The sequence below is a fragment of the Stigmatopora argus genome, chromosome 12 (genome assembly GCF_051989625.1).
Source record: "Stigmatopora argus isolate UIUO_Sarg chromosome 12, RoL_Sarg_1.0, whole genome shotgun sequence".
NCBI lineage: Eukaryota > Metazoa > Chordata > Actinopteri > Syngnathiformes > Syngnathidae > Stigmatopora > Stigmatopora argus.
The window spans coordinates 16,354,096-16,426,184 of record NC_135398.1 but is presented as its reverse complement, the minus strand read 5'-3'; the positions used below and the strand labels follow the sequence as shown (position 1 = coordinate 16,426,184).

The following is a 72,089-nucleotide window of genomic DNA, read 5'->3' as shown; positions in this document are numbered from 1 at the left end:
GGAAGAGGGTTGGACAATCTTTCTGCAGCTTGGGCATTTCCCGGTTGTGTTGGTCTCCGATGAACGTTGTTTCCTCATCAGGGCTGATTTTCATGGTGGCGATGAGACCTTGTTTTCGTTCGTTCTTCTTTTTCTTCTTTTCTTCGATGTCGTGTAGACGTTTCACACACTGTTCTTTCCATATTTTCAACACCAACAACTGTTTCTCAACTTCCTCACTTTTCTTTCCCTTCCTCTCCCTTTCCTTCCACAATTCCCTTTCTAAGTTCATCAAACCTTCCATATCCTTCAAATTGGGACAGAACCCATGTTTCTTCACCCATCTTGGCAGATACAGGCAACTCCCCATACAATGCATTTGCATATATTTCACATTCGGTAACTCTCCGATTTTCATTTTGCAGTCCGGCAACAAACCCACCCCCTTTGTCGCTTTTTGACCCATATTAATCTCTTACTTAATAGTTTAAACAACAATTCTATTCTAAATTACCCGAAATTGATCTCAATACTTCGTGATTCACCCAATATCTCTGAATACACCAAGACCACAAGTCCCTGACTCTATTAACACACCAAGACTATAAGTCCCTGACATATTCTTAGCGGAGTCCCAAACTCTATTCTTGTTCTACCTACGTTGGTCCCAGACCACCAACTATAATGTTCTACATGCGTTGGTACCAGACCACAAACTTTTATGTTCTACGTACGTTGGCCCAGGACCACAAACTATTATGTTCTACGTAAGTTGGTCCCAGACCACAAACTGTTAATACTACCGCAGTGATAATACTCATTCAAATTATCACACTTCACGGAGACAGAAATCAAACGGTGAACTCACGATCTTTCTCGTTCCGAACCTGCCCAAGTTCGGGGGACCCGTCACCAGATCACCGGAGCGGCGAGGGAACGTCCGTCGGGTTGACCCTTTCAATGGAGGGTGCGGTCGTCGTGTTCTGTCGTCGCTCCGGCAATTGTTGGCTGTTGGGTCTCGGGTTTTTTGGTACCAAAGTATGATAGATCTGTAAAACAACTTCAGGAATAGGCACAGAAAGAGTGAGATCAATTTAAAGGAAATAGGTTTATTACCGGACTGCAAGATGGAAAGAGAGCTCTAACAGTGTTGAACCGCTCAGCGTCGTGTCCTTTGCAACTCTCTCCGAATGAACAGTGGGTCAGTCTTTATACAGGAAAACAGGGTAATATTTCTAAGACAGCGATGTAGGACAAAGTTTATGTAAACAAAACTTTAGGCTGATATGGTTAGACATTTGCAGGGCTAAGTTGTATGCAAACACAATGTTTTTATAGCTCACACAAACTGCCCTTACATTGCGCGATGCGATCAAACAATTGCAAACGGAGTTTGCCACATCGCACAATACAAGCAAACAATTGCAAACCGAGTTTGCCACATCGCACAATACAAGCAAACAAATGCAAGGCCAGCTAGTTAGCCTATCTTACATTCCACGATCTTAACAAACAATTGTAAAGCCAGTTTGGCCAGTCTATCTTACCTTTTATGATCTTAACAAACAATTGTAAAACCAGTTTGGCCACATGGCGCGACATGAAGAAACAATTATTAAGCCAACTGGCCAGTCTATCCCACAGCAGTCAGTGTCACCTGACTGAACTGGATGTGTTTTGTAAAGAAGAATGGTTTAATAAAATACCTTCAACCAGAATCCAGACCCTGTTTACCATTCTTTCCATTCCACACACTCTTTATACATGCTAATTTTGTTTTCTGTAAATTCTAGACAGTGCTGGATGTGTTTGTTGAATTGGAAAAAGTGGAGTTTCTCTCGCAATCATCTCTAACTGAGCTGCATTCAACACTGATGAAAGTGAATCCACAGCTGGCCTCAATTGTCGAAGAATACATGCAACGTATGGAATATTTAATGTCTCTTATGTTTCACTGTGTATATATGTACCAACTCCACTATATATATACCGCATTTACTCGCATATAAGCCGATACTGTCATTTATTTCAAAATAGAGAAGATATAAACAGATAAAACGCTAAACAAAATTAATTTTGACATCTATGAATGAAATTCATGAGAAAAAAAAACGCATCTTGCATAAAACGCAAAACGTTTGGTGAGGTCGTGGCGCAGCCATCTTAGCGAAGTCGGGGCATGGCCATCTTAGGGAGGTCGGGGCATGGCCATCTTAGGGAGGTCGGGGCGCTGACGTCTACATTTTTTTGCCAGACGCGAGTAACCTTGATTTTGAAATAAAACAAAATTCCACCTTGATTTTTTTTTGTTTTATTTCTTGTTCGAAAATGACAACTACAGTAATACCTCGATTATCGCGGCTAATGGCCCCCCCACGAAAAGTGAAAATCCGCGAAGTGGGGTCACCCTATTAAAAAAAATATATATATATATATATACAGTGGTACCTCGACATACGATCTTAATCCATTCTGGTACTGAGATCGTATGTCGAGCTTTTCGTAACTCGAGCGGACGTTTCCCATTGAGATGAACTAAAAACAAATTAATTCGTTCCAACCCTCTGAAAAAACACCAAAAACTGGCTATTGGATTGGAAAAAATGTTTTATTTCTTCTAATTCGCCATCTATTAACAAAGTAACACATAACTAGTGGTTTAATAGTAATAAAATGTGTTTAATAGAAGTAAAATTGGACGCATTTCGCGGAGGGTAGAGACAACAACATACACGGAGGCGGAGGGGGGTGTTCGGGGGGACTTTATCCACGGCACTTGTAAACGAACAAACAAATTTAAATTAACTTGGATTAATCCATCAATTTCGTCACACGCAGTTTCTGCGTGTGATGACAAGTAGGCTTTTTGTGTTGTGGTAATGACGACATGGCCTATGTCCGATTATTATTATTATTAATATATACAGACACTCAAACATACGTTTAATGTAACTTTACACAAAACTGAATTCAAATTTTGCGTTAATCTTTTTTTTACCTTCGTTTTCCGGGTTAGCGGTTTGCCACGCCTCCACCCTCACGTTCCCTATCGATGGGCTGTTTGCTGTTGTATTTCCTTCAAAATATTCCGAAAATGATGCACACAAATGTCCTCACAATAGGATAACCCACGACCACTTGCCAACGAGAAGTACAGTCTTGAATGAGCGATTGCGGGAGCTAAGGCTAAGGACAGAATAACAGGAAATGCAATAGCTGCGCTTACCCACGTATTGATTGTGGGTAATGAAGTTTTATACTGAGAAAGGGTGCCATTGCCTATGGGTGTTGTGTGCACGAGTATAATTCATTACCCAGAAACCCCTCTTTTTGCCCGCGCATGCGCGTTTCTTGGTCGAAACTCGTTTGAATAAATCGTTCAGTGCTCGTAGATATCGGTTACACACGAAAGAGATGCGGCAAAAAAAGACAGTGCGCTACAATGATAAACAGCCTCTCATGTCATGGCCACCTGGCTTGGTCGCATCTCGAAATTTTGATCGTATCGCGGGCGAATTATTCGATCGAAATTTTCGTCGTACCACGAGCTGATCGTAAGTCGAGGTACCACTGTACAGTAGTACCTCGACATACGAGTGCCCCGACGTACGAGAAATTTGAGATACGAATAAAATTTTGAGCAAATATTTACCATATTTGCACGACTATAAGGCGCACATAAGTCTTAAATTTTCTCCAAAATAGACAGGGCGCCTTATAATCCAGTGCGCTTTATATATGGACCAATACTAAAATTGTTATCACGATAAAAAATAAATCCGTCGATAGGACAACTACGGCAAGCAGCCCCCGACTCTACTATTTTCCCGTAGATAATGCATACCATACGAGTCGTACGGTGTTTGTAAGGGGAATCATAATCATTTATAAGGGCAGTTATCGGCAGAGGTTGACAGGTATGATAATGTACTGCGCAGTGATTGCTGGGATATAGAGTTCTTAATACACCCAGTTCTTCAATACACCCAGTATGACGGCGAGCACACTAATTTGGTGCTCGCCGTCATTTCGGCTGTATTTACAAAAGAAATCCTGCCGCTAGATGTTGGCGTCAACGGAGCATTCAAAGCTAGACTGCGAACTATATATTTATATATATTATATATATTAACTCGGAGCATGGCGTCATTCCCGGAGGCTTGAGAACTACAATCGCTGGACATCGGCATCAACCAGGCTTTCAAAGCAAAGTTGCGAGCAGCATGGGAGCAGTGGAGAGGGGACCCGGCGTTTTGGAAGACTCATTTGGGCAATTGTTTAATTTGGACACAGAAAATGAGGACTTTGATGGTTTTGTGGGTGATGATGACGTGAGTACATTGTAAAATGGCTAAATAAAGTACAACCGAACTCAGTTTTGCTTCCGTTGCCTTTTTAAAAACGTGTTTTTAGCGTGCGGGTGTAGCGTGCATTTGGTGCATGTAGCACCAAATTAGTGTGTTCGCCGTTGTAGTATATTGATACTGTTAGTGCAATGTTATCACAGCCGTCAACCTGGGTGTATTGACAAAAGGACTTTATATCCCAGCAGTCACTGCGCACCGGAAATAGCGTCTGGGGCCGCTTCCGTAGCCAGCGCTATTACGGTTCGAAATTCATTTATAAAATATATATGCCATGCCTGGCTGCGTCTAAAAGAACGGCGCGTCCTTTGTGTGTGTAAAATACAGAAATAGCACTCGTTATTGACACTGTGGCTAAAAATACGATGCACCGAATAGTCGTGAAAATACGGTAACTTGAGATACGAGACAACTTTTGATATACGAGCAGACAGCGTATGCGAGAGGCTGCTCATAAGAACATCATGGGTACTGTCTCCCTCTCCCCAACTCCCTCGTGTAATGCCTCTCGATCTTTGTGAGCCTTGAACCCTGGCTTCTTTAGTTCGTCCTTGAACAGAAATGTTCAGGACTGCATTCTCTTCCAAAAGAGGCCAGTTTCATCCATGTTGAAGATTTGCTCCGGAAGATAGCCATTTTCCTCAATAATTTTAGGGAAAACATCCTCAACATCACGCCGCGCTGTTGCTTCGTATGCAAAGGCCGCCTCTCCAAATAACGACACGCTACGAAGGCCGAATCGCCACTTGAATTTCTCGAACCAACCCCTGCTAGCAACGAAAGTTGTATGTGGTTGTTGCGGGATTGTCTGGCTTGAGGTACCAGGCTGGGGAAGGTGTTCGTCGCGCGAGCGTGTGTATGCGTGTCCGTGAGGTCTGGGTGAAATGGAAACAAGACCGTAAGTCCGATTTGAATGCGGTTTCCACCAAAAGTTGGCAAATGTAGGGATGCATAGTGGCCGATTTTCGAATTTGGACTCGAGTTTTTCAGAAAATCGATATTTGTACCTGGGTGTCGCAAAAAGTGCAACTTTGGGCAATTTTTTCAGTACTTGCAAAACTTTCAGACCACTCTGTTTTGTAAAAGCACCATGACGAGTACAACATTGCATGTGCATCATTTTCCAGGTCATTCGTATCGTCTTGCAATCGATAAAAACCCTCGATGTTGGACACTTCCAAAAACAGCCATTTCATACGAATTGGATGCCATTTCCACATTTTACGTCCGATTTTAATGCGGTTTTCGACTATAGTTAGCTTCAATAGTGAATCGTGTCATGACATGGCCCGATTTTTGAATTTCGCCTTTGGTTCTTCAAAAAAATCGATTCAAACCGATCCAGAGGTCGCATTTTTTTACCTTTGACCCAGTTTTTTAACACATGCAAAACTTTCAGACCACAAACGATTATAGTTTTTGCAGCACTACGCAGGCGCACTTGCAGCATTTATCTGCTTTTTGAAGGGGGTTTTACCGTCAAGCTACGAAACGACAAAAACCCTTGATTTTGGACATCCTTAAAACCTGCTTCATGTTTTCTTTCACTTTTCAGGGTCCCCATGAAAGAGAATTCAATTTTGACATCTCATTTCATCTCATTTTCTGAACCGCTTTATCCTCATTAGGGTCGCGGGGGGGGGGGGGGGGGGGGGTGCTGGAGCCTATCCCAGCCGACTCTGGTCCAAAGGCGGAGGACACCCTGAATCGGTGGCCTGCCGATCGCAGGGCACAAGGAGACGGACAACCGTACACACTCACACCCATACCTAAGGACAATTTAAAGTGTTCAATCAGCCTAGCATGCATATTTTTGGAATGTGGGAGGAAACCGGAGTACCCGAAGGAAACCCACGCAGGCCCTGGGAGAATATGCAAACTCCACACAGGTGGACGTGACTTGGATTTGAACCCAGGACCCCAGAGCTGTGAGGCCGACGCGCTAACCACTTGCCCCACTGGGCCGCCCTCCATTTTGACATGTTCCTCAAAGTCAGTGGTGCTCAAACTTTTTTTTCCGGGCCAATGGCAAAGCTCAGCAGTTACTATGTCTGCTGATGCCAGTAAAAACCCAAAGTAGTGTAGGCAGGTGGTAATCATGCTTGGACACGCGTTGGCGCCGTTTCCCAGCTCAAGTCCAATATCAAATTTGATTATTTTTTTACGCTTTGGCTTGATTGAATTGAACTGCTGAATTGCTTCTCATATCATATCTGTACATTTTGCTTGATTGATTTGAAGTGCTGAACTTCTGTATCATACCTGTACATAATTGTATACACGTTTTCTGTGCTATGCGTGTAACTGAAATGTTCCTTTCTCATCTAACCCATTTTTCAAAAGAGAATTTTTGTAGCACAACAACTGTGTTTTGGTTCTAAACAAGCAGGTGGGACCCCCAAAATCGAGGATTTTTTATAGATTTTTAGCAAGACGACACGATTGACCTGGAAAATGATGCACGTGCAGTGCTGTTCTCGTCATGGTGCTTTTACAAAACAGTAGTTTTGATCTGAAAAACGCTTTGATTAGTAAACTTAACTGGGCTTAGGTTTATATTTGTATTAATTCATTTTGAGCGGCAGGGGGGGACTAATAAGCTACAAAATTGTTGGTACCAATGTTATCGGAAAACCTCCAAATATCATACAAGAGTCTTAGTTGATCTGACAGTAGGATTTAGTATTACTCTTACCGATTCGGGATTTTTCGCCTCTCAAATTTTGATCCCTATAAATTAGAAATACTGAAATTACTTGGTTTTTTTTCAAATTTGTCAAATCATTTCACTTACAGGGGCATCTCTTCAGCCAGTGAGTCAACCTTCTTCTAATCTTAATGTGAAATTCCAGGTGTGTATCCACCTGTTCACTGGGTAACACCAACAGGAAAATGTTTCATATCCTGTGATTTCTTTTGGCAGCATGTAACTATCTCCCATAGTGTGTCCTCATCTCAGACTCCACCCAACTGTACGTCTCTTTAAAATGCACTTGTCAGGAGTTATTTCTTCTATACGTGCTAGTGAGTGCTGACTGTTTTGTTTATCCTTAGATCGTAGCCTTCTATCCTCAGATGCAGAAACAAACACCCAACCAACCTCACTTTCTGATCAGGTTTCTATACACACATCCAACAGCTCAGAGTTTGTTCATTCCCTATCAGTTATGATCATCTTATTTATTTATGTGTGCTTGTGTCGCAGGCAGAGTACTACGCAATGACTCACATCCCTCGCGGCCTGTGTGTAATCATCAACATTGAGGAATTTTTGGGAAAGGAGCTGCAAAAAAGGCCTGGAACGCAGGAGGATGAGAGTGTGTATTTTCAAGTCATTAATCTAAACTCAACAATTAAATAATGTTTTATTTTCAATGAAATTTGAGCCTCATCACATATTTGAGCCAGGTAGCTCCTTTGTCGTTACACGTTTTGCATTTGTTAATGAGTTTGGTAAACATTCTGCCAGCCAAAGCTATATTAGTACCATTCATTTTCAATATCGCTTATCCTGACAAGGGGGGTCAACTATTGGCACCAGGCAGGGGACAACCTTTCGTGTGACATAATGCAGCTAGTCTCAACGGAGAATATTGCCTATACGTAGTTAGATAGGATAGGGTCCTAACTTTTAACCTTCTTGAGGCTAAATGACACAGAACCTGGATAAATGAATGAATGAATATTTTGCAGCGGCCTGGTGGGCAAGTAGTGAGCGTGTTGGTCTCACAGTTCTGAGACCCAGGGTTACGGCCAGTCGTACTGCCTTACAATAACCGCACGCCACTTTCTTCTCTTCTGTTTTTAGATGAATCACAGGCCCTGCTTTTTCATTTCATTCACTCCACTAATTTTAAATAAAGAACACCGTGACGACAAACGCCAGTAAAAAGAGTTATGTTCTGAGAGGCTCCAACCCGAAGTAAATCAGGCCGCAATAATGTTACCAGGATAATTTCAAAATAAAATAACGGATACAGGAAATGCATTTACATTCAGATGAATTTCGTAACCTGAGAATTTCGTACCTAGAGGCATTCTTAAGTAGAGGTATGGGTGTATATATATGTATGTATCTATCTATATATATATATCTATCTATATATATATATATATATATATATATATATATATATATATATATATATATATGTATGTATATATATATATATATATATATATATATATATATATATATATATGTATATATATATATATATATATATATATATATATATATATATATATATATATATATGTATATATATGTATGTGTGTATATATATATGTATGCATGCAGTGCCATGGCCACCTGGCTTGGTCGCATCACGAAATTTTGATCGCATGACGGGCGAATTATTCGATCGAAATTTCCGCCGTAAGACGAGAATTTTGTATGACGAGCGGTCGTATGACGAGGTACCACTGTGTATATGTATATATATGTATCTGCGTGTGCATGTGTATGTATATATACAGATGTGTATATGTATATATAGCATATACAGTCGTACCTCTACTTACGAAATTAATTGGTTCCAGAACTTTTTTGTTACTTGAAAATGTCGTATGTAGAGGTGTACTTTATATGTGCATTCTCTAATCCGTTCCACGGTCTTCACACAACTACCAACTAAACCCTTTAAAATTGGTCAAAGTGTCCCAATTTTGAATGAAAGATGCATGGAAGCACACAAAAATGAGAAAAAAATTATAAGAAAATGATTTATTTATGTGTTAAACGCATACAAATTCTATCAGTGTTGAAACTTATTGGAACAAGATGAAAGGTATGCAACAGAGAGCACACAATCACTGTCTTGTTTTGGGTGGATGTGTGTGTTTGCTTTTCTCCTATTCTGTCCCTTTGGGCGGCGCGTAGCAAGTTAAACCCTGTGGGTCGGGGACACAACAGGAGAAAATCAAACACACATACATCCACCCCAAACTCAAGACATTGACAACCACACGGACACATAAGCACCCGTCTTATACCGTATTTACTCGGATATAAGCCGCTTTTGTCAGACACAAAAATGATGACTGAAATGAGGGTATGGCTTATATGCGCATAAAAACACGACATGCATGAAACTGCAAGTTGACGATGATGACACGATGACGTCACAACAAAATGGCGCCGTGACGTCATGACGCAAGGCAATGCGGCCGATTAATTCCAGATAAAGAAAAGAGAAACAGATAAAACGCTAAACAAAAGGTATGTTGACGTCTATGAATATAATTCAAGGAAATAATAAACCGTATCTTGCATAAAATGTTAAAAAACTCACGTTCCCGTCACTGCTCGCTCGGGGCACGGCCACCTTACCATAGGTAAACGTGCTCAGACTGGCCAGACGTGAGTACACTTACTTGTGTCTGCTATTGCTCGCTCGGGGGGCCCCCATCTTACCGTAGTTAAACGTGCTCAGACCATAGCGTTTAGCATGTCAGCACATCACAATAGTTAAGGCTGATCGAAGATCTTGCGGTCGATCGTTAAAATATAAACCTATGTGGTGAAAGCTTTGGAATCTCATTATACTTGTATAATGACAATAAAAGCATTCAATTCAATTCAAATCAACATGCAAACTCCACACAGGTGAGACGTGACCTGGATTTGAACCCAGGATTGTACATTTGTGATTATGAAATAAAACAAAATTCCGCTTAGATTTTTTTTCTTTTTGTCTTGTTCAAAAGTGACAACTATTACAGTAATATGAACCATCAGAAAAAAAAATCGACATTTTGACATTAGAAGCAATTTGGCCGCCACATCTTAAACTTCTGGTAAGAAAATTGTAATTTATGTCCTTAAAAAGCATTGGGTTCTCATCAGGATAAACTTTTTTTCTTTTTTCAAATTGAATAAGGCATATTAACTTATGATATTGACCCTAATAATATGCTTTTGATTCATACAGTATCTCAGAAATTCCACCTGTGATGATTTTTCTTAAGATTTTCCCTTCAAAGTGTATTCCTATTGTAACCATAAATATGGAGGTGAAAATTGAGAATCAGGGGGCGGCTTATATGCGAGAAATTGTAAAATTCAACAATTTTAAGGCAATTTTAGGGGTGCGGCTTATATGCGAGTAAATACGGTAAACAACATTAATCATTAACAAACATTACCCTTTTATGATTTCTTTGGAATTTAATTTTTCACCCGTTCTATTAGTCGCTACTGGTTCTTACCTGCTTGGATTTTCCCTTTTGCCGTGCTGGTTGACGGACGTTTTGAAAAAAAACTATCCAAAGACGATTCCCTTTGACGGCTTTTAATGATGTTTCTATAATGCAACAGACAAATGTCGTCAAAGTGGGCGATCGTGGACACTTTTTCTGGATAGTTTTTTCTTCCACGAAGACAAAAAGTTCGTGAAATATCTCCAGCATTTCTTTGATTTTTTCTGTTGCAATGCTCGCTGCTTCCTCCTCGTATGCCTTCTCGTTTATTCCTCCGTATTGTTGAGTGTTCCACTAACTCTAGAGAGTCTGTTTTTATGCCCCTCGACCACTTGATTGGCAGATCGACCTCACAGTCCTGAGATAGACTATTTTGTCCCACGCTGACCACGTCTTTTCATTCGCATTGGTAATTTTCTTGGGAGGCATGATGATAAAAACAAAAGCAACTGCTTATCCACAAACTCTACAAAAAACACCGTCAGAACTCCGTGACAATGAACAGCGGTGAAAAGTACATGAGAGAGAATCTTGAAACAGTGGTTGTTGTGGGACAGCCAATGAGAGCCCAGGATAGAGTAGAGAGGTTTTAAAGTGAGAATCAATGCATCCGTGACAATATTTCCAAATAAAATAACGAATAATGAATGCATGTACGTTTTGGGGGTTTTCGTAACTTGGATATTTTTCTGATCTCGAGGCATTCATTTGCATGTAAAATGCTTTCCTAACCTGGAAGTTTTGCACATAGAGCCATTCGTAAGTAGAGGTATGACTGTATTGTGAAAAGAGTGCGACTTATAGTTTGAAAAACACGATACGATTTGAATTGATGAATTTGAATTGTTTAATTTACATCACTATTAAAAATCTTTATACCGTATTTTCACACCTATAAATAGCCTGATAGGCGGCAGTCTCCGCTGCGGGTATATTTTCTGTTTTTTGTCAATACATATAGGGCGCCTCGTTTGAAAAGGCTCTAGCATGACACTAGGCTAGCGTATGTTATGCTAGCTGCTAGCGTAACTATATTATGCTAGCTGCTAACGTGTTTTTTTTAAAGACAGCATGAGCAAAACTAAGTTTGATAATGCTTTATTGAGGTAAAAGGTACACTATGATATAACGAGTTCAGTGTTCAACATGCTAGGCTCAACTGTCAGTCAGAGTTGTGTATTCCGAGAACTTGATTCCACGTTTGGGGAAAGCTCGAACAACAGTGCTTGCCGACACTTGAACCCAGTCATCCACAATCCATAGGAACTCGTGACATGCATCACTCCCACGCCTTTGACTCTTCGCTGTTATATCGGCATCGACAATTCATTCCAAATCATCACGTAACTTGTGCGACACTGCCTGCCCTATATTGGGCATCCGGCATTCACGCTTCCGAGCTGCTAGCAAAGCTGTTAAATTGTGTTCCATCCATGGCTTCAGTCCATTTTCCAAGCGTTCACACCCAGATTCTGTTGTCATTCACGTCAGGCATTTCCTCTGTGGGCAGGAGGCGGGGTACACCCTGCACTGTTAACCACAAAATTGCAGGCAAAAAAATAGTTAATTCTTTAATGAAACACAAACTATATTAAAACTAATATTTTTGTTTGAATAACAATGCATAGCGTGTCTTTTGAAAGCTACCTTAATATGAAATAGGTGAGAAACCTAGTGCTCTTTTTGTTTTTTGCCAATAAGAGCCCATCAAAAGTGTGCATTTCATTAAAAATGGCTGACATATACGCATGTTTGGATATTTAAAGCCAAATATTTGAATTTTCAATATTTTCCTGATGGGTGTCATTCAAAGATATTTTAATGGATAAGTCAATAATGGCCACACAAGTCAAAACCTTTTCTTCTGTATTCTATAGAAACTCTTAAATTGCTGTTCTCCAGATTTGGCTTCAACGTGATTGTGCATAAGAACTTGACAGGAGAAGATATAAGGACTGAACTAAAAAAACATGCTTCAAGAATTTTTTCAAAGGATGATGCTCTGGTGAGAAAGATCAAATTTATATACTCTGTACCGTATTTTCACGACTATTCGGCGCATCGTATTTTTAGCCACAGTGTCAGTAACGAGTGCTATTTCTGTATTTTAAACACACAAAGCACGCACCGTTTTTTTAGACACATATATATTATATATTATATATGGATGAACATCGAAACGCAATAGCGCTGGCTACCGGAAGTAGCCTATTTCCGGGTTCCGGTGCGCAGTGACTGCTGGGAAATATAGTTCTTGCACGCTGCACCCACACGCTAAAAACACGTTTTTAAAAAGGCAACGCAAGCAAAACTGAGTTCGGTTGTACTTTATTTAGACATTTTACAACTTACTCACGCCAACATCACCCACAAATCCATCAAAGTCCTCATTTTCTGTGTCCGAATTAAACAATTGCCCAAATGAGTCTTCCAAAACGCCGGGTCCAGCTGTTGTAGTTCTTAAGCCTCTGGGATTGACGGCAAGCTCCGAGTTATTATATATAATATATATATATAGTTCGCAACATCTAGCGGCAGGATTTCTTTTGTAAATACACCCGAAATGACGGCGAGCACCAAATTAGTGTGCTCGCCGTCATACTGAGTGTATTTAAGAACTCTATATCCCAGCAGTCACTGCGCAGTACTTTATCTATGGGAAATAGTAGTCTGGGGCTGCTTGGCGTAGTTGTCCTATCGACTGATTTATTTTATTTTATCGTGATAACAATTTTAGTATTGGTCCATATATAAAGCGCACTAGATTATACGGCACCCTGTCTATTTTGGAGAAAATTTTAGACTTTTATGGGCGCCTTATAGTCGTGAAAATACGGTACATTTAGATCATTTTTACATAACCCATATTTCTTCGTGTTTTTTTTGGGGGGGGGGGGGGTACCCGAGTAATTTTCACCGCAATAAAACAAACTGTGCATTTACATTTGCGTTTAGGTTGTTTGTGTGCTCTCCCATGGAGAAAGTGGTTGTGTCTTCGGGAGTGATGAGAATAAGGTGTTCCTTCGAGAATTGACTCAGCCCTTCACAAGTGGAAATGCTCCCACTTTGGCAGGGAAACCTAAATTGTTCTTCATCCAAGCTTGTCAGGGAAAAGGCTATCAAACCGGATCCCAGCTGTGCCCCCCAAACCTAAGTCAAAGAAGTGAGGACAGACACAGTAACCTGGAAACCGATGCGGCTCCCATCCACGCCGAAACAGTGGCTTCAGATGCTGACTTTTTGGTCGGCATGGCCACTGTGCCAGAATGCAAGGCATTCCGAAACAAGAGCACAGGCTCCATCTATATCCAAGAGCTTTGCAAGCAGCTCCAACAATCTGCTGAGAGGTGAGATTGAAACATTTTAGTGTTTTTGATAATAATTACATTATTACAGTAATCCCTCGAATATTGCGGATAATGTAGACCAGACATGGCTGCAATAATGGCAAAACCGCGAAGTAGGAAAACCCCTATTATTACTACCATACTACATGTTTTCGTGCCTATACAAGTACATAAGCACAATTATAATTTATCAAATACTACTGTTATTAGTATATGAAAAGACTAAAGTATTATTATCTATATATAATCTATTTTTTTTAAATACTTTAAATGCTACCCACAGCAGAAATAGTTCCTCTCCACTTGATATAAATTAAACAAAACAGCTTAATGGGATAGAGGTTCACTCGCCTGACTACAGTGCGGGCAGGCGTGGGCTCAATTCCCGCTGGTGGCGGTATGATTGGGAGTGCGGATGGCCGTCTGTCTCTCTGTCTGCCCTACGACTGACTGGTGACCAGTCTAGGGTGTAGTCTGCCTTTTGCACGAAGACAGCTGGGTTAGGCTCCAGCAACCTCCCCAACCCTTTCGAGGATCGGCAGTATGTAAGATGAATGAATGAATGAATGAGCTTAATGGGAGTACCATAGAGGGCATATATTCAATTTAAAAACAAGTGTTTAAATCTCCAATTCCTCCTGCAGAGTTCAAATCTTGAAGAGCAGCCCCCTCTCAGCGAGGTACATCTTTGCGTTTGGGATGAAACAGTTTGTGAGGCCCTTCGTGATCCAGGCTTTCCAGTTGCTTATCCAGTGGACAGGCAGCAAGGCTTTGTTCTTGTTTTTTAAAGCATGAGGACGGTCAAACATGTAGATTAAGCCAGCCAGCAGTATCCTCACACATGATGAACGTCAGGCGATCTGCATTATCTTTTAGTTCATCTTTGAATAAGAATTTCCAAAAAGGCCAACTTGCTCCGGAAGATAACCAACCATTCTCTTGAATTATGTGAACTCTTCCTGAACCTAGCATTTCGCTGCCTCACAGTCTGCCGGCCGAAGAAGCTCGGTCGCGGCTCTAGAACGAAACTGAGGTACATCTTCATTGTCTTTGTCAAGAGCTAAGCTATCATAAAAGGTCTTGGCTTTGGTTCTAATCATGTTGTTATCCAGAGGAATCATCTTTTCCCAATAGGCCATTCTCCATCTTAACCATGATTTTATTCTTCCTTCCGAAATGGAATCCGAAGAAAAGGCACGGCGTCCGTCTCCTTTGTTTTATTTGGCGCGCCATTCTTCTTTTGGATATGCACCCAGCCTTGAGTGCCACCCATTTCACCGCCAAAGAAGCGCTGCCCTGATTTCTGCTATTTTCACCGCCATTTTTCATCTCCTGTCTTCCGCTTGCGATTTTCACAGCCAATTTTCATCTCCTGTCTACCGCTTGCAAGTTTCAGCATGAATTTTGACATTATGCAGGACGTTTAAGAGGAATTTTCAATGGCGATTCAAAATCCATACAATTTTCGGAGAGGCTCTGTGTAGTGTATGTAAAGTATTTTGAAGAAAAGGCACAATATTGTTTGTATTATTTATGCATCATTCTTCTTGCATTGTGAAATTTAGCTTCTTCTGCGCTGAGTGCCACCCAATTCAGTGCCGAAGACGAAGGGGTTGCCCTGACTTTCGCCATTTTTCATCTCCTGTCTTCCGCTTGCGAGTTTCAGTGTGGATTTTGACATTTTTATGGACTTTTTTTATACTAAAGTATTTCCTCGCATATAAGCCGTCCGCACGCATAAGCCGCACCCTAAAAGTTACGTTGAAATTTTCACCTCCATACTCATGGTTTTAACGGAGTACAAATGTGTTTGAAGGGAAAATCTTAAGAAAAATCACAAGTGGTATTTCTGAGATGCTGTATGAATCAAAAGCACATTATTAGGGTCAATATCAATATTTGTAAATGCAAAATATCAAATTATTCAATTTGAAAAAAGAAATAAGTTTATCTTAATGAGAACCTGATGCTTTCTAATTACAGAAATTACAATTTTCTTACCAGAAGTTTAAGACATTGTGGCAGCCATATTGCTTCTAATGTCAAAATATCTCAATGCTTTCGATGGTTCATAATACTCCAAAAGTTGTCACTTTCGAACAAGAAACAAAACAAAAAAAATCAAGGTGGAATTTTTTTAAATTTCAAAATCAAGGCTACTCGTGTCTAGGTCACCTCACTAAGATGGCCACGCCCTGACCTCGCTAAGATGGGCGTGCCCCGAGCGAGCAGTGACGGGAACTTTTCGCGTTTTATGCAAGATACGTCTTTTTTCATGAATTTCATTCATAGACAGCAAAATAAATTTTGTTTCGCATTTTATCTGTTTAGCTTTTCTATATTTTGAAATAAATGACCGTATCGGCATTCGCTTGCGTCATGACGTCACGGCGCCATTTTGTCGTGACGTCATCGTGTCACGGCGCCGTCAAATTACAGTTTTTTGCAGATCGTGTTTTTATGCGCATATAAGCTGTACCCTCGATTCATTCATATATTGTTTTGTCTGATAAAAGCGGCTTATATGGGAGTAAATACGGTAATGAGAAAAAATGCAATGTGCTGAAGTCAGGAATGTTGAGGCCGCAAAGTGGTGAAGGATCACAGTACATGGGTTCAATGTTCCCTCTAATTTTTTGTTGGTCTGAGCAGAAAGACAACCTCCCTGAGCGCACTGAGTACCAGTGTGAGCGACATCATCGGTACTCTGATGATTCGCCTAAAGACGTTTCGCCGACGGACGTTTGACAGACGGGCAGGTCGCTGAATGGACGTTCCGCCGAACGTTCATTCGGCCGAACGGAGGTTTCGCCGAAACGGGATTCGCGCGCTCGCCCCGCCCCCGGATCGTGTGCGTACAAGTTTTTCAACCTCGGCCCGCAGGCCATATACGGCCCGTTAGGATTTTTAATTCGGCCCGCCGCCGGTGTTGTCCAAATTATAGTAAAAATCAATGTTAGTCTACCATCAATGGCAGCCCGGGAATAAGCACTCTTGGGCGGGCATGGCAGTCCGGGAATAAGCACTCTTGGGCGGGCAGATGTAGCAGAACCGAGCCGTAAAATGACAGCAATCGGGTCAAATCCATCCTAAAACAGCATTTAATGATTAAATACAAATACTGGAGCTCTTTGGACATTAGAACCTAGCCCAGGGAAGTGAATTCCTCGGTAAAATGTCGCGATGATATCGCAATGGAGGCAAAAAACGTCTATAGACGTCCATCCGCCAAACGGCTCGAAATGCTCTCAAATTCGGTCAAATCCAGCCGAAAACAGCGTTTAATGATTAAATACAAATACTGGAGCTCTTTGGACATTAGAACCGAGCCCAGGGAAGTGAATTCCTCGGTAAAATGTCGCGATGATGTCGCGATGGAGGCAAAAAAACGTCCATATACGTCCATTCGCCAAACGGCTCAAAATGCTCTCAAATTCGGTCAAATCCAGCTGAAAACAGTGTTTAATGATTAAATACAAATACTAGTATTTGTATTTAATCATTAAACTAACAAATACTAGTATTTGTATTTAATAATTAAACTAACAAATACTAGTATTTGTATTTAATCATTAAACGCTGTTTGAACGAACGTTCATTCGGCGACCTGTCCGTCTGTAAAACGTCCGCCGGCGAAACGTCTTTAGGCGAATTTTTCATGTAAAACATGCTGTAAAACACGAAAAACATGAGTGGACAGAGCTACTGCCACTGGCTGCCGCTTAAACAGCGCCATAATGGGGAAAGGGGTAAAAAAGAAAAAAAAAAATCCGATTATTATTATTTTTTTTTTTACTGCGCGCCATATGATTGCTGCTGCGCAGAGAAGACGAGAGTAGTGCGCAATTGCGCACGCGCGCACCTTAGAGGGAACATTGCATGGGTTTGCTTGTGTCATACCTATCTTAACATGTGGCAATCGTCAAATTACCCCCAAATCCCAGATTCCTCGACTTCAATATAGCCATCCTACGTGGAGGCATGGATTAACAATACCCACTGCATCCGTCTATCCTCCGGTCTGCCCACCCGTAAATACCAGATGCGCTAATTTTAGGAGGATAATAAAAAAGACAAAGACTAACTTTTTTTGCCTTAGTGAACAATTAAAACAAATTTACCTAAATTAGATAAATAGATTTAATGAATTCAAGGATTGAGTCACCGCTCCCTATCTAAGGGCTTCCACAGTAGGGCACCGTTCCATACTTTTCATCCTTTTTTTGTAGTTACGTCCATAACCATGTGGTGACAGGTGACCACATGTTTTTCTTCTAATCTCTGTCACAATACCAAGGCATTCCGGTCACCCACAAACTGGATTTTATTTTAGTGGGAGGGGGGTTGGAATAAGAGATTTTACACAAAATCAGAATTGGGAAGAATGAGAGAAAATGACCAATGGAGAGAAAAGTGGATGAAGCATACAACATGCTTCTGGTAATGAAAAAAATGAGGCAAAATTAATAATATTGGGAAAGAAATTGATAAAATAATGCGCCCACTGACACCCAATGGCCATTGGTTGTAGAAATCAACCACATTTTGGTTGACAACAGAGAAAGTACTACTTTTTTTTTGTTAGGTTTAGCATTTACTATCGCAATGCGAAAGACCTAAATTCAAACCTATATACGGTCATTCGTTTGGGCCCCCCTGATCCTTTTCAAGATTTTCCTTTATAAATCATTGTTAGGATCAGCAATTTAAGTTAAATATATCATATAGCAGACAAACAGTGATATTTGAGAAGTGAAATGAAGTTTATTGGATTTACAGAAAGTGTGCAATAATTACTTAAACAAAAGTAGGCAGGTGCATACATTTGGGCACCCCAACAGAAAAATTACATCAATAATTAGTCTATGCTCCTTTTGCAGGAATATCAGCCTCTAAATGCTTCCTATAGCTTTTAATAAGGGTCTGGATTCTGGTTGAAGGTATTTTTGACCATTCTTTTTTACAAAACATCTCCAGTTCAGTCAGGTTTGATGGTGTCCGAGCATGGACAGCCTGTTTTAAATCACACCACTGATTTTCAATAACATACAGGTCTGCGGACTGAGATTCCAGAACATTGTACTTGTTCCTCTGCGTGAATGCATTTGTAGAATTTGAGCCATGCTTAGGGTCGTTGTCTTGTTAGAGTATTCAGCCCTACCGCAACTTCAGCTTTGTCACTGATTCTTCTTGAACATTGTTTGTAAGTATATGCTGATAGTGACTGCAATCCATGCGACCTTCAACTTTAACGAGATTGCCAGTACCTACACTGGTCACACAGCCCCACAGATTGATGGAATCCCCACCAAATTTTACTGTGGGTAAGTGTTTGTCTTCAAATGCTGTGTTCTTCTCCCGCCATGCATACCGCCCCTTTTTATGTCCAAATCATTTCATCAGTCCACAGCAGCTTATTCCAAAATGAAGCTAGCTTGTCCAAATGTGCTTTAGCATACCTCAAGCAACTCTGTTTGTGGCATGTACACAGAAAAGGCTTTTGCCGCATTACTCTCCCAACATCTTTGTGCAAAGTGTGCTAAATAGTTCAATGATGCACAGTGACACTATCTGCAGCAAGAGCATGTTGTAGGTCTGTATAGCTGGTCTGTGGGTTGATTTTGACTGATCTCAAAATCCTTCGTCTCTGCTTGTATGAGATTTTTCTTGGTCTGCCACTCCGAGCCTTAACTAGTTTCTCACAGTGGAAACTGAAAGCTGAAATCTCTGAGCTAGCTTTTTCTATCCTTTCCTTTAAACATGATGTTGAATAATCTTTGTTCTCAGGTCATTTTACAGTTGTGTTGAAGCTCCCATGTTGCCACTCTTCAGAGAAGATGCAAAGAGGGGAACAACTTGCAACTGGCCACCTTAAAAACCGTATTTTCACGCCTATAGGGCACACTTAAAAGTTTCAGTCGGTGCGACTTGTGTGTGCACTAAATTCAAATTTTTGTATGACTCTGATCACTTGACTAACTGGTTTCATTTCTTGCCGTCACGCTATTTACTGCGGTCAACCCAGTGGACTTTCATGTTCTCTTGCTCAAATGAGCAAACTTTAAAAATAGCCTGACCGCCTACTCCAAGCTTTACGGTAAATCTATTCAAAACATCCCAGGCAAGTGGGGAGGCAGTTGACTTCCCATATGATCGTCGCGCTTTTAACCGTCAAAAACACTCCCAATAGTCAAATAAACAACACCTTATAGCGATGCACAGGAAAGGCCTCACGTGAATGACAACAAGATATGGTGAAAGCTTAGAAGATGGACTAAAGCTACGGATGTTACGAACGGCTTAGGAGTGATGGGTGTCGGATGGCAAACAGTAGTTCCATACAAAGACTGGCATGCAGCATCGCACGAGTTACGTGACGATTTGGAATGCATTATCGATGCAAAGTGTTGGCGAGCACTGTAGTTTGAGCTTTCGTCAAAGCTGGAATAACTATTACGAAACCCCACGGTGACAACTCTGATCCCGACAATGAGATGTAACCCAGCATTGTTTGTGAACTCGCCCAATAAAACAAAATCAAACTCAGTTTTGCTCCTGTTGCCTTTTTAAAGCGTACGCTGGCATGCATGCTAACGTATTAGTCACGATGCCACGGCCATTGCAGCGCGTCCATTCAGCCGAAGCACATTTTCCATGGGCAAAAAACAGAAATTGGACCAGCAACTGAGACAGCACCCTTTCAGTCGATGCGCCCAATAAGCGTGAAAATACGGTATTCTTTCTCATGATTGGCTTCACCTGTGTATGTACAGTTGTGGTCAAAAGTTTACATACACTTGTGAAGACCATAATGTCATGGCTCTCTTGAGTTTCCAGTTATTTCTACAACTCTGATTTTTCTCTGATAGAGTGATTGGAACAGATACTCCTTTGTCACAAAAAACATTCATGAAGTTTGGTTCTTTTATGACTTTATTATGGGTGAAGAGAAAAAAGTAATCAAATCTGCTGGGTCAAAAATATACATACAGCAGCGCTAATATTTGGTAACATGTCTCTTGGCCATTTTCACTCCAATTAGGCGCTTTTGGTGGCCATCCACAAGCTTCTGGCAAGTTTCTGGTTGAATATTTGACCACTCCTCTTGACAGATTTGGTGCATTTCAGTTAAATTTCATGGCTTTCTGACATGGACTTGTTTCTTCAGCATTGTACACAAGTTCTCAATGGGGTTTAAGTCAGGACTTTGGAAAGGCCATTCGAAAACCATAATTCTAGCCTGATTTATCCATTCCATTACCACTTTTGATGTGTGTTTGGGGTCATTGTACTGTTGGAACACCCAACTGCGCCCAAGACCCAATCTTCGGGCTGATGAGTTTAGGTTATCTTGAAGAATTTGAAGGTAATCCTCCTTCTTCATTATCCCAATTACTCTCCGTAAAGCACCAGTTCCATTGGTAGCAAAACAGCCCCACAGCATAATACTACCATCACTGTGCTTGACGGTAGGCATGGTGTACTTGGGGTTAAAGGCCTCACCTTTTCTCCTCCAAACATATTGCTGGGCATTGTGGCCAAACAGCTTGATTTTTGTTTCGTCTGACCACAGAACTTTCCTCCAGAGGGTCTTATCTTTGTCCATGTGATCAGCAGCAAACTTCAGTCCAGCCTTAAGGTGCTGCTTTTGGAGCAAGGGCTTCCTTCTTGCACGGCAGCCTCTCAGTCCATGGAGATGCAAAACACGCTTGACTGTGGACACTGACACCTGTGTTCCAGCAGCTTCTAAGTCTTGGCGGATCCCCTTTTTGGTGCTTCTCGATTGAATCTTCACCCTCCTGACCAATTTTCTCTCAGTAGCAGGTAATAGCTTGCATTTTCTTCCTGATCGTGGCAGCGACAAAACAGTGTCATGCACTTTATACTTACAAACAATTGTTTGCACTGTTGCTCTTGGGACCTGCAGCTGCTTTGAAATCGCTCCAGTGACTTTCCTGACTTGTTCAAGTCAAGGATTTGCTTTTTCAGATCCATGCTGAGCTCCTTTGACTATTCCATTGTAACGTTTGTGGGCGCTTGCATCCAATGAGCCATGTTTAAATGCCCTCAGAGAAGTCACCAGCTGTAGTCACTCATAATCACTCACAAGAAGTTAAGAGGCAATGCTATGAAGCTCATTTCACTGACACAACTTTCTAAGTCACCAAAATTGCTAATTCGTGTTGCTGTATGTATATTTTTGACCGAGCAGATTTGATCACTTTTTCTGTTAACCCATACTAAAGTCATAAAAGAACCAAAATTCATGAATGTTTTTTGTGACAAAGAAGTATGTGTTCCAATCACTCTATCAGAGAAAATTCAGAGTTGTAGAAATAACTGGAAACTCAAGAGAGCCATGACATTATGTTCTTCACAAGTGTATGTAAACTTTTGACCACAACTGTAGGTCAAGGGTCAACGAGTTTACCAGAGGAATTTTGTATTTCAATAATTAGTGCTAAAGGTATTCAAATCAATAAAACAACAAGGGTGCCCAAATTTATGCTCCTGCCTACTTTTGTTCAAGTAATTATTGCACACTTTCTGTAAATCTTATAAACTTCATTTAACTTCTCGAATATCACTGTGTTTGTCTGCTTTGTGAAATATTTACCTGAAATTGCTGATTCGAACAACCAATAATTTATAAAGGGAGATCTTGAAAATTATCAGGGGTGCCCAAATCTTTTCATACGATTGTACTTTACAAGTAATTCTAGATCTCCAATTTTCTTTTCAAAGATGTGTATTTTTTGTCAGTATCGATGTGAAATGGATATTAAATGGTATTCAAAATGGTCTTAAAAAGTCTCCAATTTTGCTTGTTGAAAGCTGCTGAGATTCTGCTTCCATTGCTCTGATCCACCGTGTACCAGTGTCAGAGCTGCCAACCTCTGTCGACCAAATTTCAGGAGTACCCTTGTCCCATTTCTGGAGTTTTTCCGGAGTGAATGAGATTCACGCAAAATTGATATAAAATGTAAAAAAAAAAGTAGGACAATTTATATCAAACTTATTATCATGTTTTTACATTCATTGAAATATTGTGTTTTTGCAAACTATTGAAAAAGTACAGCATATTGAAAATGAATTTATCCTTGTGTTTGGGTCCTTCTACGTGTGTTTTACAGTCAGTAATTCCCCCATGTGTCACCTGAGGTCGCACATGAATCTTGTGCAATGTGCAAATGTTGGTCCTTTTGGAGACGGCTTCAACATGGGGTATTTTGTTAAATATGAACCAATAAACTTCTGCGAGTGTCTAGGTTTCTTATTAGAAGTTTCATCCAAATTGCCATCCATTTTGCACTTGACCCGAGCATACTTACCAGTGCTGTGTACGCCTACGTCCTTTAGAACAATCTTGGTAATGATAGGATTTGTTTCAAAATAAGACTGGTGATTTAGTCAGCCTTAATAATACTTACTTCCCTTGTGAAAAAATCAAAAATGAAAATGTTAAAGTGATAGAGGCTATCAATGCAATCGATTACAAATTGATTGGCACGCTGAAGTGGCACAAGACGAATCATTTGTCAGAACTTGTAATTCGGATGATTCACAATGCACTCGTGTTACCAAATTCATCCGGTTTACAGTGCACTTGAATCAAATGTGGAAGTAATATGCGGAAGTTGGTGTGAATTTCGAGGCATTTAAATTGGAAATTCAGTACTTTTCCGAAATGGTTGCTTAAAAAAATGCAAGTGACATTTTTTAATTATTTCTGGAGTTTAGGGAGGTTGTCCAGAGTCACAGAGTTTGCGTTGTTTATCCAGGTAAACCTCGGAAATTCCAGAGAAGTTGACAGCTCTGCTGTGTACACAGCACACCATAAATGTCCCCAAAACTTTATATTGTGAATTTCTTCCTTATTGAAAGAATTTTACTGATATATGCAGTACTAGACGTCAGACAGTGAGATTTATGTTAATACAAAAAGGATGGTGCTCTAAAAATAATCTACTACTTCATGCGCTTTTATTGATTTTAAATATTGTTATTGTGATATTACACAAGGTATTCTATAAATACTGTGTGATGATGTGTTTTTTATTTGCAGCCAAAAAAAGGAAGATATTCTCACTGTTTTGACACGTGTTAACAGAGAAGTCAGCAGAGGAGTGTTTCTCAACCACAAACAAATGCCGGAGCCCAAGTATACCCTCACCAAGACACTTGTTCTAAAGTTTGTCGATAGGAAGTGGATGCAACTCGCCTCATCATTGCAGTCATGAAAGAATATGCTGATGTTTACAAAGATATGAATAGCTCAGCTGAAATGTTCTTTTAAGATCTTAACAATCATACTGGTGCGATTTGAAAATGTGTCATGTCACTAAATCTCGTGGGAAAAAAAGTTTAATAAAAAAGTATCTGCTGTATTTAACTTTCCTCAAGCCATCTTAAAGTATCTCATGAATATCCTTCATAGACAAATTCTACATTTATTATCAGTTGACTACATATTAACAATAAATATTCTCATATTGGTAGGATGATTGGACACTCTAAATTGCCCCTAGGTATGGGTGTGAGTGTGCATGGTTGTCCGTCTCTTTTTGCCCTGCGATCAGCTGGATAGGCTCCAGTGCCCCCGCGACCCTAATAAGGATCAAGCGGTTCAGAAAAGGAGATGAGAAAAATTAGATATTTACATACATTTGAAAATTCACAGTAATCTAATGCCACTATTCTGCTGCTTTACTGCAGAATTGGATATTGGATAACTTTATTCATCCCGTATTCGGGAAATTTCATTGTGAGTTAGACAGTACAGTCGCAAAGGCCGCAGAACAACAAAGCAAAAGCACAAAGTAAAAAGCAAATCAAAGTAAATGGGATCATTAAGAATCACCAAATCAAATCATTAAGACAGAAAAGCAGCAAAAACACAAAACGAGCAAGAGTAGACGGAGCTACCGCCACCGGCTGCCACTTGACCGGCGCCATCTTGGTTTCGGTAGCAAAAACGGATAGTCAAAAAGACGTAAAGTTGGTCAAAAACTGGAACCACACACAGGAAGTCTTTACTTTATACTTTTTACTTTAATGTTTTTTGGTATAATGTGCTGTTAATGTTTGTGAATGCAATTATTTCACATAAATTCACACATTAAGATAAAGTTCCTGTACACATGTATTTAAAATGGCTGAATGGTCATGATTCGCTCCAAACAAATAGCATTAAAAGTCCAATGGCACAAAACTCCTCTTTTTCAAGTGTCATATGCATAACAAGCAAGTCAAAAAAGTGTAACCTAGTTTTAAGTTTGACATACAGACGCTCCCCTACTTACGAACATTCAACTTACGAACAACGGTACATACGAACATGTCTGCAAATTGCGTTTAAGTCCAAAAATGTTCGCAAGTCCAATTTTGTTTTTCGCGTCTTTTTCGGAGTAGTACTTCTTTCCGCCGCTAATACCGACGCCTGGCGCTGTGAGAGCTCAGCTCACCCAGCATCTACCTTCTTCGTTGCAATGCGGAAGTGCGTGAATGTATCTCCAGTGTGCAAAGAACCTTTTTCATTTGTATCATTAAATATCTCATGCATCCATTATTGAATATGGTTGGTAAAAAGCTAAAGGCTTCTATTGAGGGAGTTGCAAGGAAGAGGCAAGCCATTTCATTTGAAACGAGTGGCAATAATAACGAAGCTTGATGCGCGTCAGAAAGTGGTGAGCGTTGCACATTCAGTACCATTTATAAACAGAAAGATCGAGCAGCAGGACCCAAATATTGAACGTTGCACAAAGTTTGCAAATCAATTGAATGATGCCATACAGTGCTACTGCATCATTTATGATGAAAAAAAGAAGAAAACTGTGCAATCGTCATTAGGTCGCTTCTTTTGGCCAGTTTCTAATACATAAATCTATCTCTCTCTCTACAGTACTGTACATATTCTCTCCATTTTATTAAATGTTTTTTTTTTCAGTACAAACCAATGCGTGTTACTTATACAAGCCTTAAACATACAAATGCACTTATATAAACCTTCAATATACTTATATAGGCCTTAAACATAAATTATAATACAAAATATAGCACTAAATCAACTTACAAACAAATTCAACTTATGAACAATCGCTCGGAACCAATTGCGTTCGTAAGTTGAGGAGTGTCTGTATATGCAATGCCAGTGACGGGCTGTGCATTTCTCACCTGGGCCTTCAGTAGTGCTATGTGTGAATCACAACCCTCAAGTATTTTATGTCTATAAAACCTTTAATGCAGCTACAGCTGCGACACATAAAAAGAATAAATAATAACCTCAAAAATTTAAATATTATTTCGGAAAATAGACACATTTTACTCAACAAAAATTCTTATTTATACTCAAAATCCATCCTGCTTTCTTTCCTCAAGAAGATTTCAATTACTCTGTCGTACAGATTACACGTGCATTTCAGGTCCATCAAGAAGTTCTTTTCTATCGCCATCAAAGCTAATGCTGAAAGTCTAGTCTGTCCTGTTGTATTTCTGGCGTAAGTTTTGATTCTATTTAGGGCTGAAAACGTCCGTTCGACAGAAGCAGTGGACACGGGGATGGTCACTGCCAAACACACTAATGTGTACAGCTACCCCATGCTCTCACTCAGATTTTTCTGCTGAAGGAAGTCAAGGAGATCAGTGGGAGATTTTCCTGCAAAATCATCCATGGCATACATAACAATCAGTTCTGTTCTTAGCCAAGGCAGATCGAAAAGTGTTCTGTGGCTCTGTGTTAAGGTGGAGAAGGCTGCATGTGGGAAAGTTTACTGGTATTCCCGAAATATCTGCGAGTCGAGGAGGGAGAGAAACATCAGTCATTCGTGGTCCTGAAATCTGGTCCGCGTCTGGCAAATAATATTGTCCAGAATCCTGTCGTGAAGTTGTTGGTAATGCACGCGAGAATCTTGCGCTTGACCTCTTTGTGCGCTTGGAGCACCCACACTGCGTTCGGTGGCCTCGTAGATTTCCTCATATTGGCTCCTCTCGCGTTCAACTGTGTCACAAAACCTCTTTACTCTTGCAAGACAAAACTGTACAACCAGTTTGTTGTTCTGTAGTATTGAAAAAAGCACGTCTGAATGCTCAAAAGTGCCATTAAATGTGTGAAGCAAAAAACAAAATTCAAAATCATCCAGACGTGCTTTAAATCCATCAGCACACCGCACAGACTCTTCGTCGTACTCGTCATGATGCTCCAGGATGTGATGAAAAAGTTCCTTTAGAGCAGCTCTCTTCTCAAATACCGTATTGACCACTCTGGATGCGTACTGCCACACGGGGCAGACGCCGCTCGGCAGATTTCGTCCAGCAGTTGTGTGCGTCGAGGTGATCTCGAAAAAAATGCAGCAAAGCCATTCAGGTGAGCAAAAAAATCTTGCATTCTTTAAGCTTTGAGCCCCCCTGAGTCAGTACTAAATTGAGCCGATGGGCATAGCAGTGTATGAATAAAGCTAACGGTGCTCTCTCCTTAACTTTAGCCTGCACCCCATTTAATCCAGACTACATGACCGCTGCACCATCATAACACTGTGCCACAACTTTACCCAGACATTCATTTTCCACCAAAAATTGAATGATGAGACCTGCAATGTCATCGGCTCGCTTCCCACTGGTAACATTTTCAAATCTGACGAACCGCTCCTTGACACTTTTGCCTGTGATTTAACGCAGAACCAGTGCGAGCTGTGCTGCATTACTCGCGTCTGTCGTCTCGTCCACCATTACAGAGATAAACTACTTTTTTTTATTTTGCTTCTGCTCTCTTCCTCCATCACTTCAGCAATAGCAGTGATCAGGTCGTTTTGTATTTTGCCCGACATGCCACTAAATACTTTATTAGTGGACAGGTGGTAATGTAAATCCATCTTTTTCTCAGCAATGAGAGAAAGAAGTTCCACATAATTTCCTTTGTTTGGGGAGGCAGCGCTTTCATCGTGTCCCCGAAATGAAAGTTCCTGCTTGCCCAAAAAAATGACGCAGTCTATCAAACTTTTTAAGGTTTCCCTATTTTTCTTCACCTTTTCGTTGTGGCGCTCCGTTTCCCTGCGCACTTGCTCGTTGAATTGTAACTCCACTCGAGTATCCAAAAGTTTTGGAGCGCACCGTTGCTTGTAAGCGTCAGGCAGAGCTTTGGTGTCTCGTTGCTGCTTTGGTTAAACAAGTCAAATTTGCAAATCCAGTGTAGCTCCAAACACCATGTCGATCGGTGGCAAATAACAAGCACTCCCAGCAATACAATTTGCAGTGTTCCTCGCAGTCCGTGAGCCAGGGATAGCGCTCGTAATTAGCGAACTGAAAGTGGTGGACACACCCTTTTCCCAGCTGCAACAGGCTTGCTAGCTTCGGAGTAAACCGCCCTTTTTTAATGATGTCCATTTTTTCTGGAAAAGTCCGTCTGGAAAATGGCTTTGCCAGCAAATCTGCAACCAAATCCATTTGTTTTCCTGCGTCGGCCATTGTGGGTAGAGTTTGCTAGCTCTGGCTGGCTCACTCTGGCTTTGGGCCGCCTACTCTATGACGAATCCCTACGCCAGCGAGAAGGCAATGACGTATCCCTATGCCTGCGAAAAAGCATTGTGGTGTTGCCAACTCGAAATCTGATTGGTTAAAGCAACAGTCTTGTTTAATGCAGCAGAGCCCGCAGAACTGATTGTGAAGGCCTTGAGGCATTTCACTTCATTTCTGATCCTGGCAACAAATAATGGCTGAAATGTGATTGGTTAAATGCTTCAATATGAAAACACATCTGGAAGCAGTGCAACCAGGGGGAAAAGCAATGAAAGGAAGCTAACAGACCATTTGGAATTATTTAATAAGTATTGATGGACAAAATATAATATATGATTCAGATATTTCTTAGGCCAGCAGAGAAGGCCTTGAAGGCCCTGACGGCCTGCCACTGTGCAATGCGTAGTGGGCATATACATTACCTTGTGAAAGTATTCGGCCACCTTAAATTTTTCAAACATTCGCCACATTTCAGACTTCAAACATAGATATAAAATTGATTTTTTTTTTGTCAAGAAACAACAAGTGTGACAGTTGTGAAGTGGAAAGAAATTTATTCTCATCTCATTTTCTGAACCGCTTTATCCTCATTATAGTCGCGGTTTTGGGGGCAATCACAGCTGTCTCCGGGCCAGAGGTGGGAGACACCTTGAATTGGTGGCCAGCCGGTCGCAGGGCACAAGGAGACTGACAACCATTCACATTCACACCCATACCTAGGGGCAATTTAGAGTGAGCAATCAGCCTACCATGCATGTTTTTGGAATGTGGGAGGAAACCAGAGTACCCCGAGGAAACCCACCAGTGGCGGGCCGTCAGGGCCTTCAAGGCCTTCTCTGCTGGCCTAAGAAATATCTGAATCATATTCTATTTTGTCCATCAATACTTATTATTCCAAATGGTCTGTTAGCTTCCTTTCATTGCTTTTCCCCCTGGTTGCACTGCTTCCAGATGTGTGTTTTCACATTAAAGCATTTAACCAATCACATTTCAGCCATTATTTGTTGCCAGGATCAGAAATCTGCCTCAAAGCCTTCACAATCAGTTCTGCAGGCTCTGCTGCATTAAACAAGACTGTTGCTTTTAACCAATCAGATTTCGAGTTGGCAACCCCACAATGCTTTTTCATAGGCATTGGCATTTTGCTGGCTGGGATATGTCATTGCTTTTACCAACTATTATTGGCTTGCTAAAATGGACATCATTAAGAAATGGCGGTCTACGCCGAAGCTAGCAAGCCTGTTACAGCCGGGAAAAGGGTGTGTGCGCCACTTTCAGTGCGCTAACTTAGCTGCACAAGCAAATATATTGTTGTCTTGATTTAAAGCCATTTTCAAGATGGACTATGCCGGAAATATGACAGGACAGGCTCGACTTTCATCATTAGCTTTGATGGTGATAAAAAAGAAGGAAGAAAGAAAGGAGGATGGATATTGTGTACAGTTAAAAAGAATTTTGGTGAGTATAATATGGCTATATTCCTAAATAATATTTCAATTGTGAGCCCGGTTCTGATATCTGAAAAGCTCCAGTGTTTGTATTTAAGCTCCAGTGTTTGTATTTAATCACAAAATGCTGCTAGGAAGTGGATTTTACCCCATTTTACGCCAGTAAAATTTTTGCCGTTTCGCCATTGACGTCCATCGCTGTCTTTTCCCGGGAAAAATCACCCCCCTGGCCTGGTTGTAATGTCTCAAAAGCTCCAGTATTTGTATTCAATCAATAAATGCTGCTAGGAAGTGGATTTTACCTCATTTTAGTTCTTTTTTTGCTGTTTCACGTATGGACGTATATGGATGTATCGACGTTCATTGCTGTCTTTTTACCGGGGAAATGATACTCCGGGCCCGGGTCTGATGTCTAAAAAGCTCCAGTATTTGTATTTAATCAATAAATGCTGTTTTCGGCTGGATTTTACCCCATTTTCGGGCAATGTTTGCCCGTACGCCATTGACGTTCATCGCTGTCTTTTCCCGGGAAAATCACCCCCCTGGCCTGGTTTTAATGTCTGAAAAGCTCCAGTATTTGTATTTAATCATGAAATGCTGCTAGGAAGTGGATTTTACCCCATTTTTGTGCATTGATTTATTGATTGTTTTCTATGTGTCGCTGCAGTAGAGGTTTTATAGCCATAAAATAGTTTTTGAGGGTTGGATTGATACGTTGAAGGCGCTACCAGAAAATGCACGGACCGCCACTGAAACCCACGCAGGCCCGGGGATAACATGCAAACTCCACACAGATGTACTGACCCTGGATTTGAACCCAGGACCCCAGAGCTGTGGGGCCGATGCGCTGCACTAAGTAGTGAAAGCTTTAAATCTCAATACATATACTTGTATAATGACAATAAAATCATTCAATTTAATTCAAATTCAATTCAATACAATAACACTTCCTCTCTGTGAGATTATTACCATTATTCGTTTTAATACTATCGTGCTAAACAGTAATTTATGTTTACGTCAATAATATGAAATCAATTTTCAGATTAACGACGAGAGACGTCCAATCCAGTTTGACGGGGGACGGGGAGGGGTTGTTTGACAACGTGTTAAAACTGTTTTAATATACTATTGTCTTTGATATATTGCACTTTGTTTTAATACATTGTATAACTTAAATAATATTCACCAGTGGCGGGCCATCAGGGCCTTCAAGGCCTTCAATGCTGGCCTAAGAAATATCTGAATCATATTATTTTTTGTCCATCAATATGTACTTATTATTCCAAATGGTCTGTTAGCTTCCTTCCATTGCTTTTCCCCCTGGTTGCACTGCTTCCAGATGTGTGTTTTCATATTGAAGCATTTAACCAATTACATTTCAGCCATTATTTGTTGCCAGATCAGATCTGCCTCAAAGCCTGCACAATCAGTTCTTGCGGGCTCTGCTGCATTAAACTAGACTGTTGCTTTTAACCAATCAGATTTCGAGTTGGCAACCCCACAATGATTTTTCATAGGCGTTAGCATTATGCTGGCTGGGACATGTCATTGCTTTCACAAACTATGATTGGCTAGTAGGCGGGCCAAAGCAGTACCGAGGCAGCCGAGATCGCAAACTCCACCCACTATGGCCGACAGAAGCAAAAACAAATAGATTCTGTTTGCTCACAAAGCTATTTTCCAGACGAACTTTTTCAGGAAAAAAATGGACATCATTAAGAAAGGGCGGTAACTCCGAAGCTAGCAAGCCTGTTACAGCCGGGCAAATGGTGTGTGGGGCACTTTCAGCGTGCTAACTTAGCTCCACAAGCAAATAGTATATTGTTGTGTTGATTTAATGCTATTTTCAAAACGGACTATGCCGGAAATATGACAGGACAGGCTCGACTTTCATCATTAGCTTCGATGGCAATAGGAAAGAAGGAAGAAAGAAAGGAGCATGGATATTGTGTAAAAAGGATTTTTGGTGAGTAAAATTACAAATATGGCTATATTCCTAAATAATATTTCAATTGTGGGCCAAGTTCTGATATCTGAAAAGCTCCAGTGTTTGTATTTAATCACAAAATGCTGCTAGGAAGTGGATTTTACCCCAGTTTAATTTTTGGCGTTTCACCATTGACGTCCATCGCTGTCTTTTCCCGGGAAAAATCACCCCCCTGGCCTGGTTGTAATGTCTCAAAAACTCCAGTATTTGTATTTCAATCAATAAATGATGCTAGGAAGTGGATTTTACCTAATTTTAGTGCATTTTTTGTCATTTGACGTATGGACGTATCGACGTTCATCGCTGTCTTTTTACCGGGGAAATGATACTCCGGGCCCGGTTCTGATGTCTAAAAAGCTCCAGTATTTGTATTTAATCAATAAATGCTGTTTTGGGCTGGATTTTACCCAATTTTCGGGTAATGTTTGCCCGTACACTATTGACGTTCATCGCTGTCTTTTCCCGGGAAAATCACCCCCTGGCCTGGTTTTAATGTCTGAAAAGCTCCAGTATTTGTATTTAATCATGAAATGCTGCTAGTAAGTGGATTTTACCCCATTGTTGTGCATTAATTTATTGATTATTTTTTTATGTGTCGCAGCTGTAGCTGCAGTGGAGGTTTTATAGCCATAAAATCGTTTTTGAGGGTTGGATTGATAGGTTAAAGGCGCTACCAGAAAATGCACCGCCCGCCACTGATATTCACATACGAGCCAGCTATGGACACACCCAATGCACGGTTGAAGAGTGAAGAAACTGTGTAAGAAATGGGCGTAACTTGACAAATGTAGGAGAGATATTATGACATGGTCGTAGCTGGATTGCTGAAATATCTCTTAATCTGGCAGAGACTGGCCAACTGCTTGACGACTTGTAACTGAGAAACTCTTTGAATTTAAATTTAAAATGATAAACAAGCCTGATGTAATGACTTCATACAGTGACAACAGGGTTTCATGAACGCAATGCATGTTTACAGAATTAAATGAATGAACAACGTTTCTACACGTCCTTTATTTTTTGTCTTTTTGGTATTCTAGAGACACACAAAATAATACCGTCTCCATCTTCACACCATCCAGAACGAGAAAGCTAGGCTACACGTCGTGGCGCGGGTGTGGGAGACAGATTCCAGTGGACTCCACCCATTTTCTCGGCTCAGTTCCGGGAAATGTTCTTCAACAACGCGTAGTCTCTCGGGGACCAAGTCTCAGTCTTAAGTCCCACTCACTATTCCTTTTTCCACGACACGAAAGATTGACTTCAAGTTTCCAACTACCCGTGGGACAATCTTGGTATGTCGTTCTTTTGTTTTTTTTCCCCAAACTACTAAGTAATGTACTGCTTCAAAGCGACCGTTTGCGTGAGAGTATTTTAGCTCAGGTTTGTATCTCAACTTCCTTATTAGTCGTCTTTGTTTTATTGTTTTACTAATACTTTTTGGTAGAGCAAATTTTCCATTTCCACTTGTTTGACGTGAAAACATAAAAGTAACGTGGAAGATGGTTATGAAGTTTGTAAATTTCATTTGTAATACGTCATTTCTGTGAGCGTGTGGAGATCTATGTCAACTTGCATTTGAAACACTGAATGGCCCCATTAAGAGGGAATACAAGCGTAATACTGATGCGGGTGTGTGAATGTGCGTCTTTCCAGTAAAATGGTCGTCAACCGAAAAGAATCAGAACCAGCTAGATCTTCTCTACTGGCCTAACTTAATCAGGAATCGTGATCATATTTTAAACCTTAATAGAAAAAGTGACCATTTTTTGTAATCTAACAACAACACAATAAAGACCTGCTGGATGTGGGTGCACATTCTCAGTCATAATTATCTCATCTCATTTTCTGAACCGCTTTATCCTCACTGGGGTTGCGGGGCGTGCTGGAGCCTATCCCAGCTGACTTCGGGCCAGAGGCGGGGGACACCCTGAATTGGTGGCCAGCCAATCGCAGGGCACAGGGAGACAAACAACCATTCACGCCACACTCATACTTAGGTGCAATTTAGAGTGTCCAATCAGCCTACCATGCATGTCTTTGGAATGTGGGAGGAAACTGGAGTACCCGGAGAAAACCCACGCAGACCGACCTGAATTTGAACCCAGGACTCCCACTGTGGGGCTGACGCGCTAACCACTCAGTTCCCGGGCAGCCCTTGTTATAATTATATCATTATTATTATTTTTAGTATTAAACATTTGTATCTATATTTATTGACAAAATTTAACCCGGCGGATGAGTGGTTAGTGCGTCGGCCTCACAGCTCTGGGCTCATGGGTTTAAATCCCGGTCGGTCCACTTGTGTGGAGTTTGCATGTTCACTGCGTGGGTTTCCTATGGGCACGCCGGTCTCCTCCCACATTCCATAAACATGCATGGTAGGCACATTGAACATTCTAAATTGCCCCTAGGTATGGGTGTGAGTGTGCATGGTTATCCGTCTCCTTGTGCCCTGCGATCGACTGGCCACCGATTCAGGGTGCCCCCCGCCTCTGGCCCGAAGTCAGCTGGGATTGGCTCCAGCACCCTCCGCGACCCTAGTGAGGATAAAGCGGTTCAAAAAATGATTGAATGAATGAATTCCCCAATATGACAAACGTTGGCGGGTTTCCAAAATCGTTGATACTGATCTAAAAAAACTGCCTTTTCTGTTTGCAGCCATGTTCCCTATCTGAATTGTGCATTTTAGAACAAACCAACAGAATATTGTAACACACAATAGACTTGTCAGACTCAAACTTGATCTTTCATCAATGTGTTTTAAAACAAATCACTTTTTTCTTTCAGGCAAAATGTCCAGATCAGATTACCCTCCAGGTTATGATGAATCCCATGTCCCACCATATGCACCACAGGGTGGTGATTACCTAGCACCCCCGGCATATGGCTTCCCAAATTTTGCCGGACCTCATTCAGGACAACCTCCTGCTCCTTACCCCACCGGTCCAAACACTCCTCTCTACCCAGGTCAGCCACAGGGTTATCCTCCTGGCCCATACCCAGGTCAGCCACAGGGTTATCCTCCTGGCCCATACCCAGGACAGCCAAATCCCGCTGGGCCCCCAGGAGCTGGCTATCCTGGTCAGCCTCCAATGCCTCCCATCATGCCACCTACCATGCCTTCAGATGTTTTGAGCTCTGGTAAGATTGTGTAGCTTTTCAGGTGTGGAAGCAGTGAATTGAAACAAATGAATGTGGTTTAAAATCTGATATATGTTAGATTTTTCGGACTGTGACTGAGTTCCTCTCGATTACATTTTTGGACCTGAATTCGATTCACTGCTGCAATAACATGGCAGTGTATTAAGGAAAAAGAAAATGCATCCATTTAAAAGTAACAATGACAAAGAACAAATGATTTCATAATAGAAAAGATTATCAACATTTCTATTTTAGCGTTAACTTCCAGTGACAGCTATTGGAACATAACCTTTTATTGTATATATATATATATATATATATATATATATATATATATATACAATCGTACCTCTACTTACGAAATTAAATGGTTCCAGAACTTTTTTCGTAAAATTTAGTAAGTAGATAACTACCGTATTTTCACGACTATAAGGCGCACTTAAAAGTCTTAAATTTTCTCCAAAATAGACGGGCGCCTTATAATCCAGTGTGCTTTATATATGGGAAAAAAAATTGTCATTCATTGAGGGCGCGCTTTATAATGCGGTGTCCCTTATAATCGTGAAAATACGGTACTTTATATGTAAATTCTCTAATTCGTTCCACGGTCCTCAAACAACTACCAACTAAAACCTTTAAAATTGGTGAAAGTGTCCCAATTTTGTATGAAAGATGTGAGGAAAATAAAAAAATGAGAGAAAATTTTAAGAATATAATTTATTAATGTCTTAAAATGAATAATAAGCATACAAAATCTATCCGTGTTGAAACGCAGGGGAACAAGAGGAAGCGAACGGTCAGCAACAGAGAGAGTGTTTGCTTTTCGCCTCTTGTGTCTGGTTTCCCTTGCGCCGTGGACGAAGTGAACATGACAACCACACGAACAAATGAACACACCTCATAAACGCAACATTAAGAATTCAAACAACATTAATCAACAACAAACATCGTTTTATGATTTCTTTGAAATTAAAATTTTCACTCATTTTATTAGTCACTACTGGTTCTTACCTGTTTGAATTTAACTTGCCCTTCTGCTGTGCTGGTTGACAGACGTTTTGAAAAAAAAAAACTATCCAAAGACGATTGCCTTTGATGACTTTTAATAATGTTTCTATAATGCTACTTTAATGCAAATTTCTCCAGCATTTCTTTGATTTTTGCAGTTGCAATGCTCGCTGCTTCATTTTCATTTTATTCCCCAGTATTGTCGAGTGTTCCATTAACTCTAGAGCACAGGTGTCAAAGTGGCGGCCCAGGGGCCAAATCTGGCCTGCCACATCATTTTGTGCGGCCCCAAGAAAGTAAATCATGAGTCCCGACTTTCTGTTTTAGGATCAAATTCAAAATAAAGAATATAGATGTGTATTATAGTTCCTGATTTTCCCTTTTTTAAATCAATAATTGCAATTTTTTAATCCAAGTTCAAAAAGCATTTCATCTAAAAATAAATATCAAAAAATATTTTGTTTTCCACTTTAATATTGAACATAACTTTAAAAAGACGTTTTCCCCTACTAAGGGAAAAAAGCTCAACTATACATTGTTCTAGATCTATGAAAAAAACTGAAGATTTAGGGTTTTTGATCCAGTTCTTTTAATCCAATTTAAAAAATATATATTATATCTAAAATGGTCCGGCCCACATGAAATCGAGTTGACGTTAATGCGGCCCGCGAACCAACCCGAGTCTGACACCCTTGCTCTAGAGCAGGGGTCTCGAACTCAATTTACCTGGGGGCCGCTAGAGGCCGAGTCTGGGTGAGACTGGGCCGCATCAGGATTTCCACAAGAAAAGCACTGATAAAACATTCCAACGTTATCAAATATCTTTATTTTTTAACAAAAAATAATGAATTAAATAAATTAACTTAAAGATGAATAAAAAATAAATCAATCAGTAATACAAAACCAAATAATACTAATGAGCATACAGTAGATATACACTGGCTGGCTAAGTAGAGAAAATGAATTATTTTTATTCCGTTTCAAATGTCTGTATTAACAGCTCTTTAACCTTTAACTTTCTGAACTTGAATGGAACATTGAACATGAAATATTCTGAACACGGCTTCTCTTGCCTACTCCTTGCTGCTAGAGACCTGGAAGCGCTTCTTCTCACATAGTCACATTTGGCTTGAGGGAGGAAGCAGTGGAGACCCTCAGTAGAGCTTGAAGATGCTCATCAGTAAGTCTGGACCTGTACTTGGACTTATTGAAGTTCAAGGTGGAGAAGAGCTTCTCACACAAGTATGTGCTCCCAAAAAGGCACATGGTCCGCTTGAACCTTCGGGAAAGTTCAGGGAAGCTGGGGGTCAACTCTCTCAAAAATTGCCCAAGCTTGTCTGCTTCTCCACTCACCTCCCTGAACTTGGCTTTGAGTGCAGAGTTGCACTGCAGGTCAATGAGCTCCATTTGAAGCTCAGGAGGGGCATCTTGCACATCAAAGGAGAAGGGGTCCGCAAAAATTTGAAATGTGGCTTTGTGTGTCTTGAAGTCTGCAAATCTGTGATCAAATTCCTCCTGTAGCTTCGAAATGGCCTCAACATACTTCTCACCACTGAATGGTGTGCCTGCATCCACGAGAGCCTTGCATGCTGGGAAATGGCAAAGGTTTGTCTGAGAGAGCTGGGCTTTCCATAACACAAGTTTAGTGCAGAATGCTCTCACGTTGTCATAGGCAGCACTGACAAGTTGCCCCTGGCCTTGTAGCTTCTTGTTCAGTACATTAAGCTCATGTGTGATATCAACAAGAAAAGCCAAGTCCATGAGCCATTTGGGATCACTTAGCACAGGATCAATCAACTCACAAACGGCGTAGCTAGCTTTGACTGCTGCATTACTGTCTTTGGTAGCCTTCTTGAAGAAATCCTGTTGCCTCAGAAGACGTGTTTTAAGACTGGCAACCTGGTTGGCTCTCTGATCTCCCTGGTATTTTTCGTACTCCTCTGCATGTCTCGTAGTACAATTACGTTTCAAATTGTATTCCTTGTGCACCGCAACTTTTTCAGTGTAATTGAGACACGTCGGGGTGCCCCTGTGTTCAACAAAGAAATATTGCACTCCCCACTTTTCTTGAAACTGTCTGTGCTCATCACCGACCTTTCTCTTCACGGCAGGCTTTGAAAGAGACATCTCTGGGGCTCTGTAATATGTTTTTCCACTTGGAATGAGTCTCGGGTTGATCTTTCACATTCAGTCGCGCGGGTTTGTGGCGCATGTGCACTTTCGCTCTCCGTTTCAATCGCGGAGATGGCTACAGACACTGACACAGGCTGGATCACGGATCATAGCGCCTCATTCAGTTCTATGCTGAGAGCAGCGGAGGAGTGTGCGCGCCGAGCGGAGTGATCGGCCTCACGGCTTCTCCTCCGCCCAGCTGATTGGAGGAATGAATGAGTGAGTGAGCGAGGCACTGGACAGCCCGGCCGATGTCCCGCCCTCCAGAGCCGTATACCTCACCGTGATTGGTTCATTCAGCTCCGAACCAAAGTTCCCTCTAATTTTAGTTGGTCTGAGCAGAAAGACAACCTCCCTGAGCGCACTGAGTACCAGTGTGAGCGACATCATCGGTACTCGGATGATTTGCCTAAAGACGTTTCGCCGACGGACGTTTGACAGACGGGCAGGTCGCCGAATGGACGTTCCACCGAACGTTCATTCGGCCGAACGGAGGTTTCGCCGAAACGGGATTCGCGCGCTCGCCCCGCCGGATCGTGTGTGTACAAGTTTTTCAACCTCGGTCCGCGGGCCATATACGGCCCGTTAGGATTTTTAATCCGGCCCGCCGCCGGTGTTGTCCAAATTATAGTAAAAATCAATGTTCGTCTACCATCAATGGCAGCCCGGGAATAAGCACTCTTGGGCGGGCATGGCAGTCCGGGAATAAGCACTCTTGGGCAGGCAGATGTAGCAGAACCGAGCCGTAAAATGACAGCAATCGGGTCAAATCCATCCTAAAACAGCATTTAATGATTAAATACAAATACTGGATGATATCGCGATGGAGGCAAAAAAACGTCTATAGACGTCCATTCGCCAAACGGCTCAAAATGCTCTCAAATTCGGTCAAATCCAGCTGAAAACAGCGTTTAATGATTAAATACAAATACAATTATTTGTATTTAATCATTAAACTAACAAATACTAGTACGGCCTGTCCGTCTGTCAAACGTCCGTCGGCGAAACGTCTTTAGGCGAATCATCCGGTCACGACATCATCATTGCTCGCTATGGGCACACCAGTATCACACCTGCCACAACAGGTGCATGTCAATGTTCCCTCTAATTTTTCATGTAAAACATGCTGTAAAACACGAAAAACATGAGTGGACAGAGCTACTGCCACTGGCTGCCACTTAAACGGCGCCATCATGGGGAAAGGGGTAAAAAAAAAAAAAAAAAAATTAAAAAAAAAAAAATAGATTTTTTTTACTGTGCGCCATATGATTGCTACTGCGCAGAGAAGACGAGAGTAGTGCGCAATTGCGCACGCGCGCAGTTTAGAGGGAACATTGCTCCGAACACAAGTGTCATTCATATCAATTTTGCGGGCCGCACGAACATTAATCTTTCATATTAAGACGGGGGCCGCAAATTATCGTCCCGAGGGCCGCAGTTGGCCCGCGGGCCGCAAGTTTGAGACCCCTGCTCTAGAGAGTTCGTTTTTATCCCCCTCAACCAACTCGCCATTGTCCTCGCTGACCACTTCTTTTCATTCGCACTGGTAATTTTCTTGGGAGGCATGATGATAAAAACAGAAGCAGCTTCTTTTATCCACAATTGGAAAAACTCAGCAAAAAAACACCGTCAGAACTCAGTGACAACGAACGGCGGTCAAAAGTACATAAGAGAGAATCATGAAATATAATTAGTATCGATCCTGAAAGACCCATATCGGTCAATCACTAATTTAGAGTGTTCAAACCGCCTACCATGTATGTTTTTGGGATGTATGAGGAAACGGCAGTATCCCGAGAAAACCCACGCAAGCCCAAGGAGAATATACAAACCACACAGTAAGGATCATGGAATCAAACCCTCAGCCCCAGAACTGTGAGGCCTTCACGCTAACCACTCACCTCCACTGTGCCGCAAAAAAAGTATTCATTCATTTATTACTGTAATGTTTCAGGATTCTAACGTCATTCTTGCATTCAATAGGTCATGCTTATTTGAATGCCCACGGAAAAAACGCTTTCAAATTCATCAATCTATCAATTCTATGTTGATTATAAACATTGTTTTTGTTATTTGGTTGGCAAATGAGCTCAACATTGTTGTTTGCTTGCATTATTTAATTCCATGAATCTGTTGTTGTTGGTTTCGTTCTATGTTTGTTTTTAATATCATTTCCAAATTTTCTTTAGTCTGGATTTCCATGGACCCTTAAAGTGTTAAAAGGCATTAAGTTCATTAAGTCCTAAATTATCATTAAAATGTCACTTAATAATGTCTTAATGTGTACACAGAAGTCCAGCTTTGTGAGTTAGAAATGGAAAAAATGTTTATTAGCATTTATCTTTGTTTCAAATATAATTTCCCAATTTACTCTCGTGGTATTATTACGTAACTGAAACTAACACAAGTAGACGCAAGTGCACCAAACAAAGATACTCTGCATAAATAAACATTTATTACTCTTCTGTTCGCTAACTAAAACAAATTTACTTTACAAATTTCTGTGATTTCTAGGAGTAATGTGTCACAAATATTGTTGGTCGTCACTTTTTCACAGTAGTGTCACTAAGAAATGGCAATGTCAAAACTAAAGTAAATGTAAATTGTTTGATTATCAGATAACTGCATATTGCTGCTCTTATAATGACAGATGACGATTTTGCTGCGAGGGGAAGTGACTGGGATAGTCTGAGTGTTCGCCATGCTTTCATCAGAAAGGTAGCGTTCAGCAGTTCAACTCAAATGCATAAAAACCTCCATGTTTGTTGCACACGTTAATATTGTTGTTCGGTATCTTGACTATTTAGTTGCACAACTATGGTGTTCTGTTTTGTTTATGTTGTTCAGGTGTATTTGATCCTGGCTCTGCAACTCCTTGTAACAACAGCCATTGTGGCTGTTTTCACCTTTGTGTGAGTATTGTGTCAGTTTTTATTCTTTCCGTCTGTAGTCTGTATGAGACCTACACGTTTGCGTGTTTTTTTTTAAACAGGCACCCGGTCAGGAAATTTGTACAGGAGAACCAGGCTGTCTACTGGGCATCATAGTAAGTTGAAACACATTTCGTGTGAAATAAAACAAGGCCTAACTTTCTGAACAGTGTACTAATCTTTTAAATGCTTGATTTTCCAGTGCTGTATACTTCATCACCCACCTTGTTTTGGTTTGCTGCAAAGGCCCACGGTAAATGTGAATATTTTAAGCATAACAATCTAAAAAAAACTGCCCATTGAAATTAATCTGCATATATTTTGTTATATCACGCTCTCTTTAGGAGGAAGTTTCCATGGAATATGATATTACTCTCCATCTTTGTGAGTTGGAAGCTAATGCTATTTTGAACTAGTAATAAGACGTATGCCGGTTTATGCAAGGCACTATCCACGGGAAAGTTTCTTTTTGGGTGGTGTCAACAGCGGGAGGAATGAGTAAGCACACTTTGGAACAAAGCCCTCAATGACACATTCTCTCGTTGTCTTTGTGTTTGTTGGTTTTTGGCTATGAAGGGAATGTATTGCTTACCTGTGCTTATTACAGTTGTTGAGAAAAGAGCATTCAATTATTTTTTTCCACTTCACGTAACACTGTTAAAGTCAAAGCAGCTGTACAGTAATCCCTCGAATATCGCGGCTTCACTACATTGTAGATTTTTTTTCTGGGGGAAATCTTTTTTAATACATTTTTGGAAGTTCATAAAAATGTGAAAATTCACGGTGGAATTCGCAAAAAGAAGCCACTCCCCTGTGCGCCGCTTGCTACTAGAACTCAGCGCTGAAGTAAAAAATATATTTATATTTTTTAAATAGGGGTGACCCTACTTCGCGGTTTTTCGTTCATCGCGGCCATGTCTGGTCAACATTAACCGCGATAATCAAGGGATTACTGTACTTGCCTAATTTAATTTGAGCCAAAAGGGAAAAAAATCATATACGCTTTTAATGTTTTGATAAATGGATGTCAACATCAGTGAAGAATTTTCCAGGCCAAAAAAGTGTTGTTTGTTCAATTTCCATATGAGAAAGGGGAAAGGATTGTTAATCGTCAATGTAGTGTGGTTAAGTAGCAGCATTGTATTCAAAATCGGAAATTTATTATGGTGGTTTTGAAAGGTTCCGTATACCGAAAGCAACACTATTTATAGTATACGGTATACGGAACCTTTCAACTATTCTTATTTACACTGTGCCGCAAAAATCTGGTTATCATTAGCGTCTCCGCAAACGAGACACTGTTTTTTGAGAGAGGATTTTACTCACGGATAATTATCTACAATTTAAAACATTCTCCAGGTCTGTCTTGACATGCTTTTGTCAAAAATAATCCAAGCACTTTCTACTTCCCTTTTCTTGCTTAAATAGGTTTTTGAACTTCCTTTCTGCACCACTTATCATCCCCTCTACCTGAATTAATTTTTGCTGCATTTTTCCCCCAGTTATTTGTGTCAGTGCCAGACAAAGAAACCCTTATAATGATGTGTTTTTTCATGTGTTCAGACCCTGGCTCTTTCATATATGGCTGGTTCCATATCAAGGTAAAGAACAAATAAAAAGTCAAGAAAATTGATAGGATATGATAGTTTCACTATGGTGGTTCTATAACAGTGTTCAATGTGCTTTCAGTTACTATGACACATCAGCAGTGTTTCTTGCATTGTCCATCACTGTTGTCGTCTGCATTGCTGTCACAGTCTTCTGCTTCCAGACCAAGGTAGATTCCAGTTATTTCTACAACTCAGATTTTTCTCTGATAGAGTGATTGGAACAGATACTTCTTTGTCACAAAAAAACATTCATGAAGTTTGGTTCTTTTATGACTTTTTTATGGGTTAACAGAAAAAGTGATCAAATCTGCTGGGTCAAAAATATACATACAGCAACACGAATTAGCAATTTTGGTGACTTGGAAAGTTGTGTCAGTGAAATGAGCTTCATAGCATGGCCTCTTAACTACTTGTGAGTGATTATGAGTGACTACAGCTGGTAACTTCTCTGAGGCCATTTAAATAGGGCTCATTGGATGCAAACGCCCACCAACGCGGTCTACGCATCAATCAAAGCCATACAATGGCCCTGAGCAGTTTCACTGAGCGGACATGCGAGTGTATAAGAGTGTGTATGTCAGGGTCTTAACAAGTTCTCCAACAAAACACAAAAGTATGGGAAATTTGGAGCTTTTCTTTAACCCAATAATTGATAGGGCATTAAGTATGACAAAATAATAATTTGCAGTTTGCATTTAGGAAATTTGAGCAACAATTTTAAATGGTAATTATCAATAACCTTCCGGGCGACCAAATGTCCGAGTACCGGGAAAGACAAAGGAGCTCAGCATGGATCTGAAAAAGCAAATCCTTGACTTGAAAAAGTCAGGAAAGTCACTTGGAGCCATTTCAAAGCAGCTGCAGGTCCCAGGAGCAACAGTGCAAACAATTGTTTGTAAGTATGAAGTGAATGGCACTGTTTTGTCACTTCCACGATCAGGAAGAAAACGCAAGCTATCACCTGCTGCTGACAGAAAATTGGTCAGGAGGGTGAAGATTCAACCGAGAATCAGCAAAAAGCAGATCTGCCTAGAATTAGAAGCTGCTGGAACACAGGTGTCAGTGTCCACAGTCAAGCGTGTTTTGCATCTCCATGGACTGAGAGGTTGCCGTGCAAAAAGGAAGCCCTTGCTCCAAAAGCGGCACCTTAAGGCTCGACTGAAGTTTGCTGCTGATCACATGGACAAAGATAAGACCTTCTGGAGGAAAGTTCTGTGGTCAGACGAAACAAAAATCGAGCTGTTTGGCCACAATGCCCAGCAATATGTTTGGAGGAGAAAAGGTGAGGCCTTTAACCCCAAGTACACCATGCCTACCGTCAAGCACGGACGGTGGTGGTAGTATTTTGTTGTGGGGCTGTTTGCTGCCAATGGAACTGGTGTTTTACAGAGAGTAAATGGGATAATGAAGAAGGAGGATTACCATCAAATTCTTCAAGATAACCTAAAGTCATCAGCCCGAAGATTGGGTCTTGGGCGCAGTTGGGTGTTCCAACAGGAAAATGACCCCAAACACACATCAAAAGTGGTAATGGAATGGCTAAATCAGGCTAGAATTAAGGTTTTCCAATGACCTTCCCAAAGTCCTGACTTAAACCCCATTGAGAACTTGTGGACAATGCTGAAGAAACAAGTCCATGTCAGAAAGCCATCAAATTTAACTGAACTGCACCAATTCTGTCAAGAGGAGTGGTCAAAGATTCAACCAGAAGCTTGTGGATGGCTACCAAAAGCGCCTAATTGAAGTGAAAATTGCCAAGGGACATGTTACCAAATATTAGCGCTGCTGTATGTATATTTTTGGCCCATCAGATTTGATCACTTTTTTCTGTTCACCCATAACAAAGTCATAAAAGAACCAAACTTCATGAATGTTTTTGTGACAAAGTATCTGTTCCAATCACTCTATCAGAGAAAAATTGAGTTGTAGAAATAACTGGAAACTCAAGAGAGCCATGACATTATGGTCTTCACAAGTGTATGTAAACTTTTGACCACAACTGTATAACAACCCTATATACATATATATATATATATATATATATATATATATATATATATATATATATATATATATATATATACACACACACACACACATATATATATATATATATATATATATATATATATATATATATACACACACACACACATATATATATACATATATATATATACACACATATATATATATATACACATATATACATATACAGTGGTACTCGACCTACGATCAGCTCTACCGACGACATGTTTGAGATACGATGAAAATTTCGATCGAATAATTCGCCCTAGATACGATCGAAATTTTGAGATGAGACCAAGCCAGGTGGCCATGACACTGTCTGTTTTGCGTCTCTTTCGTGTATAAAATATATCTACGAGCACTGGGCTGCACATGATGAACACGTTTTAATGGACGATATCATGTCGCTTGGAAATTCCTTGGGGCTGGAGGTTAACGAGGCTGATGTGAATGACCTAATCGCCGAGCACTACGAAGAACTCATGACACAGGATTTAATCGAGCTCCAGGAGAGTGAACATTTGTTGCCGGAACTCAGTAGCGAGGAGGCGGTTGAAGAGGCGGTGGAAGAGGCGGGCCCCTGGCTACAAAATATATCAAAGACATGCTTGCGAAGTGGCAAGAGTTTTTGGATTTTGTAGAAAAGAGGCACCCTGACAAGCTGGCAAGTGGTCGCGCGTTATCGTATTGTGATGACATTTGTGCGCGTCATTTTCAAAATATTTTGAAGAGGAGGCAAAAACAAACAACTTGATGTGTTTGTTTTGAAGACTCCGGCTGAACGTCCGGGTGGTGTCAACCCGTAGAACTAAGGTAAAAAAGATTAAAACAAAATTAGAATTCAGTTTTGTGTGAAGTTACATTAAACGTTGAGTGTCTGTATGTATTTATCCAAGTTAATTTAAATGTGTTTGTTCAAGTGAGTTGTCGTGGACAAAGTCCCCCCAAACACCCCCCACCCCCGCCGTGTATGTCGCTGTCTCTACCCTCCGCGAAATGCGTCTAATCTTACTTCTATTAAACACATTTTATTACTATTAAACCACTCGTTATTTATTACTTTGTCAATATATGGCGAATTAGAACAAATAAAACTGTTTTTCCAATCCAATATCCTGTTTTTGGTGTTTTTTCAGAGGGTTGGAACGAATTAATTTGTTTTTTGTTCATTTCAATGGGAAACGTTCGCTCGAGTTACAAAAAGCTCAACATACGATCTCAGTCCTGGAACGTATTAAGATCATATGTCGAGGTACCACTGTATGTATATATGTGTATATATATATATATATATATATATATATATATATATATATATATATATATATATATATATATATATATATATATATATATATATACATATATATACATATATATATATATACATAAATATATATATATATATATATGTATGTATGTATATATATGTGCATATATATATATATATATATACACACACATACACCTTTCCTAAAAAAAAATCGAACACTGATGAATTTTAAAGGGTTTAGTTGGTAGTTTTGTGAGGGCCATGTAACAAATTAGAGAATTGACATAAAATAGTGCTCTACTTCCAAAATTTTCAACTTACAAAAAAAGTTCTGGTACCAATTAATTTCATAAGAAGAAGTACGACTGTATAATAATCCTTTGATTCATTCATTCTTTTTCTGAACCGCTTATCCTCACAAGGGTCGCGGTGGGTCGTGGCCCACTATGGGCACCAACCATTTACTCTCACACTAATACCTACGGACAATTTAGCTTTCAACCAGTCTACCCCTCGTGTTTTTGGGATGTGGGAGAAAACTGGAGTACTCACAGAAAACACAAACAAGCCTGTGGAGAACATGCAAACTCCACGCAGTGGGGACTCACCTGAGATCGAACCCTGAACCCCAGAACTCTGAGACTGATGCACTAACCACTCCCCACCGGGTTGCACATATAATGATATTCCTTCATTCATCTTCCATACCGCGCATCCTCGAAAAACTTTGCGGGGGTTGCTGGAGCCTAACCCAGCTGTCTTCGGGCGAAAGGCTGACTACACCCTAGACTGGTCGCCAATCAGTCGTAGGGCACACAGAGAGACAAACGACCATACGCACTCACAATCATACCACCACTAGCGGGAATCGAGCCCACGCCTGTCCGGACCGGTGTCAGTCGAGTGAACCTCTACACCACGAGTCGGCTATCTATCGATCGATCTATCGATATCTCTCTCGCTCTCTCTCTCGCTCTCTCTCGCTCTCTCTCGCTCTCTCTCGCTCTCTCTTGCGCTCTCTCTCTCTCTCTCTTGCGCTCTCTCTCTCTCGCACTCTCTCTCGCGCTCTCTCTATCTCTATCTATCTATATATAATAAACAAGATTGTTTCCACTGAACCTGACAGGCCAGATTGATTTTTCCCTATAGCGCAAAATCATTATTTCCCATCAAAAAAAGTTTGCTGATGTTCTATGTTCCTCCATAATGGGGAAATTAAGTGTGCTATTTCACGGTTAATTTGGGAAGTTCACCTATCTCTGAGAAGTGCTTTCCATTCTGCCATAATAGTCAACGAGTCACATCCTGGTCACGTCTGCAGCACTTGACTCTTTCCCCTGCCACAGTAGTGGTTCACAGAAGAACAAAAACATCGGTTCCCATAAAAAAAGCTTTTCTGGGTGTACTTTGCTCTTTTTTTAAATAATTTAATTTTGTTTATTATCTCCAAATCTTCACCACAAGAACCACTTTGCACTCCAACCTTATAGATCAGAGGTGGGCAAACTATTATTCCACAAAGGGCCGTGGGTGCGGGTTTTTATTCCAACCCACAAAGAGGACACCTTTTCTCCAACCTGGTGTCCTACAAGTGCAATCAGTAGATTGCAGTCAGGTGCTTCTTGTTTTTTGCAGAAATCTCATTGGCTAGTGCAGGGGTAGGGAACCTATGGCTCGGGAGCCACATGTGGCTCTTTTGACGGGTGCATATGGCTCTTTGCTAACCTGTGAGCTAAAATAAGGAAATTGCTGGTGACGGAACTGAGATATTACATCTAGAACTGCTTTAATCTTCATTTTTTTTGCAGTAGACTCTTCTGGAATGCATCCTCTCATTGATTAGCATCAGCATAAGAATCTTTTAAAAAAATATTCATTTTTTTTTTCAACTTTAAAAGTGGTGAAATTACAAAAACAATTGAAAAGGCACTCGTTTACATGTATGTATTTTGACTTTTAAATTCGTAGTATGGCTCACAAGGAATAATATTGGAAAATATGAATTGTTTGTGGCTCTCTTCGTCAAAAAGGTTCCCGACTCCTGGGCTAGTGTCTGTGCTGGATCAGTTGGAACAAAAACCTGAATCCACAGTGGCCCTCGAGGACCGGTTAGCCCACCTCTGTTATAGATAGTTGCTTCTTGGTACGTTTGCAGCTCCTGCCTCTTTCTCCAGATTGGCTCGCTCATCATACGTCAAAGAAGTGGTCAGAATCTTGAGTTTATCAAGACAGTATACTGTATGATGAATAAATGATCGGGCAGGGCCATCTTGCATGCAAGGCTAGTTTCCATTTGGATGTACGTGATAAAGCTGTCTGTCCCTTTAATACCACATTGATTGTGCATCAAAGGTGGACTTCACCAAATGCCGGGGCTTCTTCTGTGTGCTTGGGATTGTCGTCTTTGTGACCGGAATCATCACAGTCATCGTGCTGTCGTTCCAATATGTAAGTTGTATCTTCTGTGAAACAAAGTCTTGAGACCAACTTATATTTTGGTGTCATTTGAATGGTTTCACTCTTGCAGATCTACTGGCTTCACATGCTCTATGCTGCTATCGGAGCCATAGCGTTCACTTTGGTGAGTATTTTGATATCATTTGGAGATGAGCAACAAAACATTCTGGAACCGTTTTGTCTTCTCTTTGCAGTTTTTGGCTTATGACACGCAACTCCTCATTGGCAACAGGAAGTACTCCATTAGTCCAGAGGAATATGTATTCGCTGCACTTTCCCTTTATGTCGACATTGTGCAGATCTTCCTTTTCCTGTTGCAAATTTTTGGTTCGAGCAAATAACACTGTTGGGGCACATGAACAGTCATGTCAACAGAGCTCCAGAAAAATGTATATATCGTGCTGTTTTATGCCTTGCCCTACCTCCCCATATAACTTTAGAATGTAGATCATCTTAATCATGCTGCACTAAATTGCTGTTACGTAAAAGGCTGAACTTTAAATGTTGTCACTCTGCCAGACATTCGCGTAGAATAATTTTTCTACATTTATACACAAAGGTATTGCAGTATCCAAATGTTGCCATTCTTTCTGGCTTGAAGTAAAAGCAGACTACATTTATATGTATTTTACCTAAATGCACTTTTTACTGCTCAAAAGTCTCCAATATGTCTGTTGATGTTTTGTTTGGTTCTACTTGTATTGTTCCACAGGAGTTTGAACTGTGTTTTCATGGGTGTTCGTTGACCAGAATAGTTACAAAGTTAGATCCATTAACTACTATATATTTTCTGGGGATACGTGTATTTTTGCCAGTCGGTCTTCTCCGGTTGTAATACAAAATCTTAGTTTTCAATTTATTTCCCCTCACAGTCTGCAATTTGCACAGGTGTCAGCCTTTATGTGGGCAGGGTTCACCAACATCTTTCCCGTGGACAAAAAAAAGCCCAGGGCTTTAAAAACTTGCATTGTACATTGAATGTTTCCACTAATGTTGTGGTAATTGCCAATGGAAAATGTGTTTATAGAAATATTTAAATATTCACGTTGATTTCCCATTTTTAAAAACCTTTGTAAACTACACTAAGAAATTAATATGAGGGTGCGCCATTAGATAGAACATGGGTGTCCAAACGTTTTTCAATGATGACAGCTTTCAGAAAAATTGCAGCATACATGAGCCAATTTCAATTCAATAATTACACTTTGATTTGTTACGCACAACGATATGCAGAGCTGCCAACCTCCGTCGACCACATTTCAGGAGTACCCTTGTCCCATTTCTGGAGTTTTTCCAGAGTGAATGAGATTCACGCAAAATCAATATAAAATGTGAAAAAAATGATGTAGGAAAATTGAATTCAAACTGTTTTTACATTAATTGAAGTATTCATACCTGTCAACCTCTGCCGATAACGGCCCTTATGAATGATTATGATTCCCCTTACAAACCCCCAAAAAACCTTACAAACACCGTACGACTTGTACGGTGTTTGTAAGGTTTTTTGGGGGTTTGTAAGGGGAATCAATCATTTATAAGGGCAGTTATCGGCAGAGGTTGACAGGTATGAGTATTGTTTTTCCAAACTATTGAAAAAGTACAGCATAATGAAAATACCGTATTTATTTGAGTATAATGCGCACACAATTTGTGATTAAAAATTGATATACATATTTTTTTTCACTTTCTCAGTTCACACCAAGGATTCCAAGGGTACTGGTAACTGGCAAATACTGAACACATTGCCATGACAAAACATTTATTCATGGAAACCTAGGAAAACAAACTACCAGTATGAACAATTCTCAAATGGAATTTACAATTTTAAATCCTTAAAGTGTAATACATTATCACAATATTTAAAAATTCTCAAAGTCTGATTTATCATCATCATCAGACTCACCAAACAATTGATTCCATTCTTCTTGAGTTCTTTTTTTAAGTGTGTGCACCGGCCAATAGAACGGGCTCACACACCCCATCTGGTGGATAGAGACAGTTTGTACGTCTCTTATTATAACGGATGGTGAGGGGACTTTTTCACTGGCGGATGGCAGTGTTTCACCGGGATTTGTGTATAACGCGCACCCGAATTTTGCTTTAGTGTTTTGGTACAGAATTTTGCATGTTATACTCGAATAAATACGGTAAGCTTATCTTCGTCTTTCGGTCCTTCTACGTGCATTTTACAGTCAGTAATTCCACCATGTGTCACACTGAAGTCGCACTTGCACGTTGTCAAATGTCAGTCCTTTTGGAGAGGGCTTCAACATGGGATATTTCATCGAATACGAACCAATAAACTTCTGCGAGTGTCTGGGTTTCTTATTAGAAGTTTCATCCAAATTGCCATCCATATTGATAAGAATTACCAGTGCCGTCTAGTACTGCTTCCTTTAGATCAGTGGTCTCAAACCGGTCCTCAAAGGGCCGCAGTGGGTGCAGGTTTTCATTCCAACTCAACAAGAGGATACCTTTTGCAAGTGTAATCAGTTAATCAGTTGATTGCAGCCAGGTGCTACTTATTTTAGAAGACACCTGATTGGTTAAAATGTCGGCACTGGATCGGTTGGAACAAAAACCAGGACCCACTGCGGCCCTTGGCGGAATCGGTTTGAGACACCTGCTTTAGATTCTAAGGTTTAGAACAACTGATGAACAAACAAATGATAGGATTTGTTTCAAAACAAAAGACTGGTGGTTAGTCAGTCTTAATAATACTTCCCTTACGAAAAAAAAGAAAATGAAAATGTTAAAGCGATAGCGGCTACTTATGCAATCGATTCCGAATCGATTGCTACGCTGAAGTCGCACAAGATGAATAATTTGTCAGAACATGTAACTCGGATGAGTCACAATGCACCCGTGTTACCAAATTACAGTGCAGTTGAAGCAAATGCGGAAGTAAGATGCAGAAACCGTGGCGATGGTGTGAATTTCAAGGGATTTCAATTGGAAATTTGGTACTTCTCCGAAATGGTTGCTTCAAAAAAAAATTAAGTGACACATTTTTGTGGTTTCCGGAGTTTAGGGAGGTTGTCAGAAGTCCCGGAGTTTGTGTTACTTGTCTAGGTAAACTCCGGAAATTCCGGATACGTTGGCAGCCCTGGATATGTACAGTAATACCTTGACATAGGAAAAAAAATCCAAGCAATTTTTTGCCCTGCAAAACAAAACTAATTTGTGATACGAGCATACGAGATGGTTTCCAATGCGGCCGCCAGATGGTCGAGTATGCGACAGGCTGCTTATTAGAACAGCATCGCTGTCTTTCTCGCCGGAACTTCGTCGCGTAAAGATATCTACGAGCACTGGCATTTTTTACGTTTTTTTGCATTAATCAGTGCAGAATTAAGTGAAAAAACGTTGGGTCCAACGGAAGCCGGTTTAATGAAGGGTAAAAAAATGTATGATGATAATCGACAATCGATATAAAGCATTAAATAATAGAAAAACATGAGTGGTGTAACCGACTGAGTTTGCTCGTCAACATAAGATTTTTTTTTTAAAGTGTATACTAATTTAAGTTCATTTACGTTAAATTAAAAGTTCCTGTTATGTTACATAGTGTCACAAGTGTAGCGAACCGAATGTGTTTCCGTCTCCCTCCTCACCCGCTGCACACACCGCTGTTCGCCGTTACCGTCTGTCTCGAAGGTAAGAACTCCATACAGTACTGTACATAATGTCACATTTTATTGCAGATCATAACCACCTAATAGGTATGTGTTACTTTGTGAGCATAGGTGGTGAATTTGAACAATTAAAAACGTTAAAAATGTTTTTCAATTGTGGTATCCTATTTTAGGTGTTTTTTTCCTCAGAGGGTGGGAATGGGTTAATCTATTTAGTTATTTTAAATGGGAAAAATTGATATGAGATATGAGTGAATTGACATATGAGCTTGGTCCCGGAACACATTAAGCTCGTATCTCAAAGTATTATTGTATCTAAGAGCTAAAATAACTATATACTTGTAAACACACACATATCTCGGTGTTACCTTGATCCAATAGATTATAGTACTATTTCATATTTTGTCACATTCACAAAGGTAATTTTTGTTCAGCAACCAAAAATGCCCTTAAATCAAATTTATTTGTTGCATTGTTGAACATTTTTAACACAGAGGTCCCAACTTTGAATTGCTTTTTTGCATGTTTGTGTGGAGAATGTAACTACAGATTTTGCACATCTGTACAATAACAGCAGCCTTTGGAAAATTGAGTAAAGATTTTGATTTGCTCAAGCTCTGCATTAGTTTTTAAGATAACCGTAATATATAAATCACATGAAAATAAGACTCATGAGGAATACTCTGACTACTGATCTCATTCATAAACTGAAATTTGCGTTTCCTACCTTGATTTCAACATTTAAGGTTTTGAACCTTGATCAAATTAAGAAGCTCTGTTCAAGTGACTACCTCCATCAGAATGTAGGCTGAGCTGAAGTTAGTGAACTCTGGATTATTAGTCATGCCTCTAGGTACGCAATTTTCAGTTACGAAATGTTTTATATGCAAATGATTGACTAGAGATACGAAAAAGATCCAAGTTACGAAATCACCCAAAAAGTAAATGCATTTCCTTATCCGCTATTTTATTTTGAAAATATTGTTGCACATGCATTGATTCTCACTTTAGAACAGGGGTTCCCAAACGTTTTCCTGTGAGGGCCACATAACTTTTCCCTTCTCTTCTCAGTTTGTAACAGAAAAAGTGTGACGATCGTAGGGGAGCTTAATTTTTTTTATTGTTTTCCAGAAAGCCACACAACCAAACCTTTCCAGGTTCTTTACAGAAAAAAAAGTCAGGAAACAAACAATAACACTATTAATGAAATAAATAACTAAATAACCCTCTCTGACTTCACAGAAAAAACAGGAAATAAATAACACTATTTATGAAATAAATAATACCTAAATAACCCTCTCTGACTTCTTCACAGAAAAAACAGGAAATAAATAACACTATTTATGAAATAAATAATACCTAAATAACTCTCTCAAAGTTTGCGCGAACTCCACGAATAAATATGAGCAGTTGCGCTGTGTCTTGCACGTCCGTGCTTTCATCCAGTGCTAATGAAAAAAAGTCAAATTCTTTCGTCTTCTGCTGCAGCTGGGCATATACATGACTCCCGATTTCTTCAACGCATCTGGTGATTGTACTCGCCGACAGACTTACGGCATTAAATGCATCTTTCTTCTCGGGACACACCTCCTCCGCGACAGCATCCATACATTTCTTAACAAACTCTCCATCAGTGAAAGGCTTACCGCTGCTTGCTGAGTTTAGCAACCCGAAAGCTGGCCCGAACGGATGCCTGGTTCAGCTGAGCTTGGCATACAAATGTATTCTGCTGAGATAGTAGTCCACTTTTTAGCTTTGAGAGTTGTCTGCTCGTATTTGGCCTTGCAAGCTATCGTACTTGTCTTTGTGACGGGATTCATAGTGTCGGCGAAAATTGTATTCTTTGAATAGAGACGACCAAGATCCGCTGGGTTACTCCACAGAATATTTATTCCTAATATATAAATCCAATTCAGAGTTGCTCCCCTCCACAGCTCTGGGTCAAAAAGAACAATTCTCAAACAGGTTGCAGTTTTTATATGCTTGAATAGTCCGCGATGGTCCCAGGGCTCCGCCCTCACCTGCGATCGTCCAGATGTCTCGGTAACACTGCTCGCGCATGCACCGGTGGACGTGCCCACGTGCATCAAAGGGAAACACTCTCCCCGCGCGTGTCACCAAAGAAGCAATGCGAAGCTCCGCTTCACTGGGATGATTTGTGGGCTCAGCGGGGGTGCAATGAACCAAACACAAGATTAAAACGTCCCAGTCTTCAAGGCCAAATAGGAAAAAAAATCCGATAGCGTCTCTGGTATTGTTCAGAGGGCCGGACGAAATGTGCTGACGGGCCGTAGTTTGGTGACCCCTGCTTTAGAACCTCGCTACCCTCTACTGGGCTCTCATTTCATCACTCTCATTCTATCTCATATAATGACAATAAAGGCATACAATTCAATTAGCTGTCTCACCACAACCACTATCCATGTTTCAAAATTCTCTCTTATATACCTGTCCACCCAAATGCACCCCTTTATTAATTATTGCAATTCCCCTTATTAAGCGATTAATACCCATACAAATGCAACGCGGCACATATTTTCAAACAGACACACTCACGGCACACGTGAAAGTCTAAAATGTACTACAAAGTGGACGGCTTTGCCATATGGCGGCAAGAGCCCGTAGATCGGGCTCTTGCCGCCATATGGCGGACAAACACTGGTATTACGTCTCCTATTATAACGGCCGCAGAGGGAACTATTTCAGTGGTGCACGGGTCATTTTCATATGCTTTATTCATTTAAAGACATTAATAAATCATTTCTTTATAATTTTCTCTCATTTTTGAGTTTAGTTGGTAGTTGTGTGAGGACCGTGGAACGAATTAGAGAATTTACATATAAAGTACTGCTCTACTTACAAACTTATGAAAAAAGTTCTGGAACCAATTAATTTCTGGCTTTTCATACACAATAAATAATAGTCTCATTGTGCGACTGTTTCACAAATATTTTATGGTAGTTAAATTAGCATAGAATTTTCTTCACACTCAAAAATTCATTTACACAAGTATATTTTTCTATTACTGGTTCTTTCCCTGCATGAAAATGTAGGACAGAGTAATTGTGTAGTGCGACTCCCATGTTTAGGGAGGAACAGTCCCTCTTATTTACATCCCATCTTGAACAGCAGTACAAGAGGTTAAATGCATTACTGGTCAAGTTTCACAGTCTCCGCAGTTTGGCAGTAACGGCTTCCTTCGTAATCTCCCTCATTTGACCGTCGCATCCTCTGTCGAATTTTCAGCTGCTTTAAACGGTTCTTGTCCACTTGCCTCTTGGCCAGCAGGAAGCCAATAATACCAGTGGGGAGGCCAATCATCCTAGTTGGAGGCAAGGAAGAGAAAATGCATGCAGCTATGTGATAAGGACAACAATGTTACCAGAGGAAAGTCCCCACCCAACATACAATAAATACAGCACATCAGCATGTATTCAGCTACAATAGTTTGCTATTTGGTGTTGGTCAATTCGGAAGCATAGCAAAAGCAATCTAAGCACCAAATGATAGGCTCATGTCCTAATTAACAATGTTCAGTGTATAAATGCATACATTGCATTGCAATACTACAATACATTTGTCCCAAAACCTATTCCTGTCTTTATCTGTCACTTTATCTATTTTACCAGCACAGCCTCATGCTATCATGGTGGCTGCCCAATGTGTGTAACTGCATGGGAGAAGATTACTTTGAGAGGAACTCTGAAGCATTTTGAGACTAGAATTTTACCACAGTCACATCCATTTTGTGATGATTGACCTTCAATAGTACATGCGCATTTCCTAGTTCCAGGGCACAGCCCTCTCCAAGTGCGACCCATGGACTCGTTTATGTTGAGGTGCCCTGCGACGGTACTCGGATGATTCACCTAAAGACGTTTCGCCGACGGACGTTTGACAGACGGACAGGTCGCCGAATGGACGTTCCACCGAACGGTCATACGGCCGTTCGGCCCAACAGAGGTTCGGCCGAACGGAGGTTTCGCCGAAACGGGATTCGCGCGCTCACCCCGGATCGTGTGTGTACAAGTTTTTCAACCTCGGCCCGCGGGCCATATACGGCCCGTTAGGATTTTTAATCCGGCCCGCCGCCCGGGAATAAGCACTCTTGGGCGGGCATGTCAGCCCGGGAATAAGCACTCTTGGGCGGGCATGTCAGCCTGGGAATAAGCACTCTTGGGCGGGCAGATGTAGCAGAACCGAACCGTGAAATGACAGCAATCAGGTCAAATACATCCTAAAACAGCATTTAATGATCAAATACAAATACTGGAGCTCTGGACATTAGAACCGAGCCCAGGGAAGTGAATTCCTCGGTAAAATGTCGCGATGATGTCGCGATAAGGCAAAAAAAACGTCTATATACGTCCATTCGCCAAACGGCTCAAAATGCGTTTAATGATTAAATACAGTATTGTATATACAAATACTAGTATTTGTATTTAATCATTAAACGCTGTTTTAGGCTGGATTTGACCGAATTTGAGAGCATTTTGAGCCGTTTGGCGAATGGCCCTGTTCTTAAAATGGCCGACAAGCGACGACGTCTAGCTCCGTTGCCTCACAACGCGCATCAGAGATCTAGTCTGTGTACACGATACCTATGGGAATACCAAGCCAAAAAAAAGAAGGAAGACGACGAAGAATATGTGAATTTCCTTTGTCTTCTTTTAAATAAAATACTAGTATAAAATACAATACTAGTATTGTATATACAAATACTAGTATTTGTATTTAATCATTAAACGCTGTTTTCGGCTGGATTTGACCGAATTTGAGAGCATTTTGACCCGTTTGGCGAATGGACGCATATAGACGTTTTTTTGCCTTATCGCGACATCATCGCGACATCATCGCGACATTTTACCGAGGAATTCACTTCCCTGGGCTCGGTTCTAATGTCCAAAGAGCTCCAGTATTTGTATTTGATCATTAAATGCTGTTTTAGGATGTATTTGACCTGATTGCTGTCATTTCACGGCTCGGTTCTGCTACATCTGCACGCCCAAGTGCTTATTCCCGGGCTGACATGCCCGCCCAAGAGTGCTTATTCCCGGGCTGCCATTGACGATAGACTAATAAATTGAGAGTGATGAGCGGCAAAGGGAAATGAATCATTGATTTTTACTATAATTTGGACAACGCCGGCGGCGGGCCGGATTAAAAATCCTAACGGGCCGAGGTTGAAAAACTTGTACACACACGATCCGGGGGGGGGGGCGAGTGCGCGAATCCCGTTTCGGCGGAACCTCCGTTTGGCCGAACCTCCGTTCGGCCGAATGACCGTTCGATGGAACGTCCATTCGGCGACCTGTCCGTCTGTCAAACGTCCGTCGGCGAAACGTCTTTAGGCGAATCATCCGGCCACGCCTTGCGACAGCTCGATTTCCATTTTCTTCCGCGTAGCGGACAACTGCCAGTTTAAACCTCGTAAGTGTGTCTCTTTGTAGGTGCCATGTTCAGGGGTCAAACGGATATTGTTTTGCACAACGCATACCTGCATTATTTATAGGTACATGCTCTAATCTTTAACCCCCAGGACCCCCTTCCTTTCACACCTGCATACTTTCGTCAGTTACATCCGTATTTTCACTTTAGCGCGTCAGAGAGAAATACACTTAGACAATCAAGCGGTCAGCGTCATACAGCGACATCTACAGAATCTTGAATTTTGTGCACAAAAAGGCACACCGACTGATTGGGCGCCCTGACCACTTTGGGGAAAATTTTAGACTTTTAAGTGCACCCTATGTGTGTGAAAATACAGTAATTGCTGGTTGAATAGTAAGCTTGGACAAATCAGCAATTTCAGGACAATAAAATATTGATTCTTTGGACAACGATACTATATTAACTGATTATAAAGGCTAGACACGATTTGATGGATTAAATATGCAGGCCTTTTACATAATCACTTACTTTTTACATAAAGCCATAAAAAACCTAGTATTTTTTTGTTTCAATGAAAACCTTTTTTAACAACGGCATTACTAGATGATGGTGTTGATCAATTTCAGTCAATTGTGATTAACTAATCGGTATATTAATCCAGATCAATGTTTTGTATACCTATTACATAGTAAAGCTTCTGGTCATTGTGACATGCCCGTGGCATCAATAATATTCATTTATTTTCTGAACCGCTTATCCTCAAAGGGGTCACGGTGCTGGAGCCTATCCCACCTAACTACAGGCTTCAGGCAGGGGACACCATGAATTGGTGGCCAGCCAATCAATGAGAACAAGGGGACAGACCACCATTGATGCTCACGCCCATACCTAGGGTCAAGTGTTGAAACCAGCCTACCCCGCATGCTTTTAGGATCTGGAAGGAACCGGGGAGAACATGCAAACTCCACACAGTGAGGACCCCCCTTGGATGGAACTCTTGACCTCAGAACTGAGGCCGACACGCTAATATTAGCCTTGTGTATAATATACCGTATTTACTCGCATATAAGCCGCACCCTGGAAATTGCCTTGAATTTTTTTTGAATTTTACAATTTCTTGTGTAGAAGCCGACCCCTGATTCCCAGTTTTCACCTCCTTATTCATGATTTTAATAGGGGGTACAAATGTGTTACTTTGAAGGGAAAATCTTAAGAAAAATCATCACAAGTGGTATTTGATGAACAAAAAGGTGGAGGGGAAACCCAAGGCGCCCGCCAAGGCCGTCAAGAAGACCCCGACGAAAGCAAAGAAGCCAGCCGCCAAGAAGGCAACGCCGAGTAAGAAGCTGAAAACGGCCTCTTTTATTTATTTATTTTTTCCCAAGATGGCGCCGTTCACGCGGCAGCCTGTGGCAGTAGCTCTGTCCACTCTTATGTTTTTTGTGTTTTACAGCCCGTCTATCTTTTTTCTATTCCATTTAAATATTTCTTAATACATTCCTTTTTACTTTACTTTGTACTTTATACTTTAATGTTTTTACAACTTTCCTTGTTCTGTTAGCCTGGCTTCTTTCTGCTACTTCTTTTTTGGAACCATTCAGCCATGCCTAAGCTGTCATACACATGGGACTAGCTGTTACAATACGCAGCAGAAGGAGCAACAACTCAATGCCGCTGGAAATTTGGAGCTGGACAAAAGTGCCGGGAGAAGAAGCAACGCTTCTGACCAACCATTCATCATGGGATAAGATGGAAGAGCTGTCGGCGCTTACCAGGCCGGAAACGTAGTTCGAGGAGTTCTACTCTGCTACTGTTGTCTTCAGCTCCAGACTACTGAGGAACTGTGCGCAAAAGCTTGGAAGAGTAACTCTGCATATTCTCTACCTCAGTCACAGTCTAGAGAAGTACCCCATCTTGTGGAAGACTTGTGGTTCCAGTTTTTGTCCAACTTTACAACGTCTTTTTGAGTCTGTATCCGTTTTTGCTACCGCAACCAAGATGGCGCCGTTCAAGTGGCAGCCGGTGGCGGTAGCTCCATCCACTCTTGCTTGTTTTGTGTTTTTGCTGCTTTTCTGTCTTAATGATTTGATTTGGTGATTCTTAATGATCCCTTTTACTTTGATTTGCTTTGTACTTTGTGCTTTTGCTTTGTTGTTCTGCGGCCTTTGCGACTGTACTGTCTAACTTATAACTATGCCTTTCCTGTATCTGCATTCTCACCCTCTTGCTACTGTCACAATGAAATTTCCCGAATTCGGGATAAATAAAGTTATTCAATCCAATCCAATTTCTGAGATACTGTATGAATCAAAAGTACATTATTTGGGTCAATATTCCTGCCTTTGTAAATGCAAAATATCAAATTATTGAATTTGAAAGAAGAAATAAGACTCGATGAAAACCTGATGCTTTCTAATTACAGAAATTAAAAATTTCTTACCAGAAGTTTAAGCTGTTGTGGCAGCCATATTGCTTCTCATGTCAAAGTATCTCAATTATTTTGATAGTTCATTATACTCCAATAGTTGTCACTTTCTAACGACAAATACAAAAAAAATCAATATTAGCGAGTTAGCTTAGCGTTGTGATGTTCTTTGATAGCGGTGGGACACCTTATCTACCCATATTCTCCGGTCAGAGAGTGAGATGAAGGCACACAGATGATTCCTCAGCTTCCTCTATATCAAATCCAAGTAATTGACAATGTAGAGCAGTGGTCCCCAAACTATTCCAGAAAGGGCCTCAGTGGGTGCTGCTTTTCGTTCCAACCTGTAAGAGGACACCTTTCCACCAATCTGGTATCCTAGAAGTGCAATCAGTGGATTGCAGTCAGGTGCTTCTTTTTTTCAGCAGAAACCTCATTGGTTAAACAGTTTGTGTTGGATCGGTTGGAACAAAAACCTGCATCCACAGCGGCCCTCGAGGACCTGTTTGGAGACCTGATGTAGAGCATTCTTCTTTTACAAAACATTCCAGTCAACTTTGATGAACACTGAATCAAACTCCGGTGGAAACATTAGCAGTACTCTCTACTAAAGACTACAACTCAAACTACAACTATAGGACCCCAAGCTGTCCGCCTAGGTGCCTGAACAAAAAGAAGGATATAACCTGCCTTTTAATGAAAACATAGGAAATTTATAACAATCAAAGTGGAATTTTGTTCTATTTAAAAATCAAGGCTACTCGCGTCTGGCCAGTCAAAGCACGTTTAACTAGGTTTATACGTCAGTGCCCTAGGTAAGATGGCTGCCCTGGACCTAGGTAAGATGGATGTGCCCCGAGCGAGCTCTTGACGGGAACGTGAGTTTCTTCACGTTTTATGCAAGAGCCGAATTCGCTTGCGTTGCGTCGTTATCGCCGCATCTCCCTCGTGCAAAGATCTCTACGAGCACTGAGCGGAGTGTTGCATTTTTTCCGTGTTTTTTGCGTTAGTCAGTGCAGAATTATGGGAAAAACAATGGGTCCGAAGCAAGCCGGTGTAATGAAGGGTAGTGCGAAGAAAAGGCTTATGATGACAAACGATATTAAGCACGAAATAATCTAAAAACATGAGTAGTGTATGCGTGACTGAGCTGGCTCGTCAATACGTATGGAGAAGCAGGAAGTTCGCCTCGAAAGCCACGGTGGAATACATTAACCTCTTTGCCTTGGTTATTGCACAAGAAGGTTTAAATTTAGTGTAACATATGATTAAAACTTTTTAAGTGTGTGTACAGTGGTACCTTGACCTACGATCAGCTCTACCTACGACATGCTCGAGATACGATGAAAACTCAGATCGAATAATTCGCCCTGGATACGATCAAAATTTTGAGATGCGACCAAGTCAGGTGGCCATGGCACTGTCTTGCCGCATCTCTTTCGTGTGTAAAATATGTCTACAAGCACAGCGGAGCTTTGCATTTCCCCCCTGTTTTTTTTTCCATATACTACATTTACATACAAAGTAAACTAAAATGGATCGGCAGAGTTTTGCAAAGAAAAGGCGACCGTTGACAATCAACATTAAGCGCGAAATAATTGAAAAATATGAGTGGTGTACTTGTCACCGAGCTTGCTTGGCAATACGAGAGGAATACGTCAACCATATCCGCCATCCTTAAGCAGAAGGACGCAATTAAGGAGAAGAAGCCTTCCAAAGGACTAACTATAATTTCCCACCGGCGCAGTGACATTCATGACGAGATGGAGAGCCTTCTTTTATTGTGGATAAAAGATAGTTCCAATTCGAAAGCCGCGGTGGAATTTATCAAGACATTTGCCTCGATTATCACCCAGGAAAGTTACAACGAAGTGGCAAGAGTTTTCGGATTTTGTAGAAAAGAGGCACCCTGACAAGCTGGCAAGTGGTCGCGCGTTATCGTATTGTGATGACATTTGTGCGCGTCTTTTTGAAATATTTTGAAGGTAAGGCAAAAACAAAAAAACTCTTGATGAGTTCGTTTTGAAGACTCCGGCTGAACGTGCGGGTGGAGTCAACCCGTTACAAAGGTAAAAAAAAGATTAAAACAAAATTAGAATTCAGTTTTGTGTAAAGTTACATTAAACGTATGTTTGAGTGTCTGTATATATTAATCCAAGTTAATTTAAATTTGTTTGTTCAGTAATGAGTGTGTTGTTGCCGTGGATAAAGTCCCCCCGAACACCCCCCCCCGCCTCTGTGTATGTCGCCGTCTCTACCCTCCGCAAAATGCGCCTAATTTTACTTACCGTATTTTCACGACTATTCGGCGCATCGTATTTTTAGCCGCAGTGTCAGTAACGAGTGCTATTTCTGTATTTTAAACACACAAAGCACGCACGGTTTTTTTTAGACGCATATAGATTATATATGGATGAACATCGAAACGCAATAGCGCTGGCTACCGGAAGCAGCCTATTTCCGGGTTCCGGTGCGCAGTGACTGCTGGGAAATATAGTTCTTGCACGCTACACCCACACGCTAAAAACACGTTTTTAAAAAGGCAACGGAAGCAAAACTGAGTTCGGTTGTACTTTATTTAGACATTTTACAACTTACTCACGTCATCATCACCCACAAATCCATCAAAGTCCTCATTTTCTGTGTCCGAATTAAACAATTGCCCAAATGAGTCTTCCAAAACGCCGGGTCCAGCGTTTGTAGTTCTCAAGCCTCCGGGAATGACGGCAAGCTCCAAGTTATATATATATGGTTCGCAGTCTACCAGTCTACCTTTGAATGCTCCGTTGACGCCAACATCTAGCGGCAGGATTTCTTTTGTAAATACAGCCGAAATGATCATACTGGGTGTATTGAAGAACTGGGTGTATTGTAGAACTGGGTGTATTAAGAACTCGATATCCCAGCAGTCACTGCGCAGTACTTTATCTACGGGAAATAGTAGAGTCGGGGGCTGCTTGCCGTAGTTGTCCTATCGACTGATTTATTTGATTTTATCGTGATAACAATTTTAGTATTGGTCCATATATAAAGCGCACTGGATTATAAGGCGCCCTGTCTATTTTGGAGAAAATTTTAGACTTTTATGTGCGCCTTATAGTCGTGAAAATACGGTATATTAAACACATTTTATTACTATTAAACCACTAATATCCTATTTTTTGTGTTTTTTCAGAGGGTTGGAACGAATGTATTTGTTTTTAGTTCATTTCAATGGGAAACGTTCGCTAGAGTTACGAAAAGCTCGACATACGATCTCAGTCCAGGAACGGATTAAGATCGTATGTCGAGGTACCACTGTATAGGAATCAAAGTTAATTTAAGTTAAATTTAACGTTTGTTAGGTTACGAGCATATTTGTCGTCTCTCTCTCTTTCTCTCTCTCTCTCTCTCTCTCTGTTGGAGTTATTTTGGGTACTATTTTAAATGTGCTTGAAATATGAATCATTATATGTATATGTGAAATATTAATCATTATATGTATGTGTGAAATATTAATTATTACGCATATGTATGTATATGTGCTTGCAACGAAGACAAACGCTTATTTTAATGCTCACCGAAACAAACTCGAAGGTCACTCCCCTCTGCAGCTGGCTCCGAGGACTGTCGATTGTTTTTTAAACCCGAACTCTCACATGGATCCGAGGTCTTATCAAAATTGTTTTGAAACCTCAACTTCTCACCCAGTCGCAAGAAGATCCGGGAAGGACTCTTAATTGTTTTGACTTGGATTCCGGGCCAGGTGGCGATACCGTTCGCCCTTCGAAAAGACTTGCAATTGTTTTGATTATGGATGCTTGCTTGTTTTAATTCTTATGCAATTGTTTTTGATTTCTGACCTTAATTGCAATTGTTTTGAATAGATAACTTTAATTGTTTTGACTCTAATGCAATTAAATGGGCAGGAGAGGATTCGGTTCTTTAGAATGATCTGGGACGAAGGCGAGTCAGGATCGATTCTCTCTTGCAAGATAAAGCAGAATATGCCTCCGAGGTCTCCCTTATCTTAAAGCGTATCTATTGGTGAAACTATCACTCTCTCCCATCCGCGAACTCCACGTTGTATTGAATGATGTCTCATTTTATTATTAAACATCATAATCATTAGTTATTTGTTACTCTGCTAGTAGATGGTAGAATTACAAGCAACAAAAATGTTTTTCCATTGTAATATCCTGTTTTTGGTGTTTTTTTCAGAGGGTGGGAACGAATTAATTTGTATTTAGTTCATTTCTATGGGAAACGTTGATTTGAGAGACGAGTAAATCGACATGCGAACTCAGTCCCGGAATGCATTAAGCTCGTATCACAAGGTATGACTATACTCCGGTTTCCTCCCACATCCCAAAAACATGCATCAATACATGTAACATATTCACAGTGGATGTATGAAATAATCAATTAGTCATGCCAGGTTACCATTTCTTAGGAGTTTTGACCCAAAAATATCAACAGTTGCAGTGGGACAAAACAGAAACTGGTAAACAATAGAGCCATGTACAGTGGGCGGGAGTTTTTTAGTTGGTGAGTAAATGACAATAGGACTCATAGTTACATGGACTTGCTTGGTATATGAACTTACCATGCATAGCCAATTTTCATCATGGGATTCTTGGCCTTTTTAAGAGGAATGTACTCCGGACCCTCGATATCACTTTCCTTGTCCACCACCCCACTGCTGCCCTTGTGCTTCCGCTGTGCCTCTGTTGCAGGACTGCAAAAAGATGTGGTCTGCGGCCTCAAACACTGGTGCTGAATCGGTGAAAGGAAGCTCGTAACATACCACTGACCACGGGGAACAAGAGCTGTAGCTGGTGAATGGAAAATAAGGATGTTGGAGTTATTTTGGGTACCAATATCAGTTTTTTTTTTATTTAAAAAAAATTAAATAGTGGGTATACCTGTGCATACAGTACACGTTTAAATAATTTCTAAATGGCAGTACAATTATTATATTATTTCTTTGGCAACACATCATATTTTTAGCAATATTAAATATTTTTAGTCCATTTCTCTTCTGTAAAACATAAATAAATTCTTTCAACCAATAAAAATCTATTTCTTTCATTGAATAGGGACCATTTGGCTCTTGTGGTGATGAAAATGCCAGGTGGCTGAAATAATTTGTGTGAGATTATATGAATTCATTCATCATCCGTACCACGCATTGTAAAAATTGCGGGAGCCTATACTCTCCGAGATTACTTTGGGCGAAAGGCAGACTTCACCCTAGAATGGTCGCCAGTCAGTCGTAGGGCACACAGAGACAGACAACCATCCAGACTACCAATCATACCTTCACCTATTGGGAATTTATCCCACGCTTGCCCGCACCAAAGTAAGGCAAATGAACTTCTACACCATCAGATAATATTATATGATATTTGTGACAATGTTGAGGCAAATCCTAATTGCTTAAAAATATAAGATTTTTCTGGCCATAATGTACTCTTAAACAAAGTTTAAAATGCATGCGATCTGATTTTTCAGAATAAAAAAAATGGACAGACAAAAAGATTTCAATTCATTAATAAAAGATGAAACTATTATTAATTTTCCGTACCGCTTATCCTCACAAGTGTCGAGGTGCTGGAGCCTATCCCAGTTGACTTTGGGCACCAGGCGGGGGACATCCTGAATTGGTTCAGTCTATCCGTGAGGCGCAACTACTTTTTTTTTTACGTGTTCCAAATCTTTTGATCAACTCAACTTAAATTAAAGTCTGAACTCTAGCTGGCCCGTTGTAACCCCCTGTTCCTTTCCCTTTTTCTTTTCCTTTACCTTGTCTAGTTAAATCAGTGGTTCTCAATTATATTTTGTTAATTATGGTTTCTGTTATTTATTTTTTTGGAACGCTATTTTTTATTTGTAAATTAAAATCAAAACCTAGTATATTTGAATTTTGCAGTATGTATGCGATCTGTAAAGTCAAATCAGTAGAGAAAGGGGTTTCCAGGTGGATAGCAAACAAAATTTACATTCTTCATTAGCCAAAGATAAAAAAAAATGTGAAAATACGTGTCTGAAAATGATGTTGCAGAGATAAGTTAAAACAGGGGTAGGGAACCTATGGCTCGGGAGCCATATGTGGCTCTTTTGATGGGTGTACATGGCTCTCCGCTAACCTGTGTGATAAAATATGTGAACCGCTGGTGAGAGACCATCTAAGTCCTGAACGCACCAATGGGAGCGCCACACTGTGGCGCTGACACTATCGCTAGCGCCTATTTAATCATATTTTTTCTTCATTATACTCTTTTGCATGCATACTCTCATTGATTGGCAACAGTGAAAACATGTTCTTAAAAGAATTCTGAGACTTTTTTTTTACTTTCAAAGTGGTGAAATGATTGATAAATGCACACGTATTTTTACTTTTAAATTCTGAGTATGGCTCTCAATGGATAATGTTTGAAAATATGAATTGTTTATGGCTCTCTTCGTCAAAAAGGTTCCCGACCCCTGAGTTAAAACAGCATGGAATCTATATTTTACCTTTGCAAGCTGAACTAAAGACGGTGCAGGAGGCTGCCATGTTGGTTGTTATGCGATGTTTTGCACATGCGCAAATACTCAACAAAAAGACGCATGCGCTCTTTAGTGAACAATGAAGATCATGAAGACCACTTAGCCATTATACGTACAATTGTACTGTTTAACTTTTGAGACATAGTGTCGCACGGTAAATGTCTGAATGATGCTAAGATTCAGAAGTTAAACATTTACTGGTATTTAGCATAATTGCCACTGCAGTTTATGATTAGGGTGCATTTCTTACCCGTCTGCCAGCACCGGGAGGTGTTTTACGCAAACTATAGCCCGAGGGGCAGTAGTGATGGGTCCAGCGACGCAGATGCGCTGGTGCGTGCATCGAGCTCCCTCGGCAAACCGTGTCGGTGCGCGTACCGCTTTAAGAAAGTCTCGTGACCAGTGACAGAACTGTATCGACGCGGAGGTCGCGCGCCAAACTGTTTATAAAGTAGGGCACCTTTCAATACTAGGATGGAGGCGCAAAGCTAGCATTGCGTTATTGACCCGTTCATTGCTTGAAGAATATTGCGGTAAAAGATGGCGACGACATCCATGGAAAACGTACATTTGTATTAGCGAACCAGTTCCTATGAACAGCAGCATCTTCTGTGCTTTGCGAACGCAAATAAATCCAAGACAAAGAAACGAATTGCAAAACCCCGTAGAAACTTTTTAAAAAATATATCTTTAAACGAGTCCATTGTTATTGTTATTCACAGCTTTCACACTTAAGGTTTTGACATTATGACATGTTCACTTAATTGATCAACTATGTCTCAAATATCAAAAAGCATTTTAGATTAAATACATATACGGAGCAAGAGAATGTGAACGCAAATACGTAAATGATTGTATTAGATACCAGTGGTGGTCCGTGCATTTTGGGGTAGCGCCTTCTGCTATCGGAATCAATCCAACCCTCAAAAACTTTTTTCTGGCTATAAAACCTCTACAGCAGCTACAGCTGCGACACATAAAAAAAAGTCATCAATAATAACCTCATACAATTGAAATATTATTGAGGAATATAGCCATATTTTACTCACCAAAAATCATTTTTAACTACACAATATCCATCCTCCTTTCTTTCCTCCTTCTTTTCTATCAGCATCAAAGCTAATGCTGAAAGTCGAGCCTGTCCTGTCGTGTTTCTGACATAGTCCGTCTTGAAAATGGCTTTAAATCAACACAACAATATATTTGCTTGTGCAGCTTGCTCCAAATACAGTTTGGTAGCTCTTTGTAGATAGCGCACTGAAACTGGCGCACACCCTTTTCCTGGCTGTAACAGGCTTGCTAGCCTCGGAGTTGACCGCCCTTTCTTAATGATGTCCATTTTTTTCTGGAAAAGTCCGTCTGGAAAATAGCTTTGTGAGCACATCTGCAACAAAATCCATTTGTTTTGCTCTGTCGACCATTGTGGGTGGAGTTTGGGATCTCTGGCTGCCTCACTATGGCTTTGGCCCGCCTACTCTCTATAGCTAGCCAATCATAGTTGGTGAAAGCAATGACGTATCCCAGCCAGCAAAATGGCAATGCCTCTGAAAAAGCATTGTGATGTTGCCAACTCAAAATCTGATTGGTTAAAAGCAACAGTCTTGTTTAATGCAGCAGAGCCCGCAGAACTGATTGTGAAGGCTTTGAGGCAGATATCTGATCCTGGCAACAAATAATGGCTGAAATGTGATTGGTTAAATGCTTCAATATGAAAACACATCTGGAAGCAGTGCAACCAGGGGTAAAAGCAATGAAAGGAAGCTAACAGACCATTTGGAATAAGTATTGATGGACAAAATATATAATATAAATATATGATTCAGATATTTCTTAGGCCAGCAAAGAAGGCCTTGAAGGCCCTGACGGCCCGTCACTGTTAGATACAATAGGTAAATCAAATCAGTGTACAGTAGTACCTCGACATACGATCGTAATCCGTTCCGAGACTGAGATCGTATGACGAGGTTCTCGTAACTCGAGCGGACGTTTCCCATTGAAATGAATGGAAAAAATAATTTGTTCCAGCCCTCTGAAAAAACACCAAAAACAGGATATTGGATTGGAAATTTTTTTTATTTCTTCTAATTCCCCATCTATTAACAAAGTAACACATAACTAGTGGTTTAATAGAAATAAAATGTGTTTAATCTAACTGAAATTGGGCGGATTTCGCCGTGGGGAGAGTGGCACAAAAGGGGCGGGGGGCTTCGGTTTTTTTTTCCACACAACGCACTCGTAAACGGAACAAACACTCCACCTCATGTTCGCTATCGATGGGCTGTTTGCTGTTGTACTATTCCCTTCAAAATATTCCGAAAATGATGCACACAAATGTCCTCACAATCGGATAACGCACGACCACTTGCCAACGAGCAGCAGTCTTTTATCAGCGATCGCTCCGCTGCTCATGGGAGCTTCGGGGGCGCTGGCTAGCGGCTCCCTTTTAGCTTGTAGCATCTGTGTTCGCATCCCCTTTGAACGGCGCCTATGATAGAGTTGCTACCGGGGATGCTTTTGCGGGGAGTTGCGAGCCAGTGCCCCTGATGTTCTTATGAGCAGCGAACGAGAAGTAATATAATACTCCTCGTATTAGATTAAAAAAAAATAACAGGAAATGCAGCAGCTGAGCTTACCCACGTATTGATTGTAGGTAAAGTTTTATTCTGAGAAAGAGTGCCATTGCCTGTCGGCGTTGTGTGCACGAGTATACTTCATTACCCAGAAAGCCCTCTTTTCCCCGCGCATGCGCGTTGTGTGTTTCCTGGTCTGAATAACTAATTTGGTGCTCATAAATATTGTTATACACGAAAGATATGCAAAAAAGACAGTGCCATGGCCACCTGGCTTGGTCGCATCACGAAATTTTTATCCCATGACGGGCGAATTATTCAATCGAAATTTCCGTCGTAAGGCGAGAATATTGTATGACGAGCGGTCGTGTGACGAGGTACCACTGTATAAGTTGTCTGTCAACTGTTTCCTGCATTTTTTAAGTCCACCAGGTGTCAGTAGTCAGCAACAGTGTCAGTGTCGAAACGATACATGATGCCTCATAAACCCATCACTAGTCCGCAGCAATTAAAATTTAATTGAATACGTATAGTCCGCAGAAGAATCTAAATTGCCCAAAATGCACTTCTCAGGTTTAAAAGTTAAATAAGTCCTATACATTTGACCGTCAGCATGTTATCAAAATGTGATATGCTGAAACAAATGCAGAAAACTATAATTTTATCTGTAGTGTAAATGAGCATACTATCCTTATTCCTCTGGAGTTTGTTGTAGCCTATAACTAAGTAATTAACTTTCATTGACAGTTACCGTAAAACCTCTATTTGAACGGCACCTCTAATAAAACAGCACCTTGGTGGAAGAATTGAAAAATAGAACGGCACCTCTAATAAAACAGCACCTTGGTGGAAGAATTGAAAAATAGAATGGCCCCTCTAATTGAACGTCAGTCACTACGGGGGAAAGTTTGAAAAATAGAGCGGCATGCCGGTGAAAGAGGTTTTTCTCAACCTGAAAGGTGGTCAGATGCCAAGCGCCTTCTTGCCTGGGATTCATACTGTTGTCACATTAGCGATGCCACCAAGAAGCAATTGAAGAAACTCCATTTTGATGTGGCCGTGATTCCAGGAGGCTGCACCAAATTTATACAGGCCCACAAGGTCTACTGCAATGCCCCATTCAAGGCCAAAGTCCGACAGTTCTATGCATGCTATGGATGTTGCACGGCGAGAAGAGCTACATACACCAAATCTGGCATCATGCGAGCACCAACAATGGAAGTTTATTTGAAATGGATTCTCCATGCGTGGGATCATCTGCCGAAGGATCTAATCATCAAGTCATTCAAGGGATTCGGACTGACCAACGCTCTCGACGCCTCGAAGGATTGCCAGATCCATTGTTTCAGGTCAGACGGCCCAATTCAGACTGGTTTGCAAATTCTCCAGCAAGCGCGAGCCAATGCTGGCGACGATGAATGTGAACTCATTCAGACACTCGGCGCTGATGCGGAAGGTGATGTGAATGGCAGTTGCTCCGTAGCTGGTAACCGGTCAAATAGTCCCAGGGGCTATTTAGCCGGTAACCGGCCAAATAGTCACAGGGGCTATTTAGCCGGTGTGACAGTATATCTTATTTATTTATATAGTAAACCCTTACCGTAACCGGCCAAATAGCCTATATGGCCCCATATGGCTATTTAGCCGGTGTTACAGTACATCTTATTTATATAGTAAACCCTTACCCTCCTTTCATATTTTCACAACTTTTATCAAACAACAGTACACTATCTCAACATTATATTAATATTGCTCTGATTTGTCTTTGAGCCATCAAAACACAGGGATACTACTTTAATGTAGACTATAGGCAAAGTCATTCCATTAGGAGAATTGAAATTTGGCAATATTTCTCCCATTTCTAAAGCAATACTCACAATAATTCGCAGTTATTGTTTATTTTATAAGTGGCAATAACACATCAAATTTCAATAAGATTGGTTGAATGGTTTAGAAAATCCCCTATTCACTCAATGTTAAATAAGTCATTAAATCCCTGTTCACCTAATGTTAAAATCTATCAATTGCATGCTAATTGGGTGAACAGGATTTTTTTAACTGTCCATCTGATCTTTATCAAATTTGGTGGGAAGTTTACCACTTATAAAATAAATAATAACTGCCAAATATTGAGTATTTATTAAGAATTATTGAAATTATTGCCAAATTTCAATTCCCAAAATGGATTGACTTTGCCTATAGCTGTTTCTACTCACCCTGTACTAACACTTATAGGTGTTACTTTCATCTAGACCAGGGGTCTCGAACTCAATTTACCTGGGGGCCGCTAGAGGCCGAGTCTGGGTGAGACTGGGCCGCATCAGGATTTCCACAAGAAAAGCACTGATAAAACATTCCAACGTTATCAAATATCTTTATTTTTTAACAAAAAATAATGAATTAAATTAATTAACTTAAAGATGAATAAAAAATAAATCAATCAGTAATACAAAACCAAATAATACTAATGAGCATACAGTAGATATACACTGGCTGGCTAAGTAGAGAAAATGAATTATTTTTATTCCGTTTCAAATGTCTGTATTAACAGCTCTTTAACCTTTAACTTTCTGAACTTGAATGGAACATTGAACATGAAATATTCTGAACACGGCTTCTCTTGCCTACTCCTTGCTGCTAGAGACCTGGCAGCGCTTCTTCTCACATAGTCACATTTGGCTTGAGGGAGGAAGCAGTGGAGACCCTCAGTAGAGCTTGAAGATGCTCATCAGTAAGTGTGGACCTGTACTTGGACTTATTGAAGTTCAAGGTGGAGAAGAGCTTCTCACACAAGTATGTGCTCCCAAAAAGGCACATGGTCCGCTTGAACCTTCGGGAAAGTTCAGGGAAGCTGGGGGTCAACTCTCTCAAAAATTGCCCAAGCTTGTCTGCTTCTCTACTCACCTCCCTGAACTTGGCTTTGAGTGCAGAGTTGCACTGCAGGTCAATGAGCTCCATTTGAAGCTCAGGAGGGGCATCTTGCACATCAAAGGAGAAGGGGTCCGCAAAAATTTGAAATGTGGCTTTGTGTGTCTTGAAGTCTGCAAATCTGTGATCAAATTCCTCCTGTAGCTTCGA

General features: G+C 40.7%; 3 protein-coding genes and 1 long non-coding RNA gene across 9 annotated transcripts in view; 2 read left to right on the top strand and 2 right to left on the bottom strand.

The window, feature by feature from the left end:
- Nucleotides 1-24,279, top strand: part of LOC144085518 (caspase-8-like) — a 54,652-nt gene extending 30,373 nt beyond the window's left edge. For 2 of the 5 annotated variants that reach the window (XM_077614862.1, XM_077614866.1), the window contains 8 exons: nucleotides 1,773-1,902; nucleotides 7,140-7,195; nucleotides 7,267-7,315; nucleotides 7,398-7,459; nucleotides 7,549-7,660; nucleotides 12,422-12,549; nucleotides 13,500-13,891; nucleotides 23,958-24,279. In XM_077614862.1, the coding sequence (XP_077470988.1) occupies nucleotides 1,773-1,902; nucleotides 7,140-7,195; nucleotides 7,267-7,315; nucleotides 7,398-7,459; nucleotides 7,549-7,660; nucleotides 12,422-12,549; nucleotides 13,500-13,891; nucleotides 23,958-24,132 (1,104 nt within the window). In that variant the 3' untranslated portion in view covers nucleotides 24,133-24,279. Of the gene's footprint in view, nucleotides 1-1,772; nucleotides 1,903-7,139; nucleotides 7,196-7,266; nucleotides 7,316-7,397; nucleotides 7,460-7,548; nucleotides 7,661-12,421; nucleotides 12,550-13,499; nucleotides 13,892-19,678; nucleotides 20,702-23,957 lie in introns of those variants that run through there. The other 3 variants (XM_077614863.1, XM_077614864.1, XM_077614865.1) reach the window with 3 other exon arrangements.
- Nucleotides 11,627-16,580, bottom strand: LOC144085522 (uncharacterized). Its single transcript, XR_013304170.1, has 2 exons — nucleotides 13,488-16,580; nucleotides 11,627-12,074 (listed from the first exon to the last, which is right to left on the bottom strand). It is a non-coding gene; the product is annotated as an uncharacterized LOC144085522 (long non-coding RNA).
- Nucleotides 24,280-30,433: 6,154 nt separating the features above from the next.
- On the top strand, nucleotides 30,434-49,120 carry tmbim1a (transmembrane BAX inhibitor motif containing 1a). 2 transcript variants are annotated; one of them, XM_077614872.1, is made up of 12 exons: nucleotides 30,434-33,220; nucleotides 34,628-34,981; nucleotides 40,812-40,879; nucleotides 41,009-41,073; nucleotides 41,154-41,207; nucleotides 41,294-41,344; nucleotides 41,436-41,475; nucleotides 42,655-42,692; nucleotides 42,781-42,868; nucleotides 48,355-48,450; nucleotides 48,530-48,583; nucleotides 48,654-49,120. In XM_077614872.1, the coding sequence occupies exons 2-12, from the start codon at nucleotides 34,633-34,635 to the stop codon at nucleotides 48,798-48,800; spliced, it is 1,050 nt and encodes a 349-aa protein (XP_077470998.1). In that variant the 5' UTR covers nucleotides 30,434-33,220; nucleotides 34,628-34,632; the 3' UTR covers nucleotides 48,801-49,120. The 2 variants fall into 2 exon arrangements, with proteins under 2 accessions (XP_077470998.1, XP_077470997.1); XM_077614871.1 differs by having other exon boundaries at nucleotides 32,296-33,132.
- A 5,691-nt stretch (nucleotides 49,121-54,811) lies between these two features.
- Nucleotides 54,812-66,509, bottom strand: LOC144085825 (uncharacterized). The gene is made up of 3 exons (XM_077615480.1): nucleotides 66,409-66,509; nucleotides 64,496-64,724; nucleotides 54,812-55,416 (listed from the first exon to the last, which is right to left on the bottom strand). The coding sequence occupies exons 1-3, from the start codon at nucleotides 66,446-66,448 to the stop codon at nucleotides 55,245-55,247; spliced, it is 441 nt and encodes a 146-aa protein (XP_077471606.1). The 5' UTR covers nucleotides 66,449-66,509; the 3' UTR covers nucleotides 54,812-55,244.
- Between the last annotated feature and the right edge of the window lie 5,580 nt (nucleotides 66,510-72,089).

What these genes read in the sequence shown, in the direction of transcription:
- tmbim1a (XM_077614872.1), top strand. Translation starts at nt 34,633, where the DNA reads ATGTCCAGATCAGATTACCCTCCAGGTTATGATGAATCCCATGTCCCA. An exon ending in TGATATTACTCTCCATCTTT is followed by an intron (nt 41,476 to 42,654) that starts GTGAGTTGGAAG and finishes TCATGTGTTCAG; the next exon opens with ACCCTGGCTCTTTCATATAT. An exon ending in ATGGCTGGTTCCATATCAAG is followed by an intron (nt 42,693 to 42,780) that starts GTAAAGAACAAA and finishes ATGTGCTTTCAG; the next exon opens with TTACTATGACACATCAGCAG.
- LOC144085825 (XM_077615480.1), bottom strand. Translation starts at nt 66,448, where the DNA reads ATGGCAGCCTCCTGCACCGTCTTTAGTTCAGCTTGCAAAG. An exon ending in CTTTAGTTCAGCTTGCAAAG is followed by an intron (nt 64,725 to 66,408) that starts GTAAAATATAGA and finishes TCCATTCACCAG; the next exon opens with CTACAGCTCTTGTTCCCCGT. An exon ending in ATGAAAATTGGCTATGCATG is followed by an intron (nt 55,417 to 64,495) that starts GTAAGTTCATAT and finishes GCCTCCAACTAG; the next exon opens with GATGATTGGCCTCCCCACTG.